This window comes from Budorcas taxicolor, chromosome 20, assembly GCF_023091745.1.
Source record: "Budorcas taxicolor isolate Tak-1 chromosome 20, Takin1.1, whole genome shotgun sequence".
Classification (NCBI taxonomy): domain Eukaryota; kingdom Metazoa; phylum Chordata; class Mammalia; order Artiodactyla; family Bovidae; genus Budorcas; species Budorcas taxicolor.
Genome location: NC_068929.1, coordinates 41,499,057 through 41,553,441, shown reverse-complemented (window position 1 = coordinate 41,553,441; position 54,385 = coordinate 41,499,057). Strand labels below are relative to the sequence as shown.

Sequence of the window (54,385 nt, the reverse complement as noted above, 5' to 3'; positions counted from 1 at the left end):
AGACCCCAGTTTGATTCTTGGGTTGGGAAGATCCGCTGGAGAAGGGATAGGCTACCCACTCCAGTATTTTGGGGCTTCCCATGAGGCTCAGCTAGTAAAGAATGCAATGCAGGAGACCTGGGTTTGATCCTTAGGTTGGGACGATCGCCTGGAGAAGGGAAAAGCTACCCACTCCAGTATTCTGGCCTGGAGAATTCCATGGACTGTATAGTTCATGGGGTTGCAAACAGACAAGCTCCATTTCCCCAGGTACCTGCTTAAAATCTCTGCTAGTGTAGCAAACTCAAGACTTGCTAAGTGCTAAGTCCCTTCAGTTGTGTCCAACTCTTTACGACCCCGTGGACCATAGCCCACCAGGCTTCTCTGTCCATGGGATTCTCTCCAGGCAAGAATACTGAAGCAGTTTGCCATTTCCTCCTCCAGGGGATCTTCTCGACCCAAGGATTGAATCCGGGTCTCTTAGGTCTCCTGCACTGACAGGCGGATTCTTTACCACTAGCACCGCCTGGGAAACCCAAGATATCCCTAGGCAAATCCCCAAGGGAACTTGACCTACCATTCCAGGACTATTGCTGTGATGGCCTCTTAAAAAGGTCACTGTTCCTGAACAGGATCAGGGTCCTAACTCTGAAGTCCACATCTTTACCTGGAGGACTGAACCTCTAAAGCTGAGATCTAATTCTGAATAAGCTTCATAAAATAGGATTAGGGGTCTTTCCATAGTTTACTGATGTATAAGTTGAGGTCATCTTGTAATTTTGCTGCCTTATAATATTAACCCTGGGAAGGACTGGGCCTGAAAACTCCAGAAGATATCTTTGCATTTTCTACCCTCAAAACAAGACTGGCTTCAATGCTGGATTTTAGTGCAAGTCTGAAACAGACAGAAAAGACCTCCATATAAGGCCGAAACCAGAGAACTCTTAGAAGAAAACTAGGTGCTCCTTGACATAGTTCTGGGTGATGATTTTTTTTTTTTTTTTTGGATTTGACACCCAAAGCAAAGGCGACAAAAGCAAAAATAAACCTATCTAAACAGTCTTTTGCATAGCAAGTGAAAGTGAAAGTCACTCAGTCGTGTCTGACTCTTTGTGACCCCATGGACTTCTCTAGGCCAGCATACTGGAGTGGGTAGCCTTTCCCTTCTCCAGGGAATCTTCCCAACCCAGGGATCGAACCCAGGTCTCCCACACTGCAGGCAGATTCTTTACCAACTGAGCTATCAGGGAAGCCCTGCATAGCAAAGGAAACATCAACAAAATGAATTATTGTAACTCACCACAATAATAGAGTAAAAATGAAGTACCATGTGATCTTTTCAATAGATGCAGAAAAACATTTTGACAAAAATCATTACCTTTTTATTATAGAAACTCTCAACATAACTAGGAATAGAAAACAATTTTTTTAAAAAATATATACGTAGCTGCTCCATGTCTTGGTTGCAGCTCGCAGGATCTTTGATCTTCCTTGCAGCCTGTCAGATCTAGTTCCCTGACCAGGGGTTGAATCCTGCACCCCCTGCATTGGGAGCTTGGGGTCTTAACCACTGGACCACCAAGGAAGTCCTGAAAGTAATTTCTTCAATGTGATAAAAGGCATGTATTTTTAAAAATCTTGGTCTACAGTCATACTTAATGATGAAACATTGAACTCTTTCCATCTAAGATAAGAACAAAGTAGAAATGCCTGCTCTTATCATTTGTATTCGACAACATGGTAGAAACTCTAGCCAGTTCATTCTTTCATAAATACATACATACATAAATAAAATAATCAGGAAGGAAGAAAACTGATATCCATCAGAGACACCATTGTGTACATAGAAAATACTACTGAAGTGATAAAAATTCCCAGTAAAATAAGTCAAATTATCAAAATTGCAGGACTCAAGGTCAATATATAAAAATCAGTTGTATTTCTGTCTAATAGCAGAAATTATTGGAATTAAAATCTAAAAAAAATCCAAAAACTTTACACAGCTAAAATTAAACCTAGCAACAAACTGTCCATGACCTCTACACTCTACAAAGGATTATTGAAATTGAAAGATATACAAAGTTACTGGCTCTGAAAGCTCAAAATTGTTAAGATCTCTATTCTCCCAAAAATTTATCTATAAACTCAATACTCACACACTCCCAGCAAGATGCTTTGAAGGAAAAGAATTAATATTGATATTTTTTAAAAAGACCATAGTCCCCTAAATCATATATGTACAGACTTTAATTCAAGATGGATCATGGCCTAAATGTAAAAATCTAAAACCATAAAACTTAAAGAAAAAGAAAGCATAGGAGAATACCCTTATGACTCGGAGACAGCAAAAATTTCTTAAACAATAAAACTGATAAACCAGGGATCATCAAGGCCTCTGTTCATCAAAAGACAAGTAAGAAAGCGAACAGGCTATCCATGGAAGATCTTTATTCCAGAACATATAAATAACTTGTACAAAACAATTAATAGATTAATAGTTTATTAATAAAAAGACAGACATTAATTTTTTTGGCTCCATAATCACTGCAGATGGTGACTGCAGCCATGAAATTAAAAGATGCTTACTCCTTGGAAGAAAAGTTATGACCTAGACAGCATATTAAAAGGCACAGACATTACTTTGCCAACAAAGGTCCGTCTAGTCAAAGCTTTGGTTTCTCCAGTAGTCATGTATGATTGTGAGAGCTGGACTATAAAGAAACGTGACCACTGAAGAATTGATGCTTTTGAACTGTGGTGTTGGAGAAGACTCTTGAGAGTCCCCTGAACAGCAAGGAAATTGAACCAGTCCATCCTAAAGGAAATCAGTCCTGAATATTCATTGGAAGGACTGATGTGTAAGCTGAAACTCCAATAGTTTGGCCACCTGATGCGAAGAATTGACTCATTTGAAAAGATCCTGATGCTGGGAAAGATTGAAGGCAGAAGGAGAAGGGGACAACAGAGGATGAGATGGTTGGATGGCATCACCAACTCAATGGACATGAGTTTGAGTAAACTCCAGGAGTTGGTGATGAACAGGGAAGCCTGGTATGCTGCAGTTCATGGGTTCGCAAAGAATCAGACAGGACAGAGCAACTGAACTGAACTGAACTGAACTGAACTGAATAAAAAGACAAACAACCTAACTAAAAATTGGGCTATTTTTTGTTTCTTTGTTTCTGTTTTATAAGGTAAGGGGGAAGGAAAGAGGTGGACCGACATGACCTCCTCTATGGTGGAGGTTTCTGGATGTGAATGTGTGGATCGCTCAAAAAAAAAAAAAAAAAAAAGGGAAGAGCAAAGATGAACAGAGAGTTCAAAAAAGAAGATATAAAAACAGCTGTTAACACACAGAAAAATGTTTAACATCATTGGACATAAAGGAAATGAAAACTGAAACTAGAGGTACCATGTCACTCTCACCAGAAAGTTTGAAGTGAAAAAGACTGACAACACCAATGTTGGCAAGGATGTCCGTATGGCCAAAGGTTGGAGAACTACTTACCAATTTCTCCAAAAGATAAGCCCACATTTATTCATTTCCCTGTTTTTGTCTTTGCTACATTCTTTCTGGTGTTTACAGTGTTCTAGCTTTCCTCCTCGGAGAAGGCAATGGCACCCCACTCCAGTACTCTTGCCTGGAAAATCCCGTGGATGCAGGAGCCTGGTTGGCTGCAGTCCATGGGGTTGCTAAGAGTCAGGCACGACTGAGCGACTTCACTTTCGCTTTTCACTTTCATGCATTGGAGAAGGAAATGGCAACCCACTCCAGTGTTCTTGCCTGGAGAATCCCAGGGACGGGGGAGCCTAGTAGGCTGCCGTCTGTGGGGTCGCACAGAGTCGGACATGACTGAAGCGACTTAGCAGCAGCAGCAGCTTTCTTCCTTCTGCCATTCTTCCCCTAATCTAAATGGCACCCATCATTTAATGCTCTTCCTGCTCTGGGTGATATTACCAGGTATGGCTGGTGTCTCTAATCTCTCTACTGGCTGAACACTGAAGCTCATCCATGATGCTGGGTATTACCTTCAATTCTATGCTAACTTTGCTTTCAAATGTACCTGTGTATAAGACTTGTTTCCTTGATGACAGAGTCTCATAAATTCAAGCATTTTTATTATTATTGGACAAGCCACTCTAAAAGCCGTGTGCCAGTGACATCTGCTGGTCCCCTGCTTTCAACTGTTGGGCCAACAGATGTCTTCACATTCCACTGGCAGCAAATTCTTCAAAAAGAACGCCACTGTTCACCTGTGACTCCTGTTTAAGAGCAAGTGAATGAGGACTTTATATTTCTCTTCATCCCAAGGGCCTCTTCTGTGATAGTTTCTGAAAACCCTGGTGAGGGTTTTCCTGTGTCACTTGAGGTTTTACTTTGCTTTACTGGGGCTTGATTTTCATGTTTAAACATTTGCTAATTTATACAGCATTTGAGAAATGCCCCCACCTAAGAGATTCTACACTTAAAAATCTCAAGACAAATTGGCTGAAAAGTGAGATTCCTAGTTTTCAAGCCCAGGAATCAGGCAGTCAGCTGACAAACTGAATGAGCAGCAGTCAATTCTGACCTCCTTTTGCTAAAGAGGCCTGACATTTAGAGAAAACCATGAGGAGAGAGCCCTGCCCTGTGTGTTCTGGTAAGTGAAGTTGGGGGAAACAGAGACGTGATTGTAGAAGGGAGAGTCTCTACCTTGTGGACTGTAATTCCTGGGAGCTATACAAATACATCTTTGCCTGGACTCCCCCCATAAGTAATCTACATAAGACATTCTGAAATAGGACCCAGACATAAGTATGCTTTCAAAGTTCCTCAAGTGATTCTAACATGAAGCCAGGGTTGAGAATATCAGTTCTGGAGGGAGACAGAAGGCAAACATGCATTTATCCTAAATACATAAGGATACAGGGTATATCACCATTCACATATATTTAAATGGTTCATGTATATTTAAAATTGGTTTCAGGAGAAAGAAGACAGAATGAACTAATGTTGGGACAAATGGTGTTGAAACTTCTGTTTCAATGAGAAAATCCTTCCTCTGAAGATGATTACTGATAATTATTGGGAGCAAATAAGAGGAAACTGATATTTCATCAGTGAGACACGTACAGTAGGCTTCTTCCAAAGAGCATGAGTTTATGAATGGGGAGAATAAATATGACCAAATGCATAGTCAGTTTAGGCTATAGTAGGTTGATGAGCGTCTTCTGATTGGATTGGGAAAATAAGCAGATAGCTAGCTTTAGGCCAGAAAACAATAGTGCAAGGAGTCTTCTTGAATTCAATAACTGAATGAGGATAATTTTCCAAGTTCTATCTGGAACAATTTCAAAGGGTTTCATTAACCGCAAAATCCGAGTCAAGAAAGATTTATACTTTGGCTTAATATATCTATAAATCTTGATCTTTAGATAGTGCAGCAGTTGTTTCAATTCAGTTGTCGCTCAGTCGTGTCCAACTCTTTGTGACCCCATGAATCGCAACACGCCAGGCCTCCCTGTCCATCACCAACTCCTGGAGTTCACTTAAACTCATGTGCACCGAGTCGGTGATGCCATCCAGCCATCTCATCCTCTGTCGTCCCCTTCTCCTCCTGCCCCCAATCCCTCCCAACATCAGGGTCTTTTCCAGTGAGTCAACTCTTCACATGAGGTGGCCAAAGTATTGGAGTCTCAGCCTCAGCATCAGTCCTTCCAATGAACACCCAGGACTGGTCTCCTTTAGGATGGACTGGTTGGACCTCCTTGCAGTCCACGGGACTCTCAAGAGTCTTCTCCAACACCACAGTTCAAAAGCATCAATTCTTTGGCACTCAGCTTTCTTCACAGTCCAACTCTCACATCCATACCTGACCACTGGAAAAACCATAGCCTTGACTAGATGGACCTTTGTTGGCAAAGTAATGTCTCTGCTTTTGAATATGCTATCTAGGTTGGTCATAACTTTCCTTCCAAGGAGTAAGCGTCATTTAATTTCATGGCTGCAATCACCATCTGCAGTGATTTTAGAGCCCAAAAAATAAAGTCTTACAGTTTCCCATCTATTTGCCATGAAGTGATGGGACCAGATGCCATGATCTTAGTTTTCTGAATGTTGAGCTTTAAGCAGTTGTTTATCATCTATTAAATGCTGTACACTATGGTACACTCTGTGGACCGATAGTGAGGCAGACAAACATGACTTTTGACCTCATGGAACTGGCAGTTTGACTGGAAAGAGAGACATTACAAATCATTACAAACAACAGATTAAAAAATAAGATGTTAAGTCTTTCAAAGGAAAGAACTAGGTATTATGAAAGTTGTTGTTTAGTCACTAAGTTGTGTCTGACTCTTTGTGACCCATGGACTGTAGCCCACCAGGTTCCTCTGTCCATGGGGTTTTCCAGGCAAGAATACTGGATTGGGTTGCCATTTCCTTCTCCAGAGGGTCTTCCCCACCTAGGGATTGAACCTGCGTCTCCTGCATTGCAGGAGGATTCTTTACCCCTGAGACGCCCAGGGAAGCCCTATAGACACAATCTAGTCTAGCAGTTAGTATACTGATTCTGTCTGTATGCTACTATCGATTTCATGTAAATCAGTTGGGAGGCTTTCATTAAGTTTTAAAAAAACATTTAAAGTAATGTGGGAAAGTTTTGAGAAATCCTGCTTACAAATCCAGGGCTGAGGAGTCTCTACAAAAATCACATTTCAAAGTGGGCAAGTGACACTCTGAGCAGCACTGGCTCAAAATGCCAACTCAGAACACCAGGAGTCTTCCTTTGGTATTCCCATGCCCCCTTTTCTGGACCTCTCTCCTTTCTTACTGATTCTAATACTCACACACATCTAATCTCCAACCCTCACTCCCTCCACAGGGAAAAGACAAAGATGTTGTGAGGTTTAAAAGATTCACAAGGCTTCTCCTATTGGTATCCCATTGAACAATCCCCAGTACCTAATATCATGCATTAGCTCAGATCAGGGCAGGATGGAAACTGAGTAAATTAATCTACTGATTCAACACAAATTGAGTATCTATCATGGGTCAGGCACAAGTGGTTCTATAAACAAAAATGATTCCTTTTGGAGGTTTCTGAGGAAAGAGGTGAGAAATAGCATAGTAGGTTAGATAGTGCTAAGTTCTGATGATTTTCAGAATTTGGCCAGGCAGAATACTCTTCTCTAGGGGCTCAGATAGTAAATGAGGGAGACCTGGGTTTAATCCCTGTGTTAAGAAGATACCCTGGAGAGCATGGCAACTCACTCCAGTATTCTTGCCTGGAGAACCCCATGGACAGAGGAGCCTGGAGGGCTGTAGTCCATGGGATCGCAGAGTCAGACATGACTGAGCAACTAAGCACAGTATGTTAGATATTGCTAAGTGCTAAGAAGAAAAATCAAGCAGGGATGCTCCCTAAGAAATGACTTCCAGATAAGGACCTGGAGGAAGAGGTACTTAACCACACAGATACTTGGTGTTTCTTAAATAACGAGAATCTTCTGTGGGCCAGCATTTTGCTTGGTACATCCATTATTTGATTATAATCCTCACACTAATGAGCATTGTATTATAAGCCATCTCACTCATCCCACCCCCTTTTTAAAATAAATACAAGTCTGAGGATTGGGTTTACTGGGGAGTCTCTGAACTAAATAGGGTTCAGGGGCCCCAAACACCGTATTAAGAGATGCCACTCTTATCAATTCTAATAATTTGTGTATTTTTGGATCTTCCACATACATAATCATGTCAGAGTAAATAAAACTTTCTCATTCTTAGGCCTTTTATTTTTCTCTTATGATTATGGAACATACAATGTTAATAGAAGTGGTGATGGTAGGTATCCTTGGCTTTCTCTGGGTCTTAAAGGTAAAGATTATAGCATAAAGGAAGACATTTGCAGTAGTTTTGCATTCATTTATACACATATATGTCTCTATATATGTATGAATATATGTGTTCTTTTATCAGAAAAGATTATTTTTTCATTGTTGTCTTTTTTCATTTATTTTTTAATTGAAATACAGTTGATGTGCCATGCTATAGTATAAAATAGTGATTTGCAATTTTTAAAAGTTATACTTCATTTATAGTTATAAAATATAGGCTATATTTTCTGTATTGTATAATGTATCCTTGTAGCTTATTTTCTACATAATGGTTTGTACCTCTTCATCCCCTACCTGTATATTGCCCCTCCCCCCTTTCCTCTCCCCACTGGTAAACACTAGTCTGTTTTCTATGAATCTGGTTTTTTGTTTGTTGTTGTTATATTCACTACTTTGTTGTCTTTTTCAGATTCCAAATGTAAAAGATATCATACATTATTTGTCTTCGCCTGACTTATTTCACTTACCATAATATCCTCCAAGACTATCCATGCTGTTGCAAATGACAAAATTTCATACTTTTTAATGGCTGAGTAGTATTCTGTTGTATGTATATAGAACATCGTCTTTATCCATTCATCTGTTGATGGACTCTTAGGTTGCTTCCGTATCTTGGCAATTGTAAATAATGCTGCTATGAATACTGGGGTGTGTGTATTGTTTCAAATTCCCAGGAGTGGAATTGCTGGGTCATATGGTAGCTCCATTTTTTGCTTTTTGAGAAAGCTCCATTGTTTTCCACAAAGGCTGCACAAATTTACCTACCAACAGTGTTATAAGGGTTCCCTTTTCTTCACATCCTAGCTAACACTTGTTACTTGTGTTCTTTTTGATGATAGTCATTCTAAGTGTGAGGTGATATCTCATTGTAATTAGCAATGTTGAACATCTTTTCATGAGCCTGTTGGCCATCTATATATCATCTTTGGGAAAATGTCTACTCAGGTCTTCTGCTCATTGTTTAACTGGGTTGTTTGGGTTTTGCTTTTTTTTTTTTTTTTTTGATGTTGAGTTGTATGAGCTGTGGCTATTAACCCCTTGTTGGTATTTAATAGCATCATTTGGAAATATTTTCTCCCAAACTGTAGGCTGTCTTTTTGTTTTGTTTATGGTTTCCTTTGCTGTGCAAAACCTTCTAAGTTTAATTAGGTCCCATTTATTCATTTTTGCTTTTATTTCCTTTGCTTTAGGAGACAGATCAAAAAAATATTGCTACAATTTATGTCAAAGAATGTTCTTCCTATGATTTCTTCTTGGAGTTTTATGGTTTCCAGTCATACATTTAGGTCTTCAATACTTTTTGAGTTTACTTTTATATATGGTGTTAGAGAAAATCACAATTTCATTCTTTTACATGTAGCTTCCCAGTTTTCCCAGCACTAGTTATTGAAGGGACTTTTTTTCACTGTATATTCTTGCCTCCTTTGTCATAGACTGACCATAAGTGCATGGGTTTATTTCTGAGCTAAATATTCTTTTCCACTGTATCTATGTCTGCTTTTGTGCCAGTACCATACTGCTTTCATTACTGTAACTTTGTAGCACAGTCTGAAGTCAGGGAGCATAATTCCTCCAGCTCTGTTCTTTCCCAAGATTGTTTTGCAGTAGTTTTAGGTTCTTACACATATACATGTCTCTATGTACGCATGCAGATATGCATTATCAGAAAAAAATGCTTTTTTAAAAATATAACTTTAATATGTGATTATACAAAAATATTTTATGCAACTATTTGAGATGTGATTTTACTCTTATTAATGTGATTTACAGATTTTTCTTTTCAGAAAACTTCTAGTTTGAAATATAGACATATTCAGAAAAGTGCATAAAATATAAATGTATAGTAGATAAGTATAAATAGAAAAATGCTTGTACAAAATGCCCACATATAAGGAACAAAACATTGCCCATAGTAACCCAGAGACTCTCTGAGTGATACCTTTGAATGTTCGTCCCTATCAGAGGCACACTCTGATTTCTATACTAAATCACTTCCCATGACTTTACTTACAGTTTTCTCAACTATGTATGCATTTCTAAACAAAAAGTTCCAGTCTTGGGTAGTTCTGTTCTTTTGCTGTTTTGAGTTAAAAATTTTGTCACTTAATTTTTCCTTTATTTGTTGCTATGTCCTATTTCTGTTCTTTTAATGATTACCAAAGAAGACTGTAGCATGCATCCTCAATTGAAAATCTAGCTTAAAGCAACATCTTTACTCCTCCTGAATATTATCATGACCTTGGAACACTATATAACACAGTTTCTTCCAGTCCCAACTTTTAAGCTATGTAATTTAAATCTCTATATTTTTAAACTTCATTATAAAACAAGATGTACACATAGCAAAGCACACATAAAGCATGTTCAGTTCAGTGGCTCAGTCGTGTCTGACTCCTTGCGACCCCATGAATCGCAGCACTCCAGGCCTCCCTGTCCATCACCAACTCCCGGAGTTCACTCAAACTCATGTCCATTGAGTCGGTGATGCCATCCAGCCATCTCATCCTGTCATTCCTTATCCGCCTGCCCCCAATCCCTCCCAGCATCAGGGTCTTTTCCAATGAGTCAACTCTTCACATGAGGTGGCCAAAGTACTGGAGCTTCAGCTGTAGCATCATTCCTTCCAAAGAAATCCCAGGGTTGATCTCCTTCAGAATGGACTGGTTGGACCTCCTTGCAGTCCACGGGACTCTCAAGAGTCTTCTCCAACACCACAGTTCAAAAGCATCAATTATTTGGTGCTCAGCTTTCTTCACAGTCCAACTCTCACATGCATACATGACCACAGGAAAAAACATAGCCTTGACTAGATGGACCTTTGTTGGCAAAGTAATGTCTCTGCTTTTGAATATGCTATCTAGGTTGGTCATAACTTTCCTTCCAAGGAGTAAGCGTCTTTTCATTTCATGGCTGCAGTCACCATCTGCAGTGATTTTGGAGCCCCCCAAAATAAAGTCTGACACTGTTTCCCCATCTATTTCCCATGAAGTGATGGGACCAGATGCATGTACTGTTTAGTAATTCATTACCACCAAGTGGATACCTGTAAAACCACCACCCAAGAAAGGGAACACAGGTAGCAATCCAGAAGTTTCTCTTGTGCTCATCATAGTCACTAATCCCTTCCTTCTCTTTAAAGGTAAGTAATAGCCTGATATGTATGGTAATTTCTTGTTTTTTATTCTTTATGATTTTACTACAAAGCATTCATTTTTTAACTCTACAACTTAATCTTTTTTTGAACTTCATATAAGCAGAATCACACTATAATTTTCATGTCTGACTTGTTTGGCTCCATATCTTTGCTTCATCCATGTTGTTACACTGCTGTATTAATAATTAATCACTTCCACTTATTCATGCACATATCCATTATGTTGAATAAATAAACCTATTCTGTTGACTGAATTATCTATGGTTGAAATTATGTGAATAATCTCATTCCTGTACATATCTCTGGGTACATATATATACCCCCACATTTTTGTGTGATATATATATTGTCTGCCAAGCCTATGTTTCCCCCTATGTTATCTTCTAGAAGTTTTGTGTTTCAGGTTTATGAACCATTTTGTTAACTTTTGTAAAAGGTGTAAAGTTAGTATCTAGTTTGCATTTGGATGTCCAGTGTTCCAGCATCATTTGTTAAAGACTCCTTTCTTCACTGAATCGCCTTTGTTCTTTTGTCAAAGATCAATTGACTATATTTATGTGGGTGTACTTCTGCTCTCTGTTCTGTTTCATTGTCTACTTGTCTATTCTTTCACCAATCTCACAATGTCTTGATAATTGTAGCTTTATTGGAAGTCTTGAAATTGGCTAGTGTCAGTACTCCAACTTTGTTCTCCTTCAGTATTGTGTTGACTCTTCTGGGTCTTTTGCCTCTCCATATAAACTTTAGAATCAGTCTGTTAATATCCATAAAATAACTTATTGGGGCTTTAACTGGGATTACACTGAATCAATAGATCAGTTTGGGAAGAAGTGACATCCTGTAAATATTAGGTCTTCCTGCCTTCCTGCTCATTATGGAATCTCTGTTTATTCTGTTCTTTGATTTCTTTCATCGGTAGTTTGTAGTTTTCTTCATATAGATCTTAGATATATTTTATTAAATTTATTACCTAAGTATTTCATTTTAGGGGATGTTAATGTAAATGGTATTATCTTTAATTTTGAATTCTACTCTTCCATTGCTGGTAAAAGGGAAAGGACTCACTTTTTTATATTAGCCTTATAGCCTGCAAATTTGCTATAATCATGTACTCACTCTAGGTTTTTTTGCGGTTGTTGTTTTTTGTTTTCATTTTTTTAGCCAGTTCTTTTAGATTGCTACATAGATGGTCATATGATTTGCACACAAACACAGTTTTATTTCTTACTTCCAAAACTGCATATCTTTTATTTCCTTTTCTTTTATTTATTTATTTTATTTCCTTTTCTTCTTACTCGATTAACCAGAATGGATGCAAATGATGTTGTTTTTAATCTCAAATTTCCATTGTTATTTTTGGTGTATGGAAAAGCAATTCTCTATTTTCTTTGTCAGCCTGGCTAGGGTTTCATCAATTTTATTGATCTTCTCAAACACTCAGTATTTGGTTTCATTGATTTTCCTGTTTTCAACTTCATTGAAGGAAGTAAGGTGGAGCCTAAAGTATAGGTATTTAGTTATTTATCTTAAAACATTTCTTTTGTGATACCTGTTAATAATTTGAAAGGAACAAAAAAAGTCTTAGTTTACTAAAAAGAGTATAATCTCAAAGATGGTTGAAGGAAAACACATAAATGACCAGCAAAGTTCTTAGTAACTTGTAGAAATGTACTTTATTTCATGCAAAGCTACATGATTTCCTATATTTTAACAGCTAATCAAATAAACATCTCAAAAAATCCATGACATTACAATAAGTTAAAGTACTACAAAGCAAATCCAAGTCCATGAGTCTGTCAAAACCAAATTGAGAGAACATTATGCATAGATAAGGCCAAAGATGCTAACTTAATTACAGGTAGCACTTTGCAGGTTTTTTTTCAAATACCTATTTAGTGAGAATCTGCAGAGAAAGTAGTTATATCTACAACCCATTGATCAGAAAGGGAAACATTTGCCATTACATACCAGGTAGTATTCTTACCTGGAGAACTCCATGGACAGAGGAGCCTGGTAGGCTACAGTCCATGGAGTTGCAAAAAGTCAGACACAACTTATTAATAGCAACTAAACAACAATCAGGTAGTAGTGGCTGATTAAAGATAAATTTGGCATCATGCACCAAAAATGAACATAATAAACATTTTGAAATTTATGATCAGATGCACATTTGAAAAGACTTACTCTCTACTTCACCTAATCCACTGAATAAGATAAGTAACAAGTACTTTATTAATGCAACACAGAACTTAGGCTTTTGGTATACTTTGCTTGAGTACTGGTATATATAAAAAGATACTGAAGAGATGTAGGAATATTTCAAACTCATACTAGACTACTGAACTTTAGAATATTGACCCAAGGAAATAAGTCCTGGGCAGAACTTATTTGAGAAAGATTTTTAAACTACTTAAAAGCAATACTACAATTAGTTACTTACAAAAACATTTTATAAAAATTAAATACCAGGAAGTAACAACATCATTATTAGAGCTCTTTTTCCAATGCTATAATTTATAAATATATATATTAGATTACAATTATTTAAAAGACAGGTCCACGTGTTCTCTATCTTCGAAATGAGAAAAGTTCAAGTTGTTTACAAAATATGGACAAAAACAAATCCATTGGATTGCTTAAAAAAAAAATACATAGTCTCTCCCCTACAATTTGGTGTACTAAGTAGGGAAGATGCTAGCCAGCATTCTTTTGAGAAATACAGCTCTAAGTGACTAGACTGATAAGATTTGTGTCAATAATACCAACTCAAAGTGGTGTTGTACAGTCAGGTTAACAAATTATGACTTTATTTTATATATGTCTGCCACAGTAAACCATTCTTTCTACTCTTTTGCACTAAGTACAGTAAAAATCTCCTTTTGCAAAATGATGTGAGATCAGGATAATCACAAAAGAAAAGATTTTCATAGAAAAAAGGTAAATTCTCTCCAGGGAATGTGTTAAAAACAAAAGTCTTTTAGGATATCTATGAGAAGAGGAACATGCCATTATTCTTGTTTCATTAACAAATTTAAAACTTCGATGAGGCTTCAATCTACCACAATGGATATAAAATGTTAGGAAAACCAAGCTGAACAGAAAAGGAATTAGGGGTGTGGGTATGTTCGCACTGCAATAGGACTGGGGATGGGGCAGGGCTAACAGCTGCTCTGCCGGTAGAGATGACTCACAGAACCTGGTTTCCCGGAGTTAGTAAAGGGAATAACACTGCCTAGCCTTCGAGGTCTCTGAGCAGAAAAATAAGTCACTGAATTGAAAAGAAGTAACCCACACAACAGGCATTAACACTCTTACATTGTTTCAACCCCTTCTAAGGAAAACTTTGACAACGATGTATGTTGTTTACAAACTCCTTTTCATAAAATGAGGTCTCAAGTCTTTTAATGTTTGGGGTTTGTCTGCTTGTTTTTAATAATCACTGGTTTTAGAAATATAATTTTATGTTAAAACATTTACACTGAGAATATTTCATTTTACTGAAGTGTCCTACTTAGTGGCGAAAAAGACAACACAGTGAGCTAGCATCCCTCATATTTACATCTAGATGTTGCTTAGTTGTCTAGCAAAATCTGTTGTACTACTTTAAGGGCAATACTGCTATTCAAGTAGTGGGATCTGTAGTCAGAACTACTACCTTTTGAGTGTACTGACCATCAAAAACAACTGTATACACCAAACAAACGGAAGAAAAATATGTCAGCTCATTATAAGCTATACTATAAAGACAGGCTTCAGAGAGGAAAGAAGATATAACAGGAATGAAAGGAGGAAGGGAGAAAAGAAAGCAAAGATGAAAGTCTAGATTCATTTACTTATTAACATTTAGGAATTAATAAATATGATCCATTACACTTTGCAGATTCAAGTACGTTAAGATTTCTCAGGGATATGTTCTGCCTCTTAGTGCAAATATATTTATCCTTGTGATTTTCAGGCATGGCCCACACAAATCACAAATATAAAACTCACATTACTGAACAGTGTGAATTAAAATTATGGAGAGTTTATTTTTCCTTTAAAACAGTAATCTACATAAAAATCAAGAACATTCTCTAAATCTACTACACGTATACAAAAATGAGGTTTGCTGCTGTATATCAATGAATGCCTTCATTAATATTCTAAAATATACTTTAAAAAACACACACTGACTTTCCTATCCACATCTAATTTCATTTGGGTATACAAGCAGCATACATTTAAGAACTGATAATCTAATCAAAGAGTAGTGTCCAAAAACAAATTGGCAGCAATATTTAAAAAAATTTTGATTGTCCAATCCTCTGATCTATTCTTTATAAATTGAAAACCCTTGAAAGTTCTTATTTAGTTCTTATGACTCTTGTGAAATGAGGGCCTCTAATATAATAAAATTATTCCAAAGCCTCTGTTCGTTTGGTAAGAAAACAAATTCTAATAATTAGTCTTATTTTAATAATGATTTTTTTAAAATGTTCTAATAATAATAAATTATTGATGTAATAACAAAAGTTAATAGCAACTTACAGATCCATGAAATTAATAGATTACTTGTTATTTTCTGCAATGGCTTACTGAACACTGGCTTACTGAATATTCTAATAATTATTTAGAAAAATAATTAAGAAAGTTTAACTAGGAATCTATTACAATATAAGAAACACTCAAAAGGGAACTGTCAGAAGTAATTCTTCAAGAAATGTACTTTGCATGTAAAGTATATGAATTTAGTAGTAATGTTTTGCAGTAGATGTCATTTTAGTAAGATTCTCAAAACAGAAAACTTTTGTTCATATTACAGTTTTTACAAAGTTGCTTAACAAATATTAACTTAGTTCCCCAGCAATAAACTCTTAAGACTTCAGGGATTAAATAATTAACTTCTAAACACAAAATTACTCAGCCAGGTAATCTTCCTATATGATCAAATATGAAATCCTGTAACATAAATTCTGCCTAAACAATTGAATACTCTGGATCACTTAAACAACCAAAATTATTTTGGAAATAACTCAAAAGTCATAAAGGAGATCTATACTATTTTATAGAAGTATTACATACACTCCAATTATTATATTAATTTTAAAAATTAATAATAAATAAAGTAGTACATCTTTTACATATTTCTATCAACATATCTTAGAGTATTATAAATTATAAAAGTAACTGGATCATTTCTTCTCTTTTTCTGCTTCTACTTCTACAAAAGCATCTGAGTTTCATGATAAAACCTATGAAAAACAACATTATACTTAAGGAACATATTCCAAAGTAAACTCAAAGACTAAATAATAAAACAATATTATTTTCACAGGATTTTGATTACTTATTCCAGAAAGAGTTTTTGCTTTGGGAACTTGTAAGCTTCTCTGTAATAATAAGAAACTGGACCACTTTCTGGGGTGATCTGTTTCCTATCTAATATCTTCAAATACCACTTGTGTGGAAAACCAGCATAGCTAACAACTTATTTTGTCTTTTTAAACGCCACTATATAAACATCAACTCAATACCCTCACAATTGCTTTGTGAGGTAGATCAGTAGGTAAATAGCAAGTATCCTCTTCATTTTGAAAATGAAGAAACTGAGGCACAGAAAGGTTACATGATTTGCCCAAGGTTTCAATGGTCAGTCATGAAATTACAGTGTTAAATTATCTCTGCTCCTGGACTACTGCTCTCTGACCACGCTTCACAATAAAAGGCTGTGTGTCTGTCTTCTTAAAGGGTAGTCTATATAATTTTGATTGAGAGGAAAATCTATTAACTGATAATTATTTTAAAGGGGATCTAATCTTAAAAAAATCATAAAAATTTAAGAAAATGCGATAACTAAGATGATACACTATCCTTTCAGTATCTACCTAAAATTGTGGCTTCTAACGTATTTATGTGATAACATTAAGAAAAGAGGGAAATAAAACATTTAAAATTATGATTCAGGGAAAAATGACCTTCAAGAAACATATAATCAAATTGTCAGGTGACTATATAATTCATCCTCAAACTGGAATACTTAAGAGTGAAAATGAGCACTACTAAAAGGATAACAGGTGAAACTAAGATGGTTGTGGGGTAGCCCAGTCACCACTGGGTAAATCCATGGTATGGATTCTCAAAGAGTTGCAAATATTTCAGGGACATAAACAACTCTTTTTGCAAAATGTTGTGCTGAACTATAGTCACTGTGCATAAAACACTGATGATTTAAAATGTAATACCTAACTTTGGCTTAAACAAAATTTTAAAAACTCAATTTAAAATGATAACATGTTTAAGCAACAAGTTCTTACATATCTCCACTCTAAAGTAGTATTCTGTAAATCACAATTTAAGTGTGAGTAGTAACAGTAAATGAACTCACTTTTTATCTTTTAATAACCAGATATTCTTTTTCAAAAGGAATAAACAGGCACCTTTTAACAGTTGAGAATTTTGTGGGACTCTTTGGCTGTTAAAGGGAAGTCGCTCAGTCGTGTCCAACTCTTTGTGACTCCACGGACTGTAGCCGACCAGGCTCCTCCATCCATGGGATTTCCAGGCAAGAGTACTGGAGTGGGTTGCCATTTCCTTCTCCAGGGGGATGTTCCTGACCCAGGGATCGAACCCGGGTCTCTTGCATTGTAGGCAGACGCTTTACTGTCTGAGCCACCAAAACCTCACTATTTATCATTAAAAATTATGACTCTCCTTGAATGGAATGATCAACACTTAAATCACTATGCTAAATGGTAAAGGTGAACACTCCTCTCTGAAATGAACATCTTTTACAAAGCCATACCAAAAGCATAAGACAACTTCCAGTTACTACCAAAGACTGAAAGAATAATTCACCACCTGATTAAAGTACACATGCTGAAGACACAAACACTATCAGTTGTAGTATAGTCTTAAATACATGCAAAAACCTAACTAATTTGCATACAGTGTTGAATAAGGGCTTTCTACATTCAGTTATGTCTGGTAGGTAAGTCTTGTTTTAAGACATGGGTTTTGTAAATATGGTTATTATTGAGGTCTCCATCTCTTTGGGAAATAAAGGATCAACATATTTTTTAGAAAGAATATGTAAATCACAATAATAAAACTATAATATTATTCAGTTATAACTATGGCTTCCTTGAACTTTTAAAACAATTTTTCCTGAAAAAATTAATCTGAAACAAACTGAACTACATGTTTTCAACATATACTGATCTTTATCATGAATTAAATCCTTCCATTGTAACTGTACTTCTAAGACAGACATTTCAGGAATGGTATGCAACAAATCCTATTAGAAATAAGGATGATATTCAATGAATAATAAGCCATTATCACTAAGATCTGATTGATTTTTCGTGCCTTTTTTATCCTGACACTTTTCACTGGGAGTTCAGTAGTTAATTCTAGAGCATATGGATGTTCATAAAGACTGAACTTGTTCGTTGATCTTGGTTAGCTACTCCATAAATTCCTACAGACTTTAAACATCATCAAATATTCTGCTGCGAGACATTGAGAGGTATCGTCCACCAGGCTGATACCTGAAAGGTGGATAAAGAAATGATCTGAGGCATCAAAAATAAAGAAGGAGAGAAAAACAAGGATACATTAAAAGGAAGTGGGTACATAATTTTTAAGAACTGTAAAATCTACTCAGTAGCTGAAATCAGAAACTTATTCTCCAAGGATATTATCCCAAAGAGATTTACCTATAATTATAAATCAACCAACAACTGTTTTACAGCCTATGATATGACACATATGGCAGGATGAGAGATGTTAAAAAGAAAGGAGAAGAGAGATATAAAACACATCATGGATTTTGGATTTAATACCTACTCTATATTGTTGAATATAAACAGAATATTCCTCTTGCTATTTATAAGCAAATATCTTCATGCCCATGATGTTTTGCTTTTGTTTAACTGTTTCTACTTGGTATAATAGCTAAAAGCACAGACTCTGAAGCCAGAGTCCTGGGGTTTAAATGCCTGATTTTGTTACTTAAAAGTTGTGTGACCCTGGGTAAGTAACTGAGCCTCTCTAGATTCAATTCCAATTGGACTTACAGCCATAAAATACGATTACTGTTGTTAAAGTGCACAGAATACAGTGCCACCCAGTCATATCTATGTAACTATTGCCAAATATGATGGATTTCATAAATGGAATTGTCAGAAATAGGAATATAAATATTGTTAAGATTCTACCAAATGATTTCAATTCTTTGTTATTTATCATACTACTAGTAATAATTTATGAAAGTACTAATTTCAATTACTACCACTGGATGATATAATTTTTAAAATATAAAAGATTAGCAGGTGTTAAAAGGTATCAAACGTTGCTTAAAACGTTTTACATTAGCAATAAAGATGAATATTTTCCTTATTTTTATCTTGTCAAGTCAGAATGTTATCAAATTTTTAGAGGAATACTAGAGTCAAAAGGACAAACTGGAACTTACCTTCCTGATTCAGATTCAAGAGGGTCATCAGTGAACGTTTCTGCATTAAAATCCAAAGGTTCCGCATCCTGAAGAAGTTCTATTCGGTCCCTTTCAGCCCTGTTATTAGCCCTGGTATATTTAGATGTCGCTGCAAAAGAAGAAAAATATTTCCACTTTCTATTGTCTTTATGGGTCACAGTCTACGGACACACAGAAAGTCAAGATTATAAAGGATCTGAATTTTCACTGTGAAGACAATATTAAGAAAGGATAACTACATGGTTATCTTAAAATTATATTAAAATGATTAATAGTATGATAGAAAATAAGAAAGAAGAGTTCTCCCTTGTATGTAGTCTAAGCTCAGAAGCAGCTACAACAACAGAATTAGTATTTAACTTCAACACAGATGGTGACTGCAGCCACAAAATTAAAAACGCTTGCTCCTTGGAAGAATAGCTATGAAAAACCTATACAGTATATTAAAAAGAAGAGACATCATTTTGCTGACAAAGGTCCACATAGTCAAAGCTATGGTTTTTCTAGTAGTCAGGTATGATGTGAGAGTTGGGCTATAAAGAAGGCTGAGAGTTGAAGAATTGATCCTTTTGAACTATGGTGTTGGAGAAGACTCTTGAGAGTTCCTTGGACAGCAAGTCAGTCCTAAAGGAAATCAACCCTGAATATTCATTGGAAGGACTGGTGCTGAAGCCGAACCTTCAGTACTTTGGTCACCTGATTCAAAAAGCTGATTTCACTGGAAAAGATCCTGATGCTGGGAAAGATTGAGGGCAACAGGATAAGGGGATGACAGATGATGACATTGTTGGATGGCATCAGAGTCAATGGACATGAGTTTGAGCATACTCTGGGAGATTGTGAAGAACTGGGAAGCCTGGTGTGCTGCAGTGAATGGGTTTGCAAAGAGTCAGACACAACTTAGCGAGTGAACAACAACAGCAATCATAACAGTGAAACTGTTTACAATTAAATAAGTTTCAGCTGGTTTCATAGTGAATCCAGGGGCTGCTACATTTCATTTCTCGGCTACGATTTTAAGGTGCAATCAACTCAAACTCTCCAAGAAAGAACTAACTCTTTTTTTCCATGGGGTTAGAATTCAGGGTTGGACATTGCTTCCCTGAATTCTTGCCCCATGGAAAAAATGAGTTAGTCCTTTCTTGGAGAGTTTGAGTTGATTGCACCTTAAAATCGTAGCTGAGAAATGAGATGTAGCAGCCCCTAGACTGGCAATCCACTCCAGTACTATTACCTGGAAAATCCCATGGACAGAGGAGCCTGGTAGGCTACAGTCCATGGGGTCCAAAGAGTCAGACACGACTGAGTGACTTCACTCACTCACTCAGTGTCCAACAGAAATAAATTGTAAGCCCTGTATTTACTTTTTACTAGTAAATACATTTAAAAAGTAAAAAGAAATAATTGAAATTAATTTTAACATATTTAACCCAATATATCCAAAATATTATCATTTCAATATGGGGCACCAGCTACCCTGCAAATGCTAAACAGTCATATGTGGCTAATGGTTACCACCTTGGTCAGCACAGATCTAGAAAACTAACTTTCCTTTCTCTATATGAATGATGTTTTCTCCATAAAAAAATTTTCAGTGTTATTTTGAGCAGCTCAACAGCTTCAAAACAAACCATGACACAGCTCTTTTTGAAAATTTAAGGCAAGCCAATTCTCTCTTACCTTACATTGTTGTCATCTTGGACTCTGCCCTCCTCTACTGTTTCTCTTATTCATTCAGCAAATACTGGTTGCCTCCCACATGCCAGGTTCTAACTCTTCATCCCAAAGTTTTGTGTTTCCTCTTAACCATTCTCCTATATCCCCCAGATCTCTGTACTCTGTTAAGTCCAAATACAAGATAAGCTTCCAAATATCTTTGTAGAATTATCCCTCTATTTCCTAGCTTTAACTGAAACTTCAGCTTTCTCTTCTTTTATGCTAAATCTCATCCAAACACATCCTCACTTCTTTATCTCCAGGGTTATCTCAAGGATGCTTATTTTAAGCCCTTATCATTTTTTTGTTTTTTAATTTATCTTTAATTGGAGGATAATGGCTTTACAATGTTGTGTTGATTTCTTCCATGAAACATATACTGTGTATTAAGGCCCTCAGCATTTTCTGACTGCATTACTAGAACAGACACTAAACTGGGTTGTGTCTCACTTCCCTGGAAATAATACTTTATATAGATATCAAATTCATCTTTCTAAACCAAAAATCTGAGCATGCTTCTTTCCATACTGAAATCTTACCTTTGGGATAAAATCCAAACTTCTCAGTGTGATAACACATTTCCCAACCATCTCTGTAGGCTTTCCTCTCATCAAGCTTCTCATACTTCAAGTTCTAGTCATACAGGAAAATCTACATTTCCCCAAAAGTTCTCTCATGTTGCTCATTCTTTGTTCTGCCTAAAAACCCCTTCAACTGGCTAAGTACTACTCATTCCTAAATAGTATTTCTTTATAACAGAAATCCTTTCCCAACGAAGAATTCTTTTTCCTCCCTTGAGCTGAGTCCTTCAGCATCATGTGTGCAGCCTTACACTCTCTCAACATCTCTGCATCTCTCCTCTGCCTTCTACTCAGTGCTGGACCTGCACACAAATAGGTCTCTTGTCACCCTCCCAGAAGCCTATGACAAAATCAAGAATGTGGGGAGGCTTCCTGACTCAACCCACTGGCCAATGTCTTCTGCCTGGTATCAGTTCCTCATTCAAGTAAGGGCAAACCAAGGATGGAAATTGTCTTCTTCATACTCCTGCGAAAGTACCTGACACATAAGAGTCAGTCAGTAATTTATCATAAAAATGACCAAATAGCCTGAAAAACATCTAGGTTAGTAGAAACCGATACTTGCCAAAAATATGCCTGGGATACGTACTATTGTTTAGATAGTATAATGACAACTATTCATCTGATGTCCCAGAGGTCTCCTTCTCCTACCTAATGCACATTTGACTTTCCTCTTCCTCCCATATACTGAGGGATGAGAAAAGGAAAGTTACTGCAGAACCTCACTTATTGTTCTATAAAGGCATTTTCTCAGTCTCTATACACGCAAGAATAAGAAGAAAATTTCTTAAGAGAACTAGATAATAAACTACTTACATCGGTTGGTACTCATTTCTGAGAAGTTCGATTCTTTCGGGTCAATATGAACATTTCTGTTTCTAGTGGAATCTTCTCTACTGTGTCCATAACGCTCTTTCCATTCCTAGAAAAGAAACACGAACATATAACATGAGAACACACAGTCAGAAAATAATTCAACAGTGATAACAGATTTAGATTATATATGTAGAGTAATATAATCTAATTCTTTTTCATCAGGAATTTGTCAGATAATCAATATAATTAGCACAGTACCTTTAGAAATCATAGATAATTTCCTTTATTTATAAATGACTTTAATAGTCATCAAACTTAACTTGCAGACATTTATAGACATTTTTGCTAGCTATGATTATTTTAAGTAATTGCCTTCCATCTAAAATGTCAAAATAATATAACTACAGTAAGGTTATCTTGACCATGGAAGGATTATGAAACTCAAAATAATTAATAAGATGTTAATAAAATTTTATTCTACCCAAATACGATTCTACAAATCATAGAGACTCAAAAAGTCATTTTTGATAGCAAAATTAAAGTTGTAGATAAACATACTTAGGTAATGACTCACGTGGCATTGTGTCTTAACTGCACTAAAATCTTATTAACTGGGATTCTACTCATTAAATTCTTAGAATTGAAAGGAACCCATGCAGTGCAGAGTTTCACTCTAAAATAGCCATGCCAGATGCTATTTGGCTCTCTTATTAGAAGACATGAAAAATTCTATGTTTGATCATCCTGTTCCAATTTTGGTAAACTCTGAGTTTTCACATAGAGGTGAACTCTATTCCACTCTTTGGTGCTAGTTATGCCTTCCGAAATAAAGAACAAGCCTCCCTTTCCATGACATACACTAAAATACACAAAGACAACTATCATGTCTCCTGAGTCTTCACTTCTCCAGTAGGGACACACTCAGGTATTGAAAATTTGTAGTGACTATGACTAGACTTTTCTCAATTTTTGCCTTTTCAATTCTCTAGGAAGTTAGTTTGCCTTAGCAAACAAAGGACTAAAGAAAAATTAAAGAGGAATAAAATTAATGTCATAAAACAAAAAAGCACATTTTTCAAGCAATCAAAATTACTTCAACAGCAAGACTGCATGAATTTATTCACTTTTTCAATAAATATTTACTGCCCCTAGCTTAGGCAAGAAACTGTTAGATGTTGGACATGAAGTAATTTATTACTAATGACTTTTTAGAACAGGTCTGACAGAATTCCTAGCATGTATATCTGAAACTATTAAAATCGCCTTTCTATAAAAATACATCCTATGTCACTGTCCCAAAGTTTTCAGCCAAAATCAATTAGATTCTTATGATAGTTCACATTAATCTTTAGGTTATAGCAAGTTAGTAAGTACTATACTTACTCTTCTTCTATTTTCACCTTCTTCTTGCCGTTGCCTTTTTCTCTTCTCTAGAGACAGAAAAGTGGTCTCAAATTTGGTATAATATGGTTTAATTAGATGTAGAGTAACTGAAGTAAAGGTATCAGGCTATGACCAATTTCCTTTAAATTACTACAAAGTCAAAGGTAATAGGTTATTGTTGGAAAGAACTGGAGAGGTCACCTAACTCCGTAGAGAATACCTTCCCAACTTCTGCTGGAGATCGCTCTTAGGCTCTATCTAAACAGTTTCAGTGAGGAAGAACTTCTCCCCATGGTGACTTGAAATTTGCTTCTAGGCAGCTTCTCTGTTTCTTTGTTTTGTCTTCTAAAATAAATTCATACTTTTTCTGCATAAGATTTTTTTTTCCATTACTCTCTTCTGGCTATATACTCAGTGGATTTTTCCCATAAGATATACCTGACACACTCATCATTCTGCCTACCCTCCTCTAGATTCTTTCTGACTTATCAGTCCTACTCTTGAAAATCTTATCCAGGACTGGATATGATACTCCAGATGAAGTCTGATTAATGCAAACAGCAGAAGAACTATTACATTAACTAGACACCACGTTCCTATGAGAGCATGTGAAGGCTAGACTAGCATATTTTAGAGCCATAATACATTTGGGGTTTATGTTTAAATAAGATCATAAAGAACCCCATGCTCAACTAGGAAGAATGCCTAAAAACCAATGTCCCAAAACTCAAGTTTTGTTCTTCTTTTCCTCCCTATTCTACCATCACTTGAACATCAAGAAATTTGATACACTCAGTTTTGAGATTAGATTCCAGTAGAGCACAATGCATTCTAACAGGCTGTTAATGATCACCACATTCTAAAAACCAGCCTTGGTTTGAATGAAAAACTATGCAGCATTAAACTAATGGTGATTCTTTAATGAGTTTTATATTGTATTCAATGTGACAAATCTATTTCAAAGAAAACAAGAAAATCACTCCAATACTAAACAACGGTATTATTTAGTTGCAGACATATTAATAATCTCTGCTACAGAATTTCTTAAAGACAGATGAAATAACCATGTATGTTATCAAATTTTTTTGCTATGAAGGCTTTCCATAGAATTTTACTAAAACACATTAATTTGTAATTTTTTAAGATAGATTAGAAGTTTCAAATCATACAAACATTAATTTTGTATTTTGAATCAGTACTTTCTCTTCATTTATTTTAAAAGACAAATCTTACCTCGTCTGATTAATTCTTTTCCTTCATCAACCAAGTCTGATGTCATATCATTATCTCCCATGAACTGCTGGAAACCAAGTAGATTCAAACAACGAGTTCCCAAGCTAATAAAAGTAGATTTTCAAAAAGATAAGCATTATTTCATACTGTAAATGTTTAAATTAGAAGCCTCTGTTGTATTTCTAGTTATCATGTCAAGTTATACAGCGCTACATCTGTCTTTCTTCAAGAAGTACTTATTTCCCTTTCTAAGAAATTTAAATGCCCACTACTCCACTGACTAGGGTATGCACCAAAGCCCAACTTCTTACAGACACAAATTAAGTCAGGCCACAGCATACTTTCAGAAGATTATTATACCAGGATGCTAAGCAATAGCTATAATACAAAAGCAATTTATTCTTTTCTTATATTCAAACAGCAATTTTAATACACATATACAACCAGTATTTACAAGTGCAGAATATTCTTGGCTTAGAAAGTCTTAATTATGCAAACTGATTTTCATGTTCTATTTTTTTAATCCTGAGAACTAGTCAGTTCTATTCAAAACAGTGTTACTATAAATTCAGAATTGATTACTATAGCTTATCGGGGGGCTATCATTAATATCTTATCTGGTTTTTACTTTAAACCTCATTGTTGTGCAGGACAGGAATACTCTGAAAATATGGTACATAAGGAAGGAAGGATTAATATCTGTTAAACTACTATTATGCATCAGATAGTTTACAGATACTCTTAATTAATTCTTACTATAACTCTAAGAGATAAATATTACTTTATAGATAAAGGAACAGAAGCAAAGGGCATTAAATACTTTGCTAAAGACCAATTAATAAATTTTAGAGCTAAGGATTTAAATCTAAAACAAAACAAAGACCAAGTTCTTTTTACTACCTTAGTTTTCAAACTTTTTCACTAATGTACTTTTAATGGCAGAATTCTGAACACCATACATGAAGAAAGGCAGAGAGAGGAAAAAGAAAGGGAGGAGTGTGTGTGTGTGTGTGTATGCAATGTGTGTTAGGAAGAAGAGAAAACAGTGAAGCAATTAAGAAAAAGTAAAGATCTCCCATTTTACATCAGTGATGTGTAAAAATCTGACTAGTTCATAAATTATCTGCTTGTTTTAATATATAAGGAATGCTTGTATGACTTACCAGTGAGTAAAATTGGGGTTTCAGGTGGATGGTCATGCTAATTCTGTGACTTTAAATATTCCCCTACCATCATTATGTACTTGTGGGAATACTATACTGCAGGATGAGATCATTGTCTCTGGAAAGGCTGTAGCTTTGTCTAAAGTGTCAGGAAACAGCTTTACAGGCTCTAGGCAGTTAAGTCTGAATATTATTAATAGCTCTGTGTATGGTTATGTGCTAGTAATGAAGGAATTAGACTATTATGGCAGCATTCCAAAAGAAAATCGACCTATAAAGTCAAGTTAATGCTGAAATGTCTGCAAGCCGTTTCTTCAAATATTCCTTTAATACAGTATATTTTTATATATAAATATATATTATATATTATTACATGTATAATATATAATATATAAAAATATAATTTGATAATTGAGGTATATGACCTTTCTTTTCCTTAAAGACAAACTAGCAAAGTTTATCTTAATTATAAAACAACACTTTTAAAGAAATATTTTTAAGTTAAACAATTTTCCTTTTAGACGTAATTCCTTACATTAAAATTTTATAGTTGACAAGGCACTATCCCATCCATCTATTCCTTGATGCATATGTCAATCTAATAAGATGCTAACCTTAAGTAGAGATGCCAATCTTACCAAGATAACCACTAAGATGAGGAGATAAGATTTATATATCACAAGCTCTTAATGTTCCATTTGTAGTTTATAAACTTTTTAAATGAATAAGCACATAAAAATAGTTTAGTTTTGGACATCCAAAGGATGACTGGTCTCTTACTTTTAACACATCATTTTCACAATAAATATAAACCTCTGTCTTTCCTACCTTACAGAAAAAAGCTGAAAATATTATATTGTTTTATCAGTTCATGGGCTTCCCTGATAGCTCAACTGGGAAAGAATTTGCCTGCAATGCAGCAGAGGAGTGCTGGGTTCAATCCCCAGGTCAGGAAGATCCCGTGGAGAAAGGAATGGCAACCCACCCCAGTATTCCTGCCTGGAGAATTCCATGGACAGAGGAGTCTGGTGGGCTACAGTCCATGGGGTCGCAAAGAGTCAGACACAACTGAGCGACTTTCATTTTCACCAGTTCACATTAAGTTTTATTTTAAATTATAATCCTTTGGCTCTTTTACTTATGAGAAGATAAAATATAGATGCTTTAAAAAAATTCAACACAGAATTCACTTGAAACAATATTTGTCTTTTTACTCAATATCCAAGTGTTAGAATATCAGTATAATAATTTATGCTATTTGTAAACTATTTCTGCTTTATTGACTATGCCAAAGCCTTTGACTGTGTGGATCACAATAAACTGTGGAAAATGCTGAAAGAGATGGGAATACCAGGTCACCTGACCTGCCTCTTGAGAAATCTGTATGCAGGTCAGGAAGCAACAGTTAGAGCTGGAAATGGAACAACAGACTGGTTCCAAATAGGAAAAGGAGTACCTCAAGGCTGTATATTGTCACCCAACTTCTATGCAGAGTACATCATGAGAAACGCTGGACTGGAAGAAACACAAGCTGGAATCAAGATTGCTGGGAGAAATATCAAGAACCTCAGATATGCAGATGACACCACCCTTACGGCAGAAAGTGAAGAGGAACTAAAAAGCCTCTTGATGAAAGTAAAAGAGGAGAGCGAAAAAGTTGGCTTAAAGCTCAACATTCAGAAAACGAAGATCATGGCATCTGGTCCCATCACTCCATGGGAAATAGATGGGAAAACAGTGGAAACAGTGTCAGACTTTTTTGGGGGGGGCTCCAAAATCACTGCAGATGGTGATTGCAGCCATGAAATTAAAAGACTCTTACTCCTTGGAAGAAAAGTTATGACCAACCTAGATAGCATATTCAAAAGCAGAGACATTACTTTGCCAACTAAGGTCCGTCTAGTCAAGGCTATGGTTTTTCCTGTGGTCTTGTATGCATGTGAGAGTTGGACTGTGAAGAAGGCTGAGCACGGAAGAATTGATGCTTTTCAACTATGGTGTTGGAGAAGACTCTTGAGAGTCCCTTGGACTGCAAGCAGATCTGACCAGTCCATTCTAAAGGAGATCAACCCTGGGATTTCTTTGGAAGGAATGATGCTAAAGCTGAAACTCCAGTACTTTGGCCACCTCATGCGAAGGGTTGACTCATTGGAGAAGACTTTGATGCTGGGAGGGATTGGGGCAGGAGGAGAAGGGGACAACCGAGGATGGGATGGCTGGATGGCATCACTGACTCGATGGACTTGAGTTTGAATGAACTCCGAGAGTTGGTGATGGACAGGGAGGCCTGGCATGCTGTGATTCATGGGGTCGCAAAGAGTCGGACATGACTGAGTGACTGAACTGAACTGAACTGAAACTATTTGTAATAACTATTTATACTGAAAGATTTAAGTGAAAAGTGGTTGGATGAAACTCATTATCAATAAAATTTTTTTTTAATTTTATTTATTTATTTATTTTTAGTTTTTTATTTTTTTAATTTTAAAATCTTTAATTCTTACTAAGTGGCATTTTTGGTGTGTCATGGAGCACTGAAGCAGTGAAGAAGGTAGGTAGGCAGAGTACGAGATGAAGGCACTTAACGCGGAAGTAGGGAAGACAAGCTGCTAGAAGTCAAGGACACCTGTCTTAACTCCTCTTGAGTCTGATCTCTGCCAAGCTTCTACCAATTTTTCTGATCTGATAAAAAGAGTAGCCCATGTACTTTCCATGTACTGTCTGATTACAACTGCTTCTTAATTGATTTTTTGTGCTGATTATGGTCGGAAACATCCAGAAACCCAGAAATTATTATGCGGAAAGCCCTAAGACTAATACATGTTACCAAATAGAAGCTAGGCAAGCAAGAGTTTTATAAGATATACTGGCTGCCACGACCAAAGGCCAGGACTCAGAGTTAACATTCTGTTTTTAATCCTATCACTTTGTAGACCAAATACTTAGAATAACTCTCTTTTCTTGATAATATCTTTGGAGGGAGACCCTGACCCAGCACTCAAGCAATCTCTTTAAACTATCCCCAGCATTCCCAAAGCCACAATAAAACAACTAAAACCCAATCAGTGAATATTTAAAAGAGTTTTAAGGAGAAAGATATCCAGATCAGGATACATATATAAGAAAATACAAGCAACGTTAAGTTTCCTACCTAAAATACGTAGCAATGCAGAGTATTACCACCAACATAGGATAATATATATAGAACCCATCTGCAATAAAGGATAAAACTTTCATGGAACCCATAATCTGAGGAGCAAGAAAAAAAATTAGTTAAATAGGTACAGCTCTATATATTTCTTTCTTTTTCATCATTAGAAAATTTATCCATAACCAGCTATATCAATAAATTCGGAGTTTTCAAAAAAGTAGAAATGAAGCATTAAATAGACGATTTTTAAGTCCTCATCACAAGAGGAAAAAAATTGTGACTATGAGGTGATGAATGTTAACTAAACTTACTGTGACAACTATTTCACAATATATACATATACTAATTATGTTGTACACCTTAAAATAATACGTTATGTGTCTATTATATCTTGATATGGCTTATTTTCTCCTAAGAAATTAATATTATATAAATATTACTGAAAATCATCAATTACATTAAGACCATAAACATAAAGGTTAATATTATTATAGGTCAGGTCTGTGAATATGCTTAGCTGGACCAAAAAAATTTTGTTTATAATAAAACGAAAGCAATATCACCTTTACCCAGTCATTAGTAACTACATATACAATGTGTAAAAGGAAGTTCAAGTAATTTTTAAAAAGATTCTAATAATGCAATAGAACTGTTTGCCAGCAGTAAAAAGAAATTTCACAACAATAGCATCCCATATAGATAATGAATCTAAAGAACTTTTTTTTTTTTACCATACTTACAGATGTATAAGCAGTTGGCTGTGTATTTTGGTGAGAGATGGAAGAATCCATGTGGGTCAAACCCAAGAAATTAAGACATAAAGGAGGAGTCAAACGGCAAAATAACCTGCAATAAAGCATAAACAAACACATAAGAATAAAGCAGCAACACATATTTTACGTTATCTTGAAATACACTGAGAATGTTTCAGATCATTGTACTATTCTCATCTATTTGTATTTTGAATTCTTAATATGAACTGCCCTTACTTGGAAGACATTCTGAAAGTCCTATTAATACCACAGTTTCCTGAAAAACATTAACACCTACAAAACAAAACTCCAGCCTCAGGATGCCTCCTTTGGTGAGGTTTGCCACTGCTTTATCACAACAGTTTGTAGAGCGGTTTTGTATGTGCCTCTTCTGTGCAATTTAGCTCAGTTCTCAAGGTGAATTGTACTCAGTATATAAAAGATCTGCAGTTGCATCACATTATGTCAACTCTGACAACTACAGATATAAATAATTGTTGGAGCTCAGTTTTTTCTTTTTTTTTTATTTTTTAAATTAGAGGATAATTACTTTACAATATTGTGACAGCTTTTGTCATGTATCAGCATGAATCAGTATTAGGCATACACGTCCCTTCCCTCTTGAACCCCCTTCCCACACCCCTCCCCATCCCACCCATCCAGGTTGTCGCAGAGCACTGGGCTGGGCTGTGTTATGCAAGCAACTTCTCACTGGCTATCATTTTACATTTGGTAATGCGTATGTTTCAGTGCTTTTCTCTCATATCATCCCACACTCTCCTTCCCCCACTGTGTCCAAAATGTCTGTCTCCTTTGCTGCCCTGCAAACAGGATTGTCAGTACTATCTTTCTACATTCCATGTATATGTTTTAATATATATTTGTCTATCTTTTTCTGACTTATTTCACTCTGGACAATAGGCTCTAGGTTCATCCACCTCATTAGAACTGACTCAAATGCATTTCTTTCTATAGCTGAGTAATATTCCATTGTGTATATATACCACAACTTCCTTATCCATTCATCTGTCAGTGGCCATCTAGGTTGCTTCCTTGTCTTAGGTATTGTAAATAGTGCTGCAATGAACATTGGGGTACATGTGTCTTTTTCAATTCTGGTTTTCTGAGAGTATATGCCCAGTAGTAGACTTGCTGGGTTGTATGGTAGCTTCATTCCTAGATTTTAAAGGAATTTCTATACTGTTTTCCAAGCTTCCCTAGTAGCTCAGCTGGTAAAGAATCCTCCTGCAATGCAGGAGACTCTGGTTTAATTCCTGGGGCAGGAAGATCCCCTGGAGAAGGAATAGGCAACCCACTCCAGTATTCTTGGGCTTCCCTGGTGGCTCAGACAGTAAAGAATCTGCCTGCAATGTGGAAGACTTGAGCTCAATCCCTGGGTTAGGAAGATCCCTGGAGGAAGGCATGGCAACCCATTCCAGTATTCTTGTCTGGAAATTCCATGGGCAGAGGAGCCTGGTGGGCTATAGTTCACGGGGTCGCAAAGAGTTGGACAAGACTGAGCAACTAAGTACAGCAGCACACCATACTGTTCTCCATAGTGGCTATATCAATTTGCATTCCCACCAACAGTGTAAGAGTGTTCCCTTTTCTCCATACCCTCTCCAGCATTTATTGTTTGTAGACTTTTTGATGATAGCCATTCTGACTGGAGCCAGATGATACCTCATTGTAGTTTTTATTTGCATTTCTCTAACAATTTTGAGCTTCGTTGAGCATTTTATCATGTGTTTATTAGCCATCTGTATGTCATCTTTGGAGAAATGTCTGTTTAGGTCTTCTGCCCACTTTTATACTAGGCTGTTTGTTTTTCTGGTATTGAGCTGCATGAGCTGCTTATATACTTAGGAGATTAATTTTTTGTCAGTTGTTTTGTTTGCTATTAATTTTTCTCATTCTGAGCGTTGCTTATAGCTTATAGCTTCCTTCATTGTGCAAAAGTTTTTAAGTTTAATTAAGTCTTATTTATTTTTATTTCCATTATTCTAGGAGAATATAGAGGCTCTTGCTGTGGTTTATGTCAGAGTGCTCTATTTTCCTCTAAAAGTTTTATAGTCTTCGGTTTAACATTTAGGTCTTTAATCCATTTTGAGTTTATTTTTGTGTATGATGTTAGAAGATGTTCTAATTTCATTCTTATACAGGCAGCTGACCCAGCACCACTTGTTGAACAGACTGTCTTTTCTCCAGTGTGTATTTTTGCTTCCTATGTCAAAGATAAGGTGCTCACAGGTGTGTAGAATTATCTCTGGACTTTTTATCTTGTTCCTTGGGTCTATATTTCTGTTTTTGTGCCAACATCTCTTCACTGGTTCATGCCATCTTTGATGTCCTTCCTCAGTGTCTTATAGTTTTCTGCATACAAGTCTTTTGTCTCTTTAGGTAAATTTATTCCTAAGTATTTTATTCTTTTTATTGCAGTGGTGAATGGGATTGTTTCCTTAATTTCTTTTTCTAATTTTTCATTGTTAGTATATAGGAATCCAAGGGATTTCTGTGTATTAATTTTATATCCTACAATTTTACTATATTCATTGATTAGCTCTAGTAATTTTCTGGTGGCATCTTTAGGGTGTTCTATGTAGAGAATCATGTCATTTGCAAACAGTGAGAGTTTTACTTCTTTTCCAATCTGGATTCCTTTTATTTCTTCTTCTTCTTCTCTGATTGTGATGGCAAGGACTTCCAAAACTATGTTGAGTAACAGTGGTAAAAGTGGGCACCCTTGTCTTGTTTCTGAGTTTAGAGGAAATGCTTTCAGTTGTTTACCACTGAGGATAATGTCTGCTGTAGGTTTGTCATATATGGCCTTTATTATGTTGAGGTATGTTCCTTCTATGCCTACTTTCTGGAGAGTTGCGACCAGATAAAAAGAGAGCCTTACAAAACAAGGAGCTGGAGAACAGGAAGAGATGAAAATGAAGAGAGGGTATGAATATAAAGAGGTGATGAGGAGTTATTTTGTGGTGACAGAATAGTTCTGTATCTCGATTATGGTGGTGGTTACAGGAATCTACACATACACACACACACACACACAAATGAATAAAGTATAAAAAATAGTGAGAACTAATAAAGTCTGTTGTGGTCTAGTTAACAGTAATGTGTCTGTGTAAATTTTTTGCTTTTGATATTGTACAACAGCAATATAAAATGTCTCCACTGGGGGAGGCTGGGTGAAGGTTACCAAGATTCTGTATTGTATTTGCAACTTCCTTTGAATCTATAATTATTTGGGGAAAATGGATTTAAAAAAAAGTCTTAGCGATGCTTCAGATATTGATTCCTCTTGAAGTTCCCAAAGTCCAGTCCTAAAAACCTAATATAACTAGTTTAATAATATGGACAAACAATAGATTGTGCAATTTAGCCCAAGCTGGAGCCATCTCTCCAAAATTCTGCTAAATCTCTTACCAAAAATCATTCTTTTGGTCTTCTTAGTCCTCTACAGTTCAGTGTGAGACCACTGAATTTTTCTGATTCTCAGAACACTTTCTAGACTTAAGTCTCTAAAATATCAAATGTTTCTATTATTACTAACCTATTTACTGACTTCTAATTGGTAAATCCAGACTCAGTATGCCCTTCTTTTCGTTCCTAATCTAGCATACCTATTTTAACCCTAAACTTCAAGCAGGATTTAGTTAGCATTCAACAAGCATCTAATTAATACTTAAACCTAAGCAACTAGCTCATAGAAATATAGGTGTTAGTAAAAGAGCCATAAACAACAAAAAATAAAAGAGACATTCATGTAATGGAAACATTTTCCTTGTTTCTAAACACAGTCTACTTACATGCCACTGAAGAGAAGGCTATACGCATCAGTCTGGTGATGTGAAGCCAGGTAGTAATAGTTAAATACACGAATCCTGAACACAGTAGAATAAACACAGATACTGAGGAAGAAGATGGAAAGAAAGCAAGCAATCTGAAAAAACAAAACAAAAACCCAGTTTCAGACTAATAGACTTCAGTACTTTCTATACTACTATAAGCATTATCTTTTCATTCCAACTAACATTTATTGACATTCTAAAATTTAAACACAGCAATAGCAGCTTTTTAACCACCTAAGAAAATGAAATTTTGATAAAAAAATCTAGATCTTAATCAGTCTCACATCCTATCCATAAGTTTCGAATCTACCTCCTGAAGTGAGCCTGTTCTCTCATTCCCTTGGCAACTCTTCACATGAAGACTATAATTTATCTAGCTTCACTGGCATCAGTTCAGTTCAGTTCAGTCACTCAGTCGTGTCCGACTCTTTGCGACCCCATGAATTGCAGCACGTCAGACCTCCCTGTCCATCACCATCTCCCGGAGTTCACTCAGACTCACGTCCATTGAGTCAGTGATGCCATCCAGCCATCTCATCCTCTGTCGTCCCCTTCTCCTCCTGCCCTCAATCCCTCCCAGCATCAGAGTCTTTTCCAATGAGTCAACCCTTCGCATGAGGTGGCCAAAGTACTGGAGTTTCAGCTTTAGCATCATTCCTTCCAAAGAAATCCCAGGGCTGATCTCCTTCACTGGCATAAAGTGGATCAAAATATTCTCATAAAAATATTGTACACTACTTTGCATCTTTTCATCTCTCTTCAAATACAATTCTTAGTTTTTATAGTCTGGGTAAAATAATGAAGCTCATTTTTGGAAATCTAAATAACAACACTGTGGGGAACTTCACTGCTTTCATTATTACTAGAAGAAATATGTGGAGAAAAGGTACAACAGTTAAGGATTAAAGTTAAACCACAACTGGCATTTATTTATGACACATATAAACTGACCTCGATATAAATATAATTGTATGTTTTTTCAGCCAGCTGTATGAAGACTGCAAAGAGGGATAAGACAGGTCTAGTGCTAAAGAATGTGCACTCTGACCACACAACTATCACGGAGAATATGGACAACACCACAGCAAGTACCCGATAAAACCAGGGTCGCAAAAGGCACTCCCAATACCACTCTGTAAGATAAAAAGAAAAAAATGATTAAGAAAACCATAAAGAAGCAACAGTGTATTTACAGTGTTTCAAAATTCCCCCACACAAGATACATAATTGCAAAGAAACATACTGGTGGAAACAAGCAGACAGCATCCTAAACAAATGATCACCAGTAACAGAACAAATTGATATTATGGGCCTCCTGCTCTGAGAAGAACACAACATCACTGCTGAGGTATTCCTGCCAAAAATGCAGAACCTGCATCTGATCATGAGGAAACATCAAACTCAAATTGGTATAAGTCAAAAAACACAATTATAATTCAACTCTGCATTGGTGAAAATATACACTTTCCACCAGGAAAATTATCAGCATCAAGCTTTGAAATGTATATCAAAAATTACATACCAACTGTAGGATTATAAAAATACTGAATAAATCTATTTTCTGGCTCTGGCGATTGAAAGGTATGAACAAACTGACAAGTAGCACTTGTTTCATTTTTTGCTACATCTTCTAGATAAAATGCTTGTTCCAAAAGAATCTGCCATTGCACTTGAGTTCTCCGATGTCTCTGAACTGAATAAATCACCTAAAAAAGACAACAGGGGGTATACCTGTCAGTGTTCTGAAACAGGAGTGATTCAGCTCCCCACTAAGGACCATGTTTTGGTTGTCACAACAATAGGGAAGTGCTAATGGCATTTACTGGGTGGGGCTGAGTATGTTAATATTCTGTAATACATGTAACAGTTTGCTCAGTGAATTCTCCTCCCCAAATACCAACAGTACTCCTGTCAAGAAACAGGAAGTTAAAACACTTCCAAGAATAATGATAAGGACAAGATCAAAGGAAGTTTCTGATATACATTCACTCAAAACTCCTTTTTTGTGGGCAGTAAATCTAACTAAAATCATCAGAAGGTAAAAAGGCTATATAAAGTTACCTGTTTATGTAGTTTTACCAGACTTTTTTCACTTGGGTAGGTATTATGCTTTTCATCAAAATCTTCATAATCATCCATGTTCCTGCCCATTTTTTCCTGATACTCTATAGGGCACTAAAAGGAACAAGCAGATTTTTAGAAATTTTATTTGAAAATAGATAAAAAATTTTATTTTTGTTAAGAATCTTTCATTCTTAAGCATATCTAATTTTCCTGCAAATATCTTCCAGAGGTGGAATCACCTACCCTATTAGTCATTTAATACCCCTATGAACTTGGGCAAGTTAGTTAACCTCCATAAATAGGTCTCAAAAGATAGCAAATATAAGAGAAATGATTAGAGAATTGATTCTTATGACTGTCATCTCAGTCAAAAGAAACACTAGCTAATGATTAGTATGACAGATTTAAAACATAGGAAAAGAACTGAATAGCCACATGTGAAAAAAAAAAAATGAAACTAGACCACAATTGCACACCATATATAAAACTCAACCCCAAATCGATTAAAAACTTGAATGCAAGACCTGAAATCATAAAATCCCAGAATATAGGCAGGATGCTCTCTGATATCACTCTTAGCAAATATCTTTCTAGATCTGTCTCCTCAGGCAACGGAAGCAAAAGCAAAAATAAACAAATGTGATGCTTTTTCCTATGGTCATGTATGGATGTGAGAGTTGGACTATGAAGAAGGCTGAGGGCCGAAGAATTGATGCTTTTGAACTGTGGTGTTGGAGAAGACTCTTGAGAGTCCCTTGGACTGCAAGAAGATCCAACCAGTCCATTCTGAAGGAGATCAACCCTGGGATTTCTTTGGAAGGAATGATGCTAAAGCTGAAGCTCCAGTACTTTGGACACCTCATGTGAAGAGTTGACTCATTGGAGAAGACTCTGATGCTGGGAGGGATTGGGGGCAGGAGGAGTAGGGGACGACAGAGGATGAGATGGCTGGATGGCATCACGGACTCGATGGACCTGAGTCTGAGTGAACTCCGGGAGATGGTGATCGACAGGGAGGCCTGGCATGCTGTGATTCATGGGGTCGCAAAGAGTCAGACACGACTGAGCGAATGAACTGAACTGAACTGAACTGAAAAAGCTTTTATATAGCAAGGGAAACCGTCAATAAAGTGAAAAGACAACCTACCAAATGAGAGAAGAATTTCAATCGATATATCCAATAAGAGATGAATATATATGGAGAAGGCAATGGCACCCCACTCCAGTACTCTTGCCTGGAAAATCCCATGGATGGAGGAGCCTGGTAGGCTGCAGTCCGTGGCGTCACTAAGAGTTGGGCATGACTGAGCGATTTCACTTTCACTTTTTGCTCTCATGCATTGGAGAAGGAAATGGCAACCCACACCAGTATTCTTGCCTGGAGAATCCCAGAGACAGAGGAACCTAGTGGGTTGCCGTTTATGGGGCTGCACAGAGTCGGACACAACTGAAGCAACTTAGCAGCAGCAGCAGCAGCAGCAACAGCAGCAGCAGCAACAGCAGCAGCATATAAAATATATAAAGAACCCATACAATTCAAGAATGAATAATCTGATTGAAAAATGGGCAGAGAAGCTAAATGAATAATATTTCCCAAGGAAGACATACAGGTGGCCAACAAGTACTTGAAAAGATGTTCAACATCACTAATTTTTAGAGAAATGCAAATCGTCAATCAGCTATTATCAAAATGATAAGAAATAACAAGTGTTGGTGAAGGTGTGGAGAAAACGGAATCCTCACACATGATTGGTGAGAATGTAAATTGATGCAGGCCACTATGGAAGATAGTATGGTGAGTCCTCAAAAAATCAAGAATAGAACTACCATATGATCTAACTATCTCACCTCTGGGATTTTATCTCAAGAATAAGAAAATAGTAATCCTAAAAGATATCTGTACCCCTAGGATCACTGCAGCATTATTTACAATAGTCAAGAAACAATCTAAGTGCCCATCAATGAATGAATAGATAAAGAAGATGCAGTATACATGTACATACACACACACGCATGCACACACACACACGCATGCACACACACACACGCATGCACACACACAACGGAATACTACTCAGCCAACAAAAAGGGCAAAATCTTGCCATTTGCAACACAGATAGACCTGGAGGGTATTACACTAAGTGAAATCAGTCAGATAAAGAAAAACACTGTATGATTTAACTCATATGTGGAGTATAAAAAACTAATAAACAAACAAAACAAAATAAATGAATAAACCAAACTAAATAAAAACAAACACTGATACAGAGAAAAAAGTAGTAATAAGGATAGGGTAAAATGGGTAAAGGGGTTCTACTGTATGGGTAACTGATGGAAAATAAATTTTGGTGGTGAGGATGGTATAGGGTATATAGAAATAGAAATATAATGTACACACAAAACTTAAGATATGTCATAAATCAATGCTACTTGAATTTAAAGAAGACTTACATGTAAGTCTTTAAAAATAAACATAGGAAAAGGAATAGTTCAGTGGTTCTACGGTTGCTGAGAAGGTAACTGGGAAACTCTTATGGAATAATCATTTTTGGAAGTATATGAATACCTCCAATTCAATACTAAGGCATCAAAATCTTAACTGTATAGTTTTTTAAATATCTATATGAAATATCTTACAATATCATTTATTTTATGAAAAATGCTTATAAAATAACATGTACAAAGCTGCTTAAAAGTGATTACTGAAAACAGTTTAGTTTCTTACAGGAGATATGCTTTTAGTGACTACATTTAATGACATTTTTACAACCTATAAACATCCATCTCCATCACTGTGTCACAGCAATAATTTTACATTATTTAACATAATCTCTATAGCCACATTTCAATGGAAAATACTGCCAATAAATAATGTTAAACATATAATAACGAACAAACTTTATGTACAAATTACTATTAATTTACTGTTAACATAAAAATGGAAAAGGCTGGAAGACATCAATCATACACTGTATAATTTTCTGATGCTTTAATTATAATATTAATTATGTAGATTTATATTTCAAAAGAAAGTAGATGAAAATATTATTTAATTACCTTTTTAAGTATTGTGTCAACACATTTTCTCAGTGGGTGGTTATACTTGATGCTCTCATTCACTTTACGAACTTCCTATAAGAACAGTAAGAGGAATAAAAATATTTCCATTTCTATAGATTAGGTGTTTCAAATCAGGATGCTCTAGGTATTATATATATTCTCACAAGTTTAAAACCTAAATAACTCAGCATATAAAACTCAGAGTTCCATCTCTGAATAAAAGTTCTTAATAACAAAAATAAAAATATAAAATTATAGAACAAATTTATCTACACCCTCACATTTTCTATATATTTCTAGGTTTACTGCCTTATCATTTGGTATACAAAGATGAATATGCATTAGAAAAACTCATGAACCATCTGTCCAACTTTGCGATTCTAAAAGAACAACACTTTGTTCTTCCACCTTGCTCCTCAAGCTCAATTATCTCATTATCCAAAATGCAGCAAAGAAACCAGAAGCAGAACAGGCTAAAAATATCACAAAGCACCTGCTCCTTTCCAACAACAGAGTACTTTCAGCAGTCACAACTAATGATTCATTCCACATTTTTAAGATTAAGAGTACATTATATGTCAGCACTGTCCTAGGTGAAAGGTCACCACAGTCCATACTGGAGGGTGGAGTGGGAAGACATGGTATTGTAAGTCTTTCACTAAGATTACAGTGTGGTGATGAGATAATTAAATAAACAATTTAAAGAGTAAGAAAGGCATGAAGGCATTAGGCAAGGGAATCTTTAGAAGCACTAGTTCTCAAAGAATCACAATATCCTATAATACTACAGGAAATTTTTGAAAAATTGGAACCACTTTTCTAGGAAGAAGAAACAGTATGTTCAAAGGCTGGGAGGCAAGAGTGAACCAACCAGGATATTAAAAAGAACATTCTGATTATAGGGCAGAGAATGGCCTTAAGGGATGTAAAACTGGAGGCAGAGAAACCATAGGGTATATAGACAAAGCTGTGAAAAAATAAAATATATATGGAAAAAAATATTATCCTTAATATATGAAGCGTTTTAAAAAATCAACAGAAAAATGGGAAGCTATAGAAGAAATGCCACTGGCCAGTAAATAACTGAAAAAAATATTCAATCTCACTAAAAAAAAAAAGTTTTAAAAATAAGGACAGTTTTCTTGTAAAATTATAAAAAATTGCTATTTTTTAATGAGGTAAGACTGTAGGGGGAAAGGCCTCCTATATACAATAAAATGTCAAATAACCTATTTGGAAAATAACTTAGCAATATCCACCAAAATTTAAAATATGCAGACCCATGAATAATCTGTACCAACAGACATTGCTCCTGTCAAAGAGCTTAGCTGAGTGAAGAAAACAGGTATGATTCAAACAGAAATGGTGTGAAAACTGCTCTATAATCTAACATGGAAAATTTTCTGATGAACTGATTATTTAAACTGAGATAAAAAGCTAAACTGAGGATTGGAGTCAGCCAACCAAAGGAAAGAGTAAGAATATTCCAGACAGAGGGACAGCATGTACGAAAGTCTCCAAGCAGAAGAGAACAAGGAGTTTCAAGAAAGTGAAAGAAATCCAGTGACTAACAGGTAAGGAGAGTAATGGTCTGAGTACTGCTTGATCAGGTTGAAAAGTAAGAGCAAAGTACTCCAGAAGGCCTTAGCAGCAGTTCATTTTGAGGTCAATGAACAGGCCTAAAAACAGAATGAAAAGATTTGGCTTTTTAAAAGGTGCTTGAAGTAATCATTACAATTTTCCATTCTAAGCTACCTTAAAGTTCTGTTGACTTGTTACCATAACTTTGAATATAAACTATAGTCTGTTTTTATTTCATTAATGAAAGTATTTTCCTCTAAATTCTTTAGCTATAATAATAGATTATTATACAAAAGTTAAGTTTAAGTATAAAATATTGATATTGGCTATAACTTATGAGTTTAAATTCCTTCAAAGTTCATAATTTTTATAAAATGCAGAAAGTATTTAAAATAGTAGCTTCTTTTCTTCATATAAAATAACATAATTTGAATTGTCATTATTGTATCATTATAGTCAACTCAACATAATTTGAACTCTGTCATTACTGTGTCATTATAGTCAACTCTTCACCAGACAAAATACATCAGATCAGACTAAAAGGCAATTTTCAGTGAAAATAAGTAGCTGTTTTTCCCTCTCCAAAATCATCTGCCTCAAAAAATGACAGCAGGTAGAGGTGACCTCTGGCCATCTAGCAAACATTTCTTTTGAATGATTTGACATAGCTTGTAAGTTTTATTAACGGTCCAAAGAAAAGAAATGGACACACAAGATATACATAATTCACTCCATGGAAAACATATCATAAAACACTAAACTGGTTTTTATAAAACACATTTGGGAGATTTTATGGATAGCTGAAAAACATAATTAATAATTACCCCCTAAAAAGGTGACTGTGATCTGTTAAAAGATGCATTCAAAACCAGTGTATTTCAAGTTTTCTCTCAAACTAAGTTATCAATAGTCTCATTCCATACTTTATTCTGCACAACTCCATCTGATTGGTTATCCTAAACTATACACAAGGTGTCAGTGATTCCTCACTGCTTTCAAAATATAGTCTGGACTTCAGTATGACTTTTAAGGCCCTCCCTGGCTGTATATCTTTCAAACTTTCCAAACTTTGTATTTTATCTTATGCTTAATTAGTTTGGTTTAAAAGTCTCCTGATATCTGAGCAGAATGCTGTCACCTATGAAAATTCTACACTTCCTTCAAGGCCCAGGTCATATTTCACTTCCTCCATTTCATCTCCACTGATCGCTACTCTGAAGTGAAACTTCTCAACACTAGAGCATGCATCATTTACACTGCATTTGCCATAAACTGTGAGGAACTGTACAATTTTGTACTCTAGACAGTTAGTATCCTAATAGCAAGTTCCACATAGCACTTCAGATGGCAGGAAGATATTAGGTATTTATTAAATGATAAAAAAAAATTTTCTCCACAAGTTTATAAATTTTCAGACATTCAGAAAACAGGAAGGACCCAAAATTTCCTTAAAATACATAGACAAAGAAATCCATATCTGATAAATTGGGGAGGGGGTAAAAGGTACAGAGTTCTTTTATTTTGGGGAACTTCCTGCTATTTGCAAAACAACCATTAAGAGTGTCTCTTACGATATAAAAATGGATCAAATTAACTCTTTGTACACCTTAAATTTAAAGGGCCTCTTGATGAAGGTGAAAGAGGAGAGTGAAAAAGTTGGCTTAAAGCTCAACATTCACAAAACTAAGATCATGGCATCTGGTCCCATCACTTCATGGGAAATAGATGGGGAAACAGTGGAAACAGTGGCTGACTTTATTTTGCTGGGCTCCAAAATCACTGCAGATGGTGATTGCAGCCATGAAATGAAAAGACACTTACTCCTTGGATGAAAAGTTATGACCAACCTAGACAGCATGTTGAAAAGCAGAGACAATGGTCAACAAAGGTGCATCTAGTCAAGGCTATGGTTTTTCCAGTAGTCATGTATGGATGTGAGAGTTGGACTATAAAGAAAGCTGAGCGCCGAAGAACTGATGCTTTTGAACTGTGCTGTTGGAAAAGACTCTTGAGAGTCCCTTGGACTGCAAGGAGACCCAACCAGTCCATCCTAAAGGAAATCAGTCCTGAATATTTATCGGAAGGACTGATGCTAAAGCTGAAACTCCAATCCTTTGGCCACCTGATGCGAAGAACTGACTCATTTGAAAAGACCCTGATGCTGGGAAAGATTGAGGGCAGGAGGAGAAGGGGATGACAGAGGATGAGATGGTTGGATGGCATCACCAACTCAATGGACATGGGTTTGGGTGAACTCTGGGAGATGGTGATGGACAGGGAGGCCTGGCGTGCTGCAGTTCGTGGGGTCGCAAAGAGTTGGGCATAACAACTGAGCGACTGAACTGAACTGAACTTATATCAGATATATTCAATTAAAAAAGTGCTTTCTTATTCACATGGAAAATTTTCTCTTATCTAAAATGTTTTAAATCCCTCACACCTCAAACTTATACTAAAATAGCAAAGAAGGCATCAATTCCAATCCTTAATTTACCACAGCCTATTTTTAAGTACAGGACTTCTACATAAAAACAACAACAGTAACAAAATCTATCTTTATTAAGATACTGAAGGTTCCTCCCCAAATTTCTGTTGTTTAAACCACCCAGTTCACAGATCTAGAATAATAAACTGCATTTAATTTATACTTGGTGAAGGAATTTTGAATAAACTCGTGAAATCTATATTCCTTAAATATGAAAGAACTGAATTTTAATATCAACTTTTGAGGGGAATGCTAGCAAATGATCTTTCAATTATTTTATTATCAAATATAAATTTTCAAATTTTGTAAAAAGTTCAAATCTTCAGTTAAAATTTTTCAAATATATCAAGTATAAAAATTACCAAATATAATTTCTTTTGAAAAATATAATAATATCCATCATATGCCTAAGGAATGCTACAGTTCTTAACATTTTATAAATAAATGCTGAAAAGTCAACATAAAAATTTTCAACCACAATCAAAGAATCAGTATTCATCAGTATTCATTCTTTTGTTCACTTAAAAATGGTTGCTGAGTATCTAAGAATTTAGAGAACCAAGGGAGGTGTTATGGGTTGGAACTCTGTTCCCCCAAAAATCATATGTTGTCTCAACACCCAGTACTTCATAATGTAATCTTATCTGGGAATAGGGCTTTCACAGCTTTAACTGGTTAAATTAAGAAAAGGCTTACTGGAATGGGGTGGGCTCCTAATCTTACTGGTGTCCTTATAAACAGAGGAAATTTGGACACACAGGCACACAGGAAGAATATCATGTGAATATGAAGACAGAGATCTACAAGCTAAAGAACATCAAAGATTGTCAGTTAACTATCAGAAGACAGGAGATGTGGTACAAATTTCCCTATAGCCCTCTAAAGGAACCAACCATGCTGACACCTTGATCTTAGACTTTAGACCCCAGACAAAAAATTTCTGTTGTTTAAACCACCCAGTTCACGTACTTTGTTATGGCAGCCCCAGGAAACTACCAGAGAAGGCTTCCCTGAAGAATTCTCACTTGTATTGAGAACTGAAAATGAAGTAGGAATTAGCGAAAGTGAATGGAGAAAAGAGGGTTCCAAGAATCTGGGAACACCGCACTCAAAAACAGAACAAAGAAAGCAATGAACATAATGTTAAAGAGTAGGGGTCGGCAAAACAGATCCAATCCAGCCCACCATCTGTTCTTATCTGAACACATCCACTGCTCATTCATATTGGGTATGGCTGCTTTCATGCTAAAGCAGCCAGTGAAGCAGTTTCAACAGAGAGCATATGGCACAGAAAGCGTACAACAGTTACTATCTGGCCCTTTACAGAAAAGGGCCTGTCCCTATAAAAGCACGAACTAGAGTCAGCCTGCCTGGCTCCATCACTCGGTAACTGTGTGCACATGGGAAACTTACCCTCTCTGTGTCTCACTTTCCTTTATAGAAATAAGGATAAAAAACCTCCCTTATAAGGCTGTTTTGAGAATTGAATGTATTAATATACATAAAGTGCTCAGAAAGGCATAGGCAAATACGTCTATAAGTCTATATATTTGTTTGCCTACATGTTTGCTATTATCATCACCATTAATAAGTTTGAGGAACCAAAGTTGACCAGTGTTAGAAGACTTCAGGGGCTTGAGATAAGGCTTGAGATTTTGACATGGGTCAAATCATTTTTTGATTGGCCACATTACAGTATCTTGGAGACTACTCTAACATGAATGAAAGCCTTTAGTATAAGGTTTTAAGCTGAAGATAACATTATTGGAATAGCATATTTTCACAGAAGAGCAAAATCTGAGGTGACTACATTCTTTTTTAAAATCAACTAAATTATTAAACAGCAAAATTTTGTACTTTGTTGTATTTTGCATGTATATTATTGAAATGTATACTTTCAACAACTTTATGAGATTTATTCAAATTATATGCATATTACAAGTGAGCAAAATGAAGTACCTTATTAAGATTATAGACAGGAAAAAAAACTGAGGCATACAAATTCCCATGAATATTGTTCTCTAAAGAGGTTTCCAGACTTGGTGGGATTACTTTGGGTCAAACATTCAGGAAGAAGCCCAACCTTTAATAGCAATTTTCATTTCTACTATAGTCATAGTAACTATGTAACTTATCATCTAACTCTGACCACTTTTTGAGTCTCAACTTTTAACTATTAAAAGTTACCCCAGGATAACAAGCATAAGCCTGCACTGTTAAATACATTCACCCTACATCTTTGTCAATTAGAAGATAGAGATGATATCTTACGAAGTTGAACTGCCAATGAGTCATCTGAATGGGTGAGAAATTCTTTAGAATTACACCTCATCAATTTTTCAGTCTAAAGTCCACCAGTATGCTGTTAACACCACCACCAACAAAACCAACAGTGTATACAAAAAGTGATACTTAAAACTTGATGACTGTTGACTCCAGCATTTAAACTTGCTTACCTCCATAACATCTTCTAAAGTCTCTTCTGCATCTGCTTTCTCTGTCATCAATTTGGCTGCCTTAAAATAAGTTTTCATGAGTAGATAACCTCTTTTTGCACCATTCCAGTATGACCGAGGAATTTCTACCAAGCCATACCCCAACAACAACACAAGAAGAAACAGACCCCATGTATTTGCAGCTGCTATCCCAATTGTCTGAAGCTGGTTCCTTAGAAAGAGAAAACATAAGCAGATAGCTGTGATACATTTTTCTAACAAAAACATAAAATGAAACTAACTAGTGTTAAAGGGTTTTTCAGAAAACAACTGCCTTACAATATAGATCCAATGTTATATGAAAAGTTTCAACCTTCAAATCTCAGCTCCTCTTTTAGTGACAGTAGATAATCTGTGTTGTAATGAAAAGTTAGAGTGTGACTGCAGAAATAGACACAGCAAACACTGCTTCTATTAGAGTTAAAATTAGAATCTTAGGAAAATTTATGGCAAAAATTATCCTGAAGAAAATACATTTTTCATTAGGTACTTTCTTATTTAATATTAACCAAGAGAAGACTGAAAAGAATTTTAAGCCTGAAAAAATTTTGTTTTGAAGCAGACACACACACATCTCAAGAATCCAACAGTAAGGATAATCACTACTACTCTATTCCTAAACTTTTCAGATATGACTCTTCATATATATCATAATACATTACAAGTATAACACAGATTTCAACTTTATTTGAATGACAAATCTAAACTTAAAGAGAAATAGGCCCTCATATTATAATCAGAACAAAAGAAAATATTCACAACTTACAATGAAAAATAAATCCAGTTATTTAGTCATACGCAAAATTTTAAAGTCTATGAAAAAATCATGAGTTAATACTTTAACATAGCTCTTTGATAAAACATCAGTTCTTTGTCTAATATGTATATTCAAAGAAGTTATTCTATATTTTCCTTCTCAGTAATATGGGTTATTATGATATTCTTTTGGGGGAACCCATAAAACATGTCATGGTAGGTTTCCCAATGAAATGTTTACTTGTATATGAAATAAAATTTCATTTTAAAAAATGCAAATGTACACAGAAACAATGTTAAGAACATGGTTTATCTTACCATTCTAGGTGCAAGTGTGGGTTGACAGCTACATAAATTAAAAATGCTCCAAAAATCAGCAAATAGGTGCCATAATAGATTGCATTCTCAATTAGTGCAGTTTTGATCTTCCCAGTGATGGAAAACCCTCCTGATCTTGCATATGACTGCATGAAAGGTAACAGAATCCTGGATGATTAGAAAAAATATGATTAGAAAACACTTGGCATGTCTGTATAATTTCAAAACACTGGAAACACCTAAATCTCAATTTTAATGTGTGGTTCTTCTCATGAATCAATATGATTTTGAGTAATAACACTGAACCAAACTATAAGAGAGGGCTGAATATTTTCTAACATTAAATTCTGGGGAGAGAAAAGCATATTCCTGGGAGCAAAAACAACGATCAACAGAGAGTACAACAATACTCTCTGACTTACAAGGAATCTGAAAAAGGCCTTTAAAGCTTTTTTGAATTAATTTAGACTACATCCAAAGAATAGTGAGGAATCATTTTCTTTAACTGAAGGGAGACACGACCAAACTTTTGTTTTCTATGGACTGATATGGGTTCAACATGGAGAATGGGCTTAAAATGGAACAAAACTGTAACTATTTAGAATGGGTAAGGGGTGGTGGTGTGCTAAGCAGGAGAGAAGGGTGGCTGTCAGTATACTGATTTTGAAGTATAGGTAGGTCTAGACCCTCAGTCGTTTGACTCTGGGAACGCCATGGACTGTAGCCTGCCAGGCTCCTCTGTCCACGGGCTTTCCCAGGCAAAGATAATGGAGTGGGCTGCCATTTCCTTCTTCAGAGGATCTTCCCAACCCAGGGATTGAATCCGGGTCTCCTGCATCACAGGTAGACTATTTACCAACTGACTGAGCCACAGGGAAGCCCAAATGTCAGGGAAAAGTGTCCTGGATACATCCTAAAGGAGTTACACAGGAAGTAGCTGGCCATCCAGCTTCAGAATTCAAGAGAAAGAACAGAAATACAGATAGATTTGGAGTCATCATCATATCAATGGTACTGAAATAACATCAGTAGATGAGATCTGGAAGGGTGTATATACATAGAATGAATGAGAAGGAAAGATCTGAGACTGACGCCTCAAAAATACCAACTTTTAAATGAAAGGCAGACAAACAGAAGGAAAAGCCAACAAAGGAGACTGAGGGAACAGTCAAGAATTTTGGAAGACAACAAAGAAGTACATGGAGAAGAAAGTGTTTGAAAGTGGAGAGAGGAAACAGTAAAATCAAAGGCTGCCAAGAGGTCAATAAATTAAGAGCCTGTATGTGTAAGTGGAGAAGGGAGAACAGGAAACAGGGTCCAGTGGGTTGTGGAAAGAATAAGCAGTGAGCAAATGGAGACACAAAATGCAGACAATTCTAGAAGTTTGGCTATGTAGGATAAACTATGGTATATTCAATAAGTAGAAACCTTTACACAAATTTAAAAAAAATAAGAATACTGAGACATACAACACAGAAGAATCTTCCAAATTATATGAGCAAAAAGAGAAGCAAAAAGGTACATACTGTATAAGTCCATATTTATAAAGCTGAAAAAGCAGGCAAAACTAATCTATGGTAACAGAAGTCAGAATCATGTGTTACCTTTGGGGAGCGTAATGACTGGGAGAAAGGTATGTGGGAAGCTTCTGGGGATATTATTAATGTTCTATATCACAATCTGAGTGCTCATTATATGGGTATATTCACTTTGAAGAAAAGTCAAACTAAATACAGTCTGTGGGATTTTCTGTACTAATTTATACTTTAAAAAAAGTCTCTCTAAAAAAAATACACCAATGATGAGTAGATCATCGAGGGGAAGACAGAAAGTTGGAAAGGGCTCTGACTTGAATTTTCTAACAAGAGCTGAAGGAGATAGGTCCATTATTTCAGGAAGAGGGATTAACTTTAAGAATGACTCTTACATTCTTGGAGGGAAGGAAAGAAAGGATAGGTAGATAGGTTTGTTGGTGAGAAGCTGAAAAGAGGTGCCATCTGACGATTCGTTTTTCACTGGATGGCAGAAAGTAAAGTCATCTGCAAGGAGAGAAAGTGGCTGTTTCTAGGATGTAAGAGAGAGAGTCACAACCACTGCTGAGATTTGCAATAACTGGAAAGATTTGCTGTGGAGAATGAAGAGCAAACAGATGAGAAACTCAAAGGGTCAAAGTTTGGCAATGTTGAAGAACTAGCTGAGTTCAATGTGTATGCTACAGGCATGCTATACTCTGCTGTGTGATTTTTCTCTTGCCATGTTCTCCACCTCCAGTTTACTTGTATTATATTTATTATAAAATGCTCAATAGGCAGTGGAAAAAGTATGAATGAGTCTGGAGGACAGCAGAAAGACAAAGATATAGGGTAGAAAAAAAAAAAATTTGGAATGCATCACAGGTTAATGAAACCATGGCTATAAATTACAGTTATTCAGGGAGAGTCAGATAACAAGATGACCAAAGATGGAACCCTTGGGAACACCAACATTTAGAAAATGGGCCACAGAAATGGAGCATTTAAAGGAAATCCAGAAGTTTGCACTAAGCATACAGAAAACCAGGGGTTAATGATGACCTTAGCAAGAGACCAGTTTCACATAATAATGGGGCTTGAAGAAAACTGAATTGAAGAAAGTCCAGAAAGAAGGCAGTAACGAAGAGGAAATGGTGACAAGGAGAATTTTTTGTCTCTGTTTTCTATTTCTTGTTTATTTATTTCTTTTCATTCCTTTTAAGATAAGACAGACCTGAATGAGGGGAGAAAGCATATAGATTTAAGGGAAAATATACATAAATAAGTTGTAAAATATGAAAGTTCACTGAAAAAATGATCCCTTTTTAAAATTTAGCCAAAATATTGAAAATTTTATCCTTCACCACCACTTACCATGTTAAAAATTGTGAAGTCCAATATACTACCCTCCAGAAAATTGGCATGATTCCATCAGGAATGTAACTCCATGGCTTGAAACACGGATGTTGGCTAATAACAATTTAAAACCAATTAATCAAATGCTACTTAAATGAACTGCACAATTAATTTGTGTTGGCAAAGTTCACTTACATTCAGCTTTAAATTATGGATTCTATCTTGTAAAATTTTATAGAAAATTAAAATTCAAAACTGTCAAAAAACACACAAAGGGAACAAAACTCTTTTAAGGAGGAATGCATTTAAATTTTCAATTTTTTTTAAGTCTTTTAATAAAAAGAGGACATTATGTACTAATAGACTAATGAAGTGACAGCTTTAAAAGTAAATGCATTATGAAATCAAACTCTTGAGATGATTACCTTTAAAATATACACTCACTTCATTGGATTGGTTATGGTGGCAAGAAAAAAAGGTTATCAAGTGATTAAGTCCTAGAAACTGGAACCCTAACTTATCAGTCACTATAGCATATGTCCTATGGAGACAGATGCTAGCATCTATACATAATTCTGTTTGAATTTTCTGAAAACATGTTTATCTGACCATAGATTCTTTCAGTAATAGTCAGCATTCCTAAATTGTAAAGCTATTCTTTAGTCCAAGGGCTTTTAACACTCCACAGTGGTGCTTCAAAAGGGAATAACTACTACATTTAAAATTCATCCTTATCTAGCTTTGATTTTAAAATAAATAAATAAAGCGGCATGCTGCTAAGTCACTTCAGTCATGCCCAACTCTGTGCGACCCCATAGATGGAAGCCCACCAGGCTCCCCCGTCCCTGGGATTCTCCAGGCAAGAACACTGGAGTGGGTTGCCATTTCCTTCTCCAATGCAAGAAAGTGAAGTCGCTAAGTTGTGTCCGACTCAGCAATCCCATGGACTACAGCCCACCAGTCTCCTCCGTCCATGGGATTTTCCAGGCAAGAGTACTGGAGTGGGGTGCCATTGCCTTCTCCGTAAAAGCTGCATAAACAAGTATATAATATTACTTAAAGCACTAGTAAAAACTACGTGTGTTAGTCGCTCAGTCGTGCACGACTCTTTGCGACCCAATGGACTGCAATCCACCAGGTTCCTCTGTCCATGAGATTTTCCAGGCAAGGATACTGGAGTGGGTTGCCATTTCCTATAGCCAATACTTATTAGTTCTTTACTGGGAAGTTTGATATGAATTCAATATAACCTTTTGATAATTTGAACTTTATTCTCAGTCTAAAATCATAATGTTTTTAAAGGATGCACATATATCAAAGGGATATCCTATGTATGGAATAACCTCCTCTTCCTTCATTACAACCTTGTAAATTAGGAAAACAAGAAAATGCACACCCCATTTTTTTTTTACTGGATTGGAAAAACAGCTTTTGGAAATCTATTCTTTGTAAAGAACTAAAAAAATCAGGTCTTCTCCAAGTTTCTATTAGCATCTGCTGAGAGGTCTTGAATGCCAATAAATATTTAAAATGTATTCAAGATTAAAATTTAAATAGGATACAGGTAATGAAAAGTCTATTAGCGAAGGATGAAGAAGGGAGGTGAGTAGAGAATGAGGATAAAGTTATAAATATAAAATCCAGATGCTAAAACTGACAATTTTTAAACAAATTGCTCCCTACAACATTTTTTTTAAAAAAGGAAGAAAGTACCTTGGGATTGGGATAGCAGTTGCATACAATCCTGTCATGTTGCTACCCTCAGGAGGGCTTGAGTTTGCAGCAGCATGTTTGCACCGGTTGTATATTGTCTAAAGCAATAAAGGCATGGTTTAAAAATGAAAACCAAAAAGTTACCAAATACTTAAGGGATATTGGAATGTATCAAGCTCTTTACCCAAAATTACCTTCCTGGCTATGCTTTTTAGTGACCAAATTCATATGATTAACACTTGCTTAAAATATAAGTTTAACTTTTATATAACTGAGTTATCTTAAAAACATATCTCAAACATGCTGTCTGATTACAACTGCCTTTTAAATTGTGAAAATTAGTTTCACCTCTTACCGTACTAACATCCAGAGGGAGTATAAACACAATCAGAAAGCAGAGATACCAAGCTAGCAGTGTTCCAACAATGACAAGTCTATGCTGCTTCTTAAAGTCTCCATATCGATGAAGTAGGAATAACGCCAGGAAAAAGACAAAAACAATCTCGAGTCCCAAAGCTGCACCACTCATTATTCAATGTTTCCTTTGATTCAACAAAGTAATTCATATATAGGCCTGGATCATTTCTGTAAGCCAAGAAGAAAAAAAATAAGGCAGTGTTAACATATAAAATGACCACTTGGAAATTTCCCAATTATTTTTTATTCATGTACTAACAAATTAGAAAACTGTCAGGCTTTACACCTGAGTCTGAGTAAGATAAAAAGGATAAACCCTATTCTCAAGTACTTCTGTTTTTTAAAGCATATGTTGAAAATTTTGCATAAATTATATCTTTAGGAAAAAAACTATTTTAGCAAAAATAACACAAGTTCCAAAAATATTACAAAGTAAGAATACTAGATATGAAGTTTAAATATAGTGTCACTTGGAGTTGTTCCTTAATATTATAAATCCTAACATTTTATATAAATACACTGTTGACTGATCCTACAAAATTAAATATTTTGTAAAATAAAGGTTTCTAAGTCATCCATAATCATTACTTCAGATTTTCTAAAAGAGAGGGAGGGAGAAACAGAAAGAGAGAAACCACTTGAAAGTAACATTTCCTTTGTTTGAAGCAGTATTTTTCTTTCATATGAATCTTGTCTAAATTTCAGGACTTGAAATTCTTATTCATCTCACGTGCCACAAAATACTTATCTTTTCCATCTATCTATATCAATCTTATTGTCTTTAAAGTTACTTCACCTATTTTATAGGCAGAAAAATTTATCAATGATTAGTGAATAAAGTTATATATTTGAAAATATTTTAATTATAAATGTTGATGATACAGACATCAGAAAATGGTTTATTTGATATCTCTCTACTCTTATAAAATAATTTACCTTTACTAACTGAAGACAATATATGTGCTTTCCACCTCTATAAAATCAATGTCAGGCATTTCTGGGTGTCTATGGACTAACTACAATATCCCAAGGAAAAATTAATATCTTAACATAGAGAATCAGTATCATGATGCAACCCACCAAAATAAAACAAGGTAGAATCAATAAAATATGTCAAATTAACAAACATTCCCAACCAAAGCTAGTTATTAAAAGAATAAAGAAAGTCTGAGTACTTTACAGGTTAAATTTAAATTTATATAAGAAATACCCTTTTATGGAATATCACAAATGAAAATCACATTTAATGAACTATTTACTTCATTATTTCTTTATATTACTGAAGCAGTTTCCTTCCATCCCTCTGTGGATTTCAACCAATATTTTCATTCTTCAGTTCAGTTCAGTTGCTCAGTTGCATCCGATTCTTCGTGACCCCATGAATCGCAGCACACCAGGCCTACCTCTCCATCACCAACTCCCGGAGTTCACTCAGACTCATTTCCATCAAGTCAGTGATGCCATCCAGCCATCTCATCCTCTGTCGTCCCCTTCTCCTCCTGCCCCCAATCCCTCCCATCATCAGAGTCTTTTCCAATGAGTCAACTCTTCGCATGAGGTGGCCAAAGTACTGGAGTTTCCGCTTTAGCATCATTCCTTCCAAAGAAATCCCAGGGCTGATCTCCTTTAGAATGGACTGGTTGGATCTCCTTGCAGTCCATGGGACTCTCAAGAGTCTTCTCCAACGCCACAGTTCAAAAGCATTAATTCTTCGGCGCTCAGCTTTCTTCACAGTCCAACTCTCACATCCATACATGACCACTGGAAAAACTATAGCCTTGACTAGACGGACCTTTGTTGGCAAAGTAATATCTCTGCTTTTCAACATGCTATCTAGGTTGGTCATAACTTTTCTTCCAAGGAGTAAGCGTCTTTTAATTTCATTCTTAGGTATCTAAAATAGAAACCCATTTGTCATTCTCTATCTTCATTTCCTCTATATTTTACTTCAAAGCACTTATCTACCTGATACAATGTATGTTCTTTATTTTTCCCTGTAAAAACCCCCACCACACACATAAACACACCTTCTCTTTCTCCATGAGAGCAGAGGGCAGGCATGCTCAGTTGTGTCTTGACTCTTTGCAACCCCACGAACTGTAGCCCACCAGGCTCCTCTGTCCATGGATTTTTCCAGGCAAGAATACTGGAGTGGGTAGCCATTTCCTACTCCAGGGGATCTTCCTGACCTAGGGATCAAACTCAAGTCTCTTGCATCTCTTGTATGGGTAGGCAGATTCTTTACCGCTGCGTCACCTGGGAAGCCCCATGAGAGCAGAGGCTTCACTGTTTTGTTCAGTACTGTACTCTATGTCTATATGATAGTGTCTGGCATATAGTCTGGCTATTCAAAAAATAGCTGTCAAGTGAATAAGTAAATGAATAAAAAACATTACTGTATACTATAGTACATACACTATTATTACTGATGACTTCAAAGATAACATAACACCCACTATTGTCTCCAAAATTGATTTTACATATATTTATTAC

At 35.8% G+C, this 54,385-nt stretch overlaps 1 protein-coding gene across 1 annotated transcript; it reads right to left on the bottom strand.

Annotated features, from left to right (window-relative positions):
• Window positions 1–18,476: 18,476 nt before the first annotated feature.
• Window positions 18,477–52,004, bottom strand: LMBRD2 (LMBR1 domain containing 2). The gene is made up of 17 exons (XM_052659243.1): window positions 51,831–52,004; window positions 51,476–51,573; window positions 49,781–49,876; window positions 46,896–47,063; window positions 45,783–45,993; window positions 39,258–39,332; window positions 36,198–36,311; window positions 35,659–35,842; window positions 35,088–35,269; window positions 34,095–34,228; window positions 30,268–30,373; window positions 29,528–29,625; window positions 25,214–25,317; window positions 23,981–24,027; window positions 22,598–22,703; window positions 19,464–19,593; window positions 18,477–18,537 (listed from the first exon to the last, which is right to left on the bottom strand). The coding sequence occupies exons 1-17, from the start codon at window positions 52,002–52,004 to the stop codon at window positions 18,477–18,479; spliced, it is 2,088 nt and encodes a 695-aa protein (XP_052515203.1).
• Window positions 52,005–54,385: the final 2,381 nt, after the last annotated feature.

Bases quoted from the DNA above. Each gene is read 5' to 3' on its own strand.
- LMBRD2 (XM_052659243.1), bottom strand. From the start codon at position 52,004: ATGAGTGGTGCAGCTTTGGGACTCGAGATTGTTTTTGTCTTTTTCCTG. The intron at 45,994-46,895 runs GTAAGATAAACC...TCTCTTTCTAAG, and splicing joins CCACACTTGCACCTAGAATG to GAACCAGCTTCAGACAATTG. The intron at 25,318-29,527 runs GTAGGAAACTTA...TACTTTTATTAG, and splicing joins TGCATTGCTACGTATTTTAG to CTTGGGAACTCGTTGTTTGA.